The 72089-nt window shown below is 43.5% G+C and overlaps 1 protein-coding gene and 1 pseudogene across 2 annotated transcripts; one reads left to right on the top strand and one right to left on the bottom strand.

Moving 5' to 3' along the window:
- Positions 1-18775: 18775 nt before the first annotated feature.
- FAM169B (family with sequence similarity 169 member B) lies at positions 18776-66333 on the bottom strand. The gene is given in 7 exon segments (XM_021933646.1): positions 18776-18895; positions 20263-20357; positions 31315-31497; positions 58530-58770; positions 63831-63916; positions 64061-64121; positions 66226-66333. Coding segments are annotated over 7 exon segments (894 nt in total).
- On the top strand, positions 51640-52163 carry LOC101011680 (annotated as a pseudogene). Its single transcript, XR_163692.5, has one exon. The product of XR_163692.5 is annotated as a mitochondrial import receptor subunit TOM20 homolog pseudogene (transcript).
- Positions 66334-72089: the final 5756 nt, after the last annotated feature.

Here is a 72089-nt window from a genome sequence, read left to right as displayed (position 1 = left end):
GTCACAGAAAATCCTCCAAAGGAAGGGAAAACCTGTGTTCTCAGGGAAGGTGCCCTACAGAACGCAGGTACCCACCCCTGAGTATGCAACGGCGTCCCCCAGAGGGCTTGAGGTTGTGATTCGCAGGTCTGAGGTGAGAGCTGAGGATCTGCATTTCTAGCAAGTCCTTCGTTGATGGTGATGTTGCTGGTCTGAGGAGCACCTTGAGACCCACTCTTAAGCCTCATAGCTATTTAAGCTGGGCTGCTTCTTCCTGAACATTTGAAAAATTTCCCGTGATCTACACTTATCTTGCTCCACCCACGCTGGCAGAGTTCCAGAGCCTGAGTCTGGGACTTTTCAGGAAAAGCCAGAGAGGCGCTGGGTTGGGGGGGAGGGGGTCATGGGAAAGGGGATACAATGGAGCTGAACATGGGGCTCTCTCCCACCCGCTAGGCTCTGGCAGCGCAGATCCACCAGGAGTTAAAGTCATACCCAGCCCCAGGCCTGCAAAGGCTGTTGGTCCCAAATGCAGCATCCAGACAGTGAGGGCAGAATGCTTACACTCTGGAGGCTTACATTCTGTGGAGGACAGGTCTGGGGTCATCTGTGCAACATAAATGCTCATGGATTTGCACCACCTTTACAGAAAGATTTGTACTGGGGACATTTTATGCTAGAGATTTATCAACACAAATGAAAAGATTCTGTTCTGATACAACCACCATGATTTCATGAGACGGTCCTTTCTTCAGCCTGCAGTCTATGGATCTCTGGCTGACACTTAGGCCAACAAGACCACGTGTGCATTCAGTCAATCGGAGGTGAGCAGTGCTCTTTAGTGCCCTCCTGTTACATTCCAGCCAGTCAGACAGCAAGCATATTCAGCCAATCAGAAGTAAGCATTGCTCTGAGCTCCATCCCCATCACATTCAGCCTAAACAGACCACAAATGCATTCAGCCAATCGGAAGTGATCACTACTGTGAGCCCTCACCCATTGGGATCCACAATATTGTCGTAACTGTTCTATTAATTCATAAATGGCCTCCATTGATGTGGCCGTTAATATGCACTGTAGATCAGCTGAAAAGTGATGTGTCTGCACTAGGAATTCACTGTTTATCACAAGTGTATGCCCATGACAAAAACGTATACAAGCAGGCTGGGCACAGTGGCTCACACCTGTAACCTCAATATTTTGGGAGGCCGAGACTGGAGGATCACCTGAGGTCAGGAGTTCAAGACCAACCTGGCCAACATGGTGAAACCCCATCTCTACTAAAAATTCAAAAATTTAGCCAGGCATGGTGATGAGTGCCTATAATTTCAGCTACTCAGGAGGCTGAGGCAGGAGAATCGTTTGAACCCAGGAGGCAGAGGTTGCAATGAGTTGCGATTGCACCCATGCACTCCAGCCTGGGAAACACAGTGAGATTCCACCTCAAAAAAAAGAAAGAAAGAAAAAAGTATACAAGCAAGAAAAGAAAGTTAACACCCCCAGAGTTGATTTATCCATTAAGTACATAGGCATCTTGCCCAAGGCCCAAGGAAATATTTTAATTTATTTTTTAGAAAAGTAAGTAAATACAATCTGTCTTGGAGTATATTTGTCTTTATACCAACACAGTACCAAAATATGTTTTTTAATATTTTTATGGAGGAAGGGGCCTATGAAGGCAAAAGTCCGTAAGGCCCAAGAAAGTCATGCTTCAAGCAAATAGGAAGAATTGGATCATTCTGAAGGCCTGTACAGCTCTAACTATCTGCGGTTCCATATAACCATTCTCTTTTCCCTCCATTATCACAAAAGATAGTCGATTGGGGAGAAGGAACGTGTCAGTCTGGACTGTTGGTTTCAGGGGCAGAAAACCAACTTAGGCAAATTAACTCAGGCCAAAGAGGAAGACTTTTAACTCTTGTCACTGAAAACTCTAGGAGTAGTTCTGGCTTCAGGCAGAGCTGGGTTCAGAGACTCAATAAACCCCAGGTTCCCAGGTCTCCCCGTCCCTCAGCTCCCATTCCACTTTCTGGCCCTGCCCTGTAGCCACAAGATGGCAGCAGCTTTTTCACACTCACTTCTACAATTTTCAGCCATCTGAGGCTCATTCTGTCTGGACCAGCTCAAGCCAACTTGCCACCCTGAGTGACTCAGGAGAATCCTATGCTCTGACTGGCTTAGGCCTGGGTCACCTGCCTTATTCTAAGCACCAGGTAAGAGGCAGAGAGAGCGATTTAGGGCAAAACTCAGGCTATTCTGGAAGCAGAGAAAAAGAATGCAGGAGGCAGATGACACCTGCTGGATGGACTGCCCTTCTGATCTGCACCGTGGAACAGCTGCTCCACCTTACAGCTGAGATACCTCCACCTACATCAGCTTATCGCACCACCCAGCAACACCGGGACCAGGATATTATCATCCCCTTTTCACAGATGAGGAGACCGAGGCTCAGAGAATTAAACTTCCCACCCAAGATCACCTGCCGTGAACACAAAGCCATATCAAGATTCCAAATGTGTTCTGCCACTTAACCAGTCCTCCGGTTCTGTGTTTTCTCTTTGTTGTACAGGAAGTGAGGAGAGAGGATTATCACAAACCTGAGAGAGGAGGAGGAGAAAACACAGGAAGGATGAAAAATCCCTGATGAAGTTTTACCAAGGTGCCTCCCCGCCACCCCGTCCCACGTGCTGTTCGGTTCATTGCTCTCCATTTAGGAGCCTTCTTCCCAGCCTTTTTAGTTGTTTACCAAACATATTCATTTCCATGTCATCTTCACGATTTTGCCACTTGTATTTTTGTTTACTTATTTTCTTAAGTCAACTCATTATTATACTTGCAAACATGTATGTAAATATCAACTTCATAGGGCAACTGTCAATCAAAAGGAGTGCCACTTGCCTCAAATAAAAATTAACTTCAGGATCAACAGAGAACTAATAAACTTAATAACAGCCATCCACACGTCCCTCAAAATCATCTCACATCCAAAGCAGGGTCCTCAGACTAACTCTGGGGAATCAGAGCTACCTGGTCACACTGGAACACCAGCAATCACTGTGCTCTTTATTCTGACACGTGCATTCTGCCAAGCATGCCTTGCACCTCCCTTGTGCTCTGATATGCAGGGGAAGGAAGGCAGAGGTCCCTAAGATCAGGAGGCATGGGCGACCCACTCCAAATGTGGCCAGCATACTGCTGGATTACAGCCCAATCCACATCCCCCCACCACAATGCCACTAGTTCTTCCATTATCAAAATAGTTCCACTATCAAACTAGGGTATCAGAAATCCTCCCCTAACCAAAAATATTTCCCCTGCCCTCCTTGGTTTTATTCCTTTGGGTAAGATCTCTTCATTTTGGAGATTTTTTTTTTTTTTTTTTTTTTTTGAGACATAATCTTGCTCTGTTGCGCATGCTAGAGTGCAGTGATGCGGTCTTGGCTCACTGCAACCTTCCCCCTCCAGGTTCAAGCAATTCTGGTGCCTCAGTCTCCCGAGTAGCTGGGACTACAGGTGCGTGTCACCACACCTGGCTAAATTTTTTTTGTATTTTAGTAGAGACAGGGTTTCACCATGTTGCCCAGGGTGGTCTCAAACTCCTCAGCTCAGGCAATCCACCTGTCCCGGCCTCCCAAAGTGCTAGGATTACAGGCGTGAGCCACTGTATCCAGCCTAGATTGTTCTTTATAACAGCATGAAACGGGAAGGACCCTAAACATTCAAGAGGAGGAAAGCAGTGGTGTCCACCATGGTACAGCTATGTGACGAGATCTTATGCAGAATTAAAGTATGACGGGCCAGGTGGGGTGACTCACGCCTCTAATCCCAGCACTTACGGATGCTAAGGTGGGAAGATCACTTGAACCCAGGAGTTCAAGACTGCTTTTATTTAAAAAAAAAAAAAAGTATGATGGTTAAAACATTGGGGTAAAATAACTCAGGTAGTTCTCACATTTTTAAAAAGCAGAAATTAAACTGCATGTGAGGTATGATTTCTAGTATAGAATAAAATGCTGCACTTTTAAAGCAAATTCTAGCTGTATATACACCAACAATAGCATTGTTAGTGGTGTACTCCTTGGGCAGTGTGTGGAAATATAGCAAGATATGACTAATTAAATGCAAGAGTCCCTGTTCCCACTCAGGGCCTCCCAGCTGCCTGGGACACCCAGCTCTGCCACTGCATGCCCTACAAACTGTCACCTGGACCTCAGGCTAGGATGCTAACCCAGGTGTGTGCTGAGCCCATGCACCTCAGAGTTTCTTCATGAAGGACACCACAACAGCAGGAATGCCACCAGATGTGCCAGAGTCCAAGTTCTCCTGGGGATTCTTTCTATCTCTTTAGACTTTCAGCTGACACTCACACAGTGCTGGTTGCATCAATGCTGAGGACACTGTGAGCCCTGACCCTGACTTCAGGGAGCTTACAATCAATCTAGCATAAATATCCACAAGTGAACCCCACCTTCCCCTCCTCAGAAGTCCCCTCCTCTATTCGTCTCACTGGCTGCACCTGCATCTCATCCTTGGGAGCCAAGGGCTATAGAAGGACAATTTTCTGCCATACCCACGAGTCTGTACCAGTCCTCAGCATAGCACCTGGCCCATGGAAGCCACCAGTGTGCGTGGGAAGGATGACTGCATGAACCAGTGTTTTGTTTTGTTTTTGTTTGTTTGTTTGTTGAGACAGGGTCTCGCTCTGTTGCCCAGGCTGGAGTACTAAGGTGGAATCACAGCTGACTGCAGCCTCAAACTCTCAAACTGGTGGCCTCAAGCAATCCTCCTACCTTAGCCCCCCGAGTAGCTGGAGTTACAGGTGTGTGTGACCACAGTCAGCTAATGTTTTCATTTTTTGTAGAGATGGTATCTCACTATGTTGCCCAGGCTGGTATTGAACTCCTGAGCTCAAGCAGTCCTCCCACCTCAGCCTCCCAAAGTGCATGAACCAGTTTTAAAACAGTAATTAGAACTTCTGTAAGCTGAGAGCATGCTATCCTTAAATCGGTAGTCCCCAGAGGCACGGGGCACCCTGTGGCCAGGAGGATCTTGGGCACCTCTGTTACCAGTCCAGCTTGGTTTAACTAGGGGGAGGGCCCCTTGGACCAGAAGGGCATCTTCTATCCCTCCCACCCCAATTCAAGTACCAGGTGTGGCTCCCCCAGCTCCCTGCTATCTCAGTTCAACCTCCCTGGGGGCAGGTGGGGGCACCCAGCCCCAGCATGCTCTGTTGGCTGTTCCACTTCCTTGTTCCCTCTCTTCCCTCTTCTCACCCTTAGTTCCATTCTCCTCATTGTTGCAAGCCAGGGTCACCATGAACTTGGCATCCCCAGGACGCTGCAAATTTACCTTCATCTTCCCAGCAAATCCTGCCAGGGAGACACTGTCCCCATTTTATAAGCAAAGCACACTGGCCCCAGAGTATTTTGGCAGCTGCTGCTGCTGAAAGAAGCCAAATAACACATCAAAAAACTACAGATGAAAATGGGGCCAAATTGATGACACAGAACAGAAGGGAGTCCAGATCACAGCTGGATCGGGGGGTGCCTCTAAGCCCATGGCCCCAGTGTTTTCTATAGGATGCCCAAGGGCCAGAGAGGCTAAGAGGGAGGAAGGGGACAGCCCCCACTGCACCCCCCAGCTTTCATGCCTGGGTGGGGAATCCCAAGGAATAGGTGAGTCTCAAGGCCCCCCACTTTCAACTTGTGGTGAAGGGAGGCAGGGTGCATTGTAGTGGGTTTAGTTGAATTTTTTATGTATGTATTTATTTATTTGCAAGTCTATGGGATTAATGAAGTAATTCGGGAAATCTGGGGTCTGCACTCCTGGACTCACAATGAAAGCTAAACATTTTTTTTCGTAATCCCAGCACTTTGGGAGGCCGAGGTGGACGGATCACATGAGGTCGGGAGTTCAAGACCAGCCTGGCCAACATGGTGAAATACCGTCTGTACTAAAAATACAGAAATTAGCTGGGCGTGGTGGTGGACGCCTGTAGTCCCAGCTACTCAGGAGGCTAAAGCAGGAGAATCGCTTGAACTGGGGAGGCAGAGGTTGCAGTGAGCTGAGATCACAACTGCACTCCAGCCTGGGAGACAGAGCTAGACAAGAAGAAAGAAGAAAGAGAGAAAGAGAGAAAGAGAGAAGGAAAGAAGGAAAGAAGGAAGGAAGAAAGGAAGGAGAGAGAGAGAAAGAAAGGAGGGAGGGAGGGAAGAAAGAAAGAGAAAAAGAAAGAAAGAAAGAAAAAAAGAAAGAAAGAAAGAAAGAAAGAAAGAAAGAAAGAAAGAAAGAAAGAGAAGAAAGAGAGAGAGAGAAAGAGAGAGAAAGAAAGAAAGAAAGAAAAAGAAAGAAAGAAAGAAAGAAAGAAAGAAAGAAAGAAAGAAAGAAAGAAAGAAAGAAAGAAAGAAAGAAAGAAAGAGAAAGAAAAAGAAAGAAAGAAAAAGAGGGAGGAGGAGGAGGAAAGAGGAAGAGGAAGGAAGAGGAAGAGAGACACGCGAGCCCCTTTTAAGAATAAATATTTTTAAGAATAAATCTCAGCTGTGTTATCCGTCTTGTCACATCACTGAAATGTGGGGATGAGGAGAACATAGTTCCACATTGACACAGACGAGCTGTTTACATCGAGGCAGACGAGCAGGCAGGAGTGTGCAGCCTGTGCGGCTCTCTGTTTCTTTCACCTGTTAAGCGCAGAGTTTCTAGCTGCAACTAAAGACCCACCCAGGCCGAGTGCCCTTGGATTCTGTGGGACGGCGGCCTCGTGTCCACCGCCTGGGGACACCGACTTGGGGCTGCGGACCTTGGAGCGCGCCCGGCGGGCTTTGGTTTGGGCAAGGCTGCCATCGTGTGGCCGCCATGGGTATTTCCCTCGGAAAGCGGCCGGGCAGCGAGCGGGCAGCGAGCGGGCAGCGAGCAGGCGCCCGCGCGTCTTGGTTTTACAGGGGTCCACGCTCTCCGCAAGTCTGTCCTGAGATCGCCGTTTTCTCCCACCAGCCAGAATGGAGCTCACTGCCGCAACCCGGGTCTGTCTTCTCCAGGGCACCTCCTAGGCCGTGCCCCGAGCCTTGACTGCAGTAGGTGGTGGTTTCTCCTCTAAAGGAAGAACTTGCCTGTCAGGGCAGTCCACAGTCCAAAATGTGACGCATACCGGAGCTCAGGCCTGGTATCAATCTTAGCATAGCATTTCAGGCTGAATAACTCTTTTATGGGAGCTTTCCTGCCTCCACCCACTAGATGCCAGTACCACCTCTCACCCAACTGTGACAACCCAAAATATCTCCAGACATGGCCAAATGTCCAGGGTTAGGAGGCAAAGCTACCAACCTGAGAACCTAGGAGGGGGTGTACTCATTTCCCATTGCAACTGTAAGAAATTATCACAAATTTAGTGGCCTAAAACTACCAGGATTTCTTACCACACAGTTCTGGAAGTCAGAAGTCTAAAACAGGTCTTGCTGGGCTAAGGTCAAGCTGGTTCCTTCTGGAGGCTCCAGGGAAGCATCTGTTTCCTGGTCCTTTCCACATAGGCGGCCTGCATTCTTTGGCTCATGGCCCCTTCCTTCATCTCCAAAACCATCAATGGCTGAGTGTGTCTTTCTCATGCTGCAAGGCTCTGACGGTTCTCCTGCAGTCACATCTCTCTGTGCGTCCCTCATTTAAACGACCCTTGTAATCACACTGGGCCACCCAGAGGATCCAGGATAATCTCTCCCTCTCACAATCTTTTTTTTTTTTTTTTTTTTTTTTTTTTTTGAGACAGAGTCTCACTCTGTCCCCCAAGCTGGAGTGCAGTGGCCGCATCTCAGCTCACTGCAAGCTCCGCCTCCCGGGTTTACGCCATTCTCCTGCCTCAGCCTCCCGAGTAGCTGGGACTTCAGGTGCCCACTACCTCGCCTGGCTAGTTTTTTTGTATTTTTTAGTAGAGACGGGGTTTCATCATGTTAGCCAGGATGATCTCGATCTCCTGACCTCATGATCCGCCTCCCAAAGTGCTGGGATTACAGGCTTGAGCCACCGCACCCCGTCTCCCTCTCACAATCTTTAGCTTAGTCGCATCTGAGAGTCGCTTTTACCAGGTAAGGTAACTGATATGGTTTGGATGTGTCCCCACCTACATCTCATCTTAAATTGTAGCTCCCATAATTCCCTTGTGTGGTGAGAGGGTCCCAGTGGGAGATAATTGAATCATGGGGCACTTTCCCCCATACTGTTCTTGTGATAGTTAATAGGTCTGAAGAGATCTGGTAGTTTTATAAAGGGAAACCCCTTTCACTTGCATCTCGTTTCTCTCTTGTCTGCTGCTGTGTAAGACGTGCCTTTCACCTTCCGCCGTAATTGTGAGGATTCCCCAGCCACTTGGAACTGTGAGTCCATTAAACCTCTTTTTCTTTATAAATTACCCAGTCCCAGGTATGTCTTTATCAACAGCATGAAAACGAACTAATACAGTAACACACTCACAGGTTCCCAGGATTCCCATGTGAGCATCTTTGGGGGCTGCCACAAGAAGATACAAGTGTAAGCCTTGACCAGGCTAGAGAGACAGTGCAGATGAGTGACACAGGCCAGTGAGTGGTGGGGATATGCCCTCCAGGAAAGGGACAGCAGCTTCCAGGCCCTAAAACATCTCACCTGCTGACTAATTTGAACCCTCAAGCTGCCAGTTTACAGACCCTGACTCATCCTCTTCCTTTCACCAACAAGAACCTGAGGGACCCAGAAGGAAAGTGATCATCCCAGCCCCCTCTGGAGGAAGGAGCCAGGCTGAAGCCAGACCCCAAGCTCTTCCCAGTTCTGGGACACAAGTCTATGTTACCCACTCTCAAAGGGAAACATTTCTGCCATGGGGTTTCAAGCTGTGCATGAGGCTAGGGAGGAAGTGGTGGTCCCCACACCATCTACACTCCACACCTCCCACCAGAGGTTGGAGACCGGCTGTGAGAATCAGCCCAGGGCCCTGCCTGAGGGGCTGGATGTGAGAGCAACGTGGGCACCATGGCTCTCTGGGGACTGACGGGATGGGCTCAGGGGTCTCTCCCTCACTTGGAGGGTGAGACCTGTGTTTGGCTCTGCATTGAGTGTGAGGATACGGAGTGCCAGGGAGGGAAGCAGAAAAGAAATGCCCAGTTATTGGCTTGGAAGTCTAAAAAGCCAGGCTCACTTGGGCAGCGGTAGGAAGGGCATCGTAGAAGCTCTCAAATAGATTTAGGGGTTCCAGAGTAGAAGAGAGGTGTGTTCCAATTCCAGCTTGGAGTTCTCAGAGAGTGAGTGGCCCCAACCCCAGGGCTTAGAAGAGGACTGCACGAGGGTGCAGGGTCAGCCCCACAACAAAGCCAGGAGTCCCCAGTGGGGACAGACAAATGATGCTTTCCCATGTGACCAGGGACAGAGGCGACGCAGGTTGAGAGCAAGAACTTGCCAGCCACAAACGCCACTTCCTGGACAGGGGTTTGGGGGAGAAGTGTCAACAGAAGCCAGCAGGACCACACACCAGGTGTCCAGGGAGCCTGAGACCAGAGACCATGACAGGACAATCGTGCATATTAGCTGGCGCCAGGGTGGGCCAAGAGCAGATGGCATCTCACCAAGGCCCCTGCCCTTGAAGCTGACCGCAGGAAGAAAGAGGTACCAAAGAAAATCCTACTTGGAGTGAGGTTAGTTGGAAGGTATCTAAATCCACTCGACTACTTTTTCTGCCATCAGCCAGAATGGGTGCTCCAGATATAGATAAAACTCAGTTCTAGGAAAATCAAGTCCTAATTTTGCACACCTGAGTGTGAACTGTGTGAAGTCAAAATTAAGTATGACAATAGCAGGTGCATGTAATAATGGAGCCTTTTACAGATGGAAGAGTGCTGTCCTGGGTGACATCCGTGGTCCCCTCACAGGGATGTGCTGGGGCTGGTGTTTCATGCCCATGGATAGCCAGGACCTGTGGGGCTCAGAGCTGTGCAGGGATCACTCAACAAGACCTGTCCAAATATGCAGGCCAAGTCTTCAAAATGCTGTGTGTCCCCTCCCAAGCTGGCTTCATCAGAGAGATGGTGGAATGGAGCTCTCTCCCAGCGTCCACTTCCCGATCCGTCACCAAGGGTCCCCACGCACCCAGGACCATCTGAAACACAGGAGTGGGAAGCCAGCAGGGCTAGACACACACAGAATCCAGGCTTTGCAGGGGAGGGAACAAAGGCCTCCAGTCAGCTTGGCCTTCCCACAGCACAGGCACCAAGGCCAAAGCTGCTGGGCCTCCAGAAGCCACCTCTGCAGCCCAGGCTCTGGTCCACAGCAAAAGTGGGTGGGATAAAAGTCAGAGCATGTATTGTGAAATTCGATTTCTTCTGCTCAACTTATGTCTGCAGCATTCAGGAAGGGAGCAGGGGAGGGTTTTGTTAGGAAATTACCAAAAATCTCTGATGAGGAGAGATCAAAAGAGGAAAGCAGAGCCCCCGAGTTCAGTGTCCGACGTCAAACCAGGGCCCATCGCCACACTTGCTGCCACAGCGTCAGTCACCTACAGCCCAGGAAGGTTGGGGGTGGAGAGGGGCCGGCAGGGACTAAAGGAACCTTCCCGGGAGGCCTCCTCTGGCAACTCCTTTCTGCTCCCGGAAGCATGTTGGGGAGGAAATAAAAGCTTCCGGAAAGTATGAGGAAATGGTTCTCAAACTTTTCAAACCATCGGCTATGATTTTATAGAACTTTATTTTCTAATACTAAATTAGTAACTTTTTTTTCATTTTCAAAATATAGCACTGTGGTATTAGATGTCTTTTTCTAACCCACATCCACCTACTCCCACCCCGCACCCCAAAACATCCTCAAGTACCACTCATGTGGCAGGGGTTTGGGGTAGGAGCAGCCACTAGAAACGCAAAGGAGCGGATGGGAAGCTGTGCTGACGGCACAGCTCAACCAGAAAGGCACACGCGTGGCCAGCAGCGGGACACTGCAGTGTGTTCCTTGTAGTCTTTCTCTCTCTTTCTTTCTTTCTCTTTCTTCTTTCTTTCTTTCTCTTTTCTTTTCTTCTTCCTTCCTTCCCTTCCTTCCTTCCTTTTTCTTTTCTTTCTTTCCTTTTTTCTTTCACTTTCCTTCTCTTTCCTTTATTTCTTTCTTTTTCTTTCTCTCTTTCTTTTTCTTTCTCTCTTTCTTTTTCTTCTTTCTCTTTTCTCTTTCTCTCTCCTTCCTTCCTCCCTCCCTCCCTTCTTTCTTTTTCTTTTTTCTCTTTCTCTTTTTCTTTCTCCTTCTTCTTTTTCTTTCTCTCTTCCTCTTTCTCTCTCTCTCTTTCTTTTTTTTATGAGATGGAGTCTCTCTCTGTTGCCCAGGCTAGAGTGCACAGTGGCACAATCTCAACTCACTGCAACCTCCACCTTCTAGGTTCAAGTGATTCGCACACCTCAGCTTCCCAAGTAGCAGAGATTACAGACACATGCCACTACACCCAGCTAATTTTTGTATTTTTAAGCAGAGACAGGGTTTTGCCATATTGGCCAGGCTGGTCTCGAACTCCTGACCTCAAGTGATCTGCCTGCCTCAGCTTCCCAAAGTGCTGGGATTACAGATGTGAGCCACCACACCCAGTCCCTTGTAGTATTTCTTTATGTAGCTTATGTGAATTTAATTTAGACCGATTTTCATGAAGCTACTTTACAAATACAATACATATAGTTGGTTGTAATATCTACATTAGATGGGACGAATTTTATCTGCTTCTGTTGTTCACGTGGTGATACGGTGTGGCTGTGTCCCACCCAAATCCCATCTTGAATTGTGAGAAGGCCCCGGTTGGAGATAATTGAATCACAGGGACGGTTCCCCATACTGTTCTTGTGGTAGTGAATAAGTCTCACGAGATCTGATGGTTTTATAAGGGGTTTCCCCTTTTGCTGGGGTCTCCTTCTCTTTTGTCTGCCCCCATGTAAGATTTACCTTTCACCTGCTGCCATGATTATGAGGCCTCCCCAGCCACGTGGAACTGTGAGTCTATTAAACCTCTTTTTCTTTATAAATTATCCAGTGTCAGGCATGTCTTTATCAGCAGCATGGAAACAGACTAATACACATGGAGACCCAGCAAACATTTCCTAAATCAAAGCACCCCTATTGCAAGTTGAGAGCCATGAGGGAATGATCATAAAAAGAGCCTACCTAGTCCTGTGACTGGCATTACCTAGGAAGATTATACCACAATCTGCCCCCAGGAGATGTCCTCCCAATCCCACAGAATTGGAACAGAACCTGGGTGCCCAAGGACCCAAAGCCGTCTGCTGGGAGCCCATCCTGTACAGCATCCATCAGCCGCCCACGAAGAATGGGTACCTCGAGTCTCAAGCAGTCAAGATCACCCAGGTTCACAAGTCCTGCGGCCTGCCTATCTGCACATTGTCAAGAATCCCTGTTAGAAGGGTTTGCTGCCTAGAAAATCTGAAAGTGACTTTTTTTTTTTTTTTTTTTTTTTTAGACAGAGTCTCGCTCTGTTGCCTAGGCTGGAGTGCAGTGGCATAATCTTAGCTCACTGCAAGCTCTGCCTCCGAGTTCACGCCATTCTCTTGCTTCGGCCTCCCGAGTAGCTGGGACTACAGGCACCCACCACAATGCCCAGCTAATTTTTTGCATTTTTAGTAGAGATGGGGTTTCACCGTGTTAGCCAAGATGGTCTTGATCTCCTGACCTCGTGATCCGCCCGTCTCGGCCTCCAAAAGAGCTGGGATTACAGGGGTGAGCCACCACACCCAGCCCTGAAGGTGACTTTTGTTTAGTGGGAAGGAAAGTTCAGAAAGATGAGGCAACTCCATTAAACAGAGTTAGTTGGCACTAAAGCATCCTTCCGGAAGCACCTCAGTGGCTGTGGTCACATTAGGATTTTCCTGCCAGGAAAGAAATTATTCCTTCCAATTGTGTCTCATCTGATGCTGAAAATAACACAGGACCTTCCTAGAGCCAGAAATCACAGCTGCGTAGATACCGGGCTTAGGGACCTCCCGTGACTGCATTGCTGTGGTCTGAGCTCGGAAGAATACCCAGCTCCAATCCCTCTTGCTTTGCCATGGTAATGTTTTGTGCCCTGTGTGAAATGGTGGAGCCAGGGGAAAAGAGGAAGGTGGCCAAGGAATTTCATGGCTTCTCAAGAGGGAAACTTAGATACCTAACTTTAAAACTTCCAGCTGCTAAGCATGCTTTCCCTAGAAAGAGAACTAAATCAAATGCAAAGATTGCTTCTTGCAGAAAATGGGGATTTTAAAAATTATCTCATAATCCATTGGCCCCCTGAGGTTTCTGGAAGTAGCCAACAAGTTGAGTTTATTTCTTCCTCATCCTGAAGGGCTTGTTCTCAAAGACTTCCTGGAACAAAATACCCAATGCTGGGAGAGTCTCAAAACCCTGCTTCCTGAAATATAACCTGTTTGAAGGCTCCATGCATAGCAGTGAGAGTCCGTCACCGCTGCCAGACCCTGGTCCGGAATGCAAGCTTCCAAGTGACTATGGACTCCCTGCCTGAGCCCATTCGTGAGTGTGGGGCAGAGCGGCCCTCAGGACAGTGTGACTGTTACAGGGCATGTGCGCACATGCGTCTGGCCACTGCCCTTGAAGAACGTGGGATCCAGAAACAGCCTTGTTCTAAGTAATGACTTCTTTGTGGATTTCCCACATTCATTTTGGAGTCAGATCACTTTCTCCCCAATAACTCCTTTTAGATGGGAATGAAAGAGCATTCATTTAAAAAAAAAAAAAAACAACCCACACACACACACACACACACACACACATACACACACACACACATGGCAGGGCGCGGTGGCTCACACCTGTAATCCCAGCACTTTGGGAGGCCGAGGTGGGCAGATCACTTGAGGTCAGGAGTTCGAGACCAGCCTAACCAACATGAAGAAACCCTGTCTCTACTAAAAAAAAAAAAAAAAAAAAAAAGCCAGGCGTGGTGGTGCATGCCTGTAATCCCAGCTACTCAGGAGGCTGAAGCAGGAGAATCGCTTGAGTCCGGGAGGAGGAATTTGTGGTAAGCCGAGATCGCGTCATTGTACTCCATCTTAGGCAACAAGAGCGAAACTCCATGTCAAAACACACACACACACAAAATATTTACTACTGCAACTTTGTTGTTTTGTTAAAGCAAACAAAGAGAAAATAATTGGACATTGTGAAAATTAAAACTGGGCCAGCATTGGTGGCTCACACCTGTAACCCTAGCACTTTGGGAGGGTGAGGAGGGAGGATCACTTGAGCTCAGGAGTTTGAGACCAGCCTAGCTAACATGACGAAACCCCCATCTCTACAAAAATACAAAAATTAACCAGGCTTGGTGGCGCATGCCTGTAGTCCCAGTTACTGGGGAGGCTGAAGTTGGGGCATGACTTGAGCCTGGGAGGCAGAAGTTGTTGCAGTGAGCTGAGATCACCCCACTGCACTCCAGCCTGGGCAATAGAGCAAGACCCTGACTCAAAAACAAAATTTAAAATGTGCTTCAAATGACATCAAGAAAATGAAAAGAGAAACCAAAGAATGGGGAAAACACCTGCAAATCATATATCCAAAAAGGGATTAAAATCCAGAATTTATAAAGAATTCTTACAAATCAACAACATAAAAACAACCCAATTCAAAAATAAGTGAGGATTTGAATAGACATTTCTCCAAAGAAGATAATACAAATAACTGAAAAGCACATAAAAAGCTGTTTGACATCAGTAGTCACTGGGGCAATGCAAGTCAGCACCACAACGAGATACCACTTCCCACCCACTAAGATGGTGGCTGTATCAAAAAGATGGAATAGGCCCCGGGTGCAGTGGTTCACGCCTGTAATCCTAGCACTTTGGGAGGCCGAGGTGGGCAGATCACGAGGTCGGGAGTTTGAGACCAGCCTGGCCAACATAGTGAAACCCCGTCTCTACTAAAAATACAAAAAATTAGCCGGGCATGGTGGTGGGTCCCTGTAATCCCAGCTACTTGGGAGGCTGAGGCAGGAGAATCACTTGAACCCAGGAGGCAGAGGTTGCAGTGAGCTGAGATCACGCCATTGCACTCCAACCTGGAGCAAGACTTTGTCTAAAAGAAAAAAAAGATAGAATAAGTGTTGGCTGGGATGAGGGAAGCAGAAACCCTCATACCTGGCTGGTAAGAATGTAAAATGTTGCAGGGACTTGGAAAAACAATTTGGCAGTTCCTCAAGAGTTATCATATGACCCAGAAATTCCACTCTCGGATGTGTACCCAAGAGAACTGAAAACATATGTACACACACAAACTTGTATTTGTGTATGTGTATGTTCATAGCAGCATCATTGAGAACTACCAAAACCTCAAGTCAATCCAGACTACATCACCTAGTGAATGCCAAAATACAGTGTTCTACATCCATACCAAGGGATATTATTTGGCAATCAAAAGGAATAACAACTGATGACATCCACCACAACACGGATGAACCTTGGAAAAATTATGCTAAGTGAAGGATGCCAGCTGTGAAAGACCCCATATTGTGTGATTCCGCTTAAATGACATATCCGGAAAAGGCAAATTTATATATAGACTAGTGGCCACACCTCTGGTTAATTTCTGTAATTTTGTAGAGACAGAGTTTCACCATGTTGGCCAGGCTGGTCTTGAACTCCTGAGCTCAAGTGATCCACATACATCTTCTCCCAAATTGCTGGGATTACAGGCATGAGCCACCTCGCCAGGCCTGAATTATTAGTTTAAATGAGGGAACTTTAAGGTTTGTAAATAATATCTCAATAGAACTGTTAAAAAATAAGAGACAGGAACACAGAAAACCAAAAAATAAAATTGATTTAATAAAAACAAGACAACACACATAAACATGTGCATTATGGGCAGTCCTGCACACAGTGCTGGGAGGGACCCCTGCACACGGCCTCACAGCTGGCACGGACTGGGCAGGAGGTTGCTCTCAGTTCCACGGCATTGCCTTCTAACTTGTGTGGTCGATTCATATGCCCTTAAACAAAGCCATCAATACATCAGCTGTTCTTCCCTGAGAGGTTTATTTTATTGAACAGTAACTTCATCAAACCCCTGAGACATTTTTAAACATTTATTTTCATGTAAACACAAAATACTAACCATTCATCTCAAATAGCACAATGTTCACAGCACACACATCCCATGTGAAAGGTTACATCTGACACCACACACAGGGCACCCTCTAGGCTGAAGACTTAACTCTACTTTTATGGTCTGTGCCACCAGCACAAAGAGCCCATGTGTAAGGGGCAGGGGGGAGGCAGGCTTCATGATGTCTCCATATGAAGCTCTAAACTATATTTCTAGTCAATTGGACCCTTCCATCTTTGTAATGGGTGCAAGAGAGATGAAAACTCCAGTGGAATACTCCAGAAGATATTCCTTTAAAGAGAAGACAGTTTCCTGAGGCCAGTAACCACACTTCACTTATATCCCCTGTGCCCGGCACACAGCATGTCCCTGAGAAAGCATGCTGAATATCTGTTGCACAACAGGATGGATGGATGGATGGATGGATGGATGGATGGATGGATGATGGATGATGGATGGATGGATAGATGGATGGATGATGAATGGATGGAGGATGGATGGATGGAGGATGGATGGACGGACGGGATTGGACGGGATGGACGGATGGACGGGAAGATGGATGGATGATGACGATGAACGGACGGATGGTTTTATGGATGGAAGATGGATGAATGGATGGATGGATGGATGGATGATGGATGGCGGATGGATGGATGGATGATGGATGGATGATGGATGGATGGATGGATGGATGGATGGATTGGATGGGTGGTGGATGGATGGATGATGGATGGGTGGATGGATGGATGATGGATGGGTGGATGGATGGATGATGGATGGGTGGATGGACGGATGGGATGATGGATGGATGGAGGATGGATGGATGGATGGATGGATGGAGGATGGATGTATGGATAGATGGATGGATGGATGGATGGATGGGTGGAAGATGGATGGATGGAGGATGGATGGATGATGGATGGATGGACGGATGGATGGATGAATGGATGGATAGATAGATGGACGGTCGGACAGATGGACAGCTGGATGCATGGATGAATAAATAACAGCTCCCACTGTGTGTGTCCTTTGACTGCTCAAAGAACAGATGATGTATTCCCAGAGCTTGGGACTGTTGGTGGTCTCCTTACCAGGCCACAGGAGGGGCTTTATTACATCCTAAAAAGGTAAAACCCAGCAGGGTGCGGTGGCTCACGCCTGTAATCCCAGGACTTTGGGAGGCCGAGGCGGGCAGATCACAAGGTCAGGAGATCGAGATCTTCCTGGCTAACACGGTGAAACCCCGTCTCTACTAAAAATACAAAAAAGTAGCCGGGCGTGGTGGCAGGTGCCTGTAGTCCCAGCTACTCGGGAGGCTGAGGCAGGAGAATGGCGTGAACCCAGGAGGTGGAGCTTGCAGTGAGCCAAGATCGCGCCACTGCACTCCAGCCTGGGCGACAGAGCAAGACTCCGTCTCAAAAAAAAAAAAAAGGTAAAACCCTATTTCTGTGTCAACAAGGTAACCAGGCAGCCCAGGGCTGACCCTGCAGCTGAACTCCAACGGCAAAGAGCAGAGGCGGCAAGGCCCACCACGGTAGCAGGCCCCTGGCTTCTCCAAAGTCAGTGATGAGCACAGAGGGGTTTGGGGTGTCCTCAGCAATGGGATCGGATTTGCATTTTCCCAAAAGCAGGGTCAAGAACTTGGGTCATCTGCCTCAAGAGGGCCTGACCAGCTTTCTCTGGGAAAAATCCTACTGAAATCAGCAAGGCTGGGCCCAGGTGTAGAGAAAGCACCGCCCCAGCTCTCAGGGAGCAGGCTTTGGGCTCCCTAAAGTGGCCTGGATTTGCGCTCCACCCTTGAGGAGGGCAGACGGCTCTGAGACAGCTCTGCCTAGCCCATCGGACCTGAGGCCTGAGAGCGGGTCCCTGTCTCTGCATCCCAAGTGCGGCCATACACAAGCCACCAAATACAGGGCTCCATCAGTATTTGAGAATGGGGAGGTCAACGTCACATTCAAGCCAGGTTGTCATTTTTAGTTACTTTTACTACCACAAGCTTTTCCACTCAAGGCCACCATGTGCTAGAAGCACCATCTGCCCAATTCCTACCTGGTGCTTCCCATCTAAGCTGATGGCTGAAGCCTGTGCAGAGCCCTCTCTGAGCACCTCCTGTATACCAGGCCAGAAAAGAGCTCCAGATCTGCAGTAGGCACCATCCAGCCCCTGCCCCTGCCCTCAAGGCACTTCTGATGTGGCTGAAGCCTCCCCGGAAAGGACACGTGTCCCCCTGGAAACCTCTTTGGTGCCCGTGGTCTCACAGCAATAGCAAGGCTGGCATGTGCAAACTTGCAATGGGTTTCTACAGCCCAGATGGAATGGGTGTGGCCCCTTCCTGAGCATCTTTAAACTTCTATATGGAAAGAGGTACATTCAGTAAAACATCCCTGTGGTTCCGGTGAAGTCCCACCAAGTTATCCTGAGAAGCAGAAGCCACATTAGTTTTAACAAGTAAGCTTCTGAAATGTTTAGGAACTATCAACAATTAACTTAGGGAAATATTTCCTCACTGTTGCATGGTGTCGCATGCTAAGCGCAGCATGTTCTCAGGCATTCTAGAGCCTGAGCCCACCTCAGAGGTATGTGGGGCCTGCGGGGTCACTGGCCCCTCAAAGATCCCTGGGGAAGGTGCACTCCCGGCCACACAAGTCTCAGACCCGAAACCTGGGAGCCCAGGCAGGCCTCCGGACCCGGCCCAGATGGGCGTCTGGAGACGTCAGGGACTGGACCTTGTAAGCTTGCCCGGTGTCTACCCCGCCAGCCTGGCATCCTCCTCTTCCACTCCACACTCTGGATCATTCTTTGTGTCTTCCAATTCTTCTCCACGCATCCTCTCCTGAAGTCAGAAAAGAATCCACAGGCATGCCAATTAAACATGGCAAAGGGGTTGTCCCACACAGTCTGGGGCTGGACGTTCAGGACATGCAGGTGTCCTGGTCTGGCTTGTGCCTTCACTTCCTGCTGAGATTCAGAATAGGCCAGGTTCAGACGCCCCAGCCAGCCACGGGGAAATCAGGTTTTGTGCATAAGAGCAGCATAAGAGCAGCCTTGCTATTGCTGTGAGACCACGGGCACCAATATTTACTGAAAGGAACTGAAGGACAGCCCAGCCTGGGGAGACCAGAGAAAGGGCAGGGAAGGAAGCATTGCTTTCAAAGCTGGCACTCCGTGCTCAAATGTGCAGAATTCCCCCAGGTCCACACCCATGGGCGTCACAGTACCCTGGACACTTCTGCTTCCTCTAACAGAGGTTTAAAAGAAAAGTCAAGGATCAACAGAAATGGCCAAGTACTACGCTCTCTGTTCAGTGCCTGTTGGGTCTTAGGTTAGCCCATCTTTCTATGGTGAACCAAAGAAAATGAAAGCCCTCATCTGCCAGATGGCTAGAGCTAATGTCAGACAGGAAGCAGCTTTCTAAAACAATCCAGCACTTACTGGGATATTTTATGCTTTCATTGTTGAATCTTCTATTTCAGAGCAATATAGTTTCCAAAATAAGCAGTATTTGTCCATGATGTACAAGTGTGAGTTTAAAGTAATTTTGGACTCTTTAGGGATTTGAGAGCAAAGACCCTTTGGCACCAGAGAATGGACATTTTCACAATACCCTGTGTGGGCAAGAGTCTGGTTTAGCCACAGGAAAACCAGGAAAACCTATAATCTTATGAAATACTGAATGACAACAAGCCTCTAAGAAATATTCTTAATATTCCCTCAAGATTCTGTTCTACAGTCACTCTGGATTATACAAAAACCTAATACCTAATTCCACTCCATCCCAGCAATCTGAGCTTTCGCAGTGGAGGAGGAAAGAAAGACAAATTTGTCTTGTTTTTTGTTCTGCTTGACAGACACTGGTCCATGGCAAAATTTGAAATTCAGATTTTTCAATATTTCCTTAACGATGCAAGGTTACGGCCAATTCCCATGTGTTCTGTTCCATTTTGGTTTCGTTAGAGCTTGTCTAGTTTAGAGAAGAGAACCATAAAAAATCTAATTACAAAGGCCTCTCCTCGCAACACCCCCCTCCCATGATAGCCCGGAGATTCTGAGCCTAGACCAAGGCCCCGCTGCCACAAGAAGCCCACAGCCGAGTCATCTAGGAAGCTGCCTGGCAGGTTCAGACCACGGCTTCACTGAGCAAGGACAACCTGATTACTAAGAAAGTGAGAGGTTCATGGGGGTGATATAGTATCACCATACCTTGCTGCTGTCTCCAGGGGCAGACTGTCTGGGTCTGTCATTCTGAGAAGTCCTCGCATGACGGCTCACGTTCTCCTCGGAATTTCCTGGGTGTGCTGCCCTCCCCAAGCAAGAGAAAGAGGATAAGCAAATGAGGGTGGCTCCCAAGGGGCTGGACAATCAAAAGAGGAAATGGTACACTGGGGACCTTGTAAACGTGTTGATAGCCATGACCCAACTCTATATCCTTTTTTTTTGTTTGTTTGTTTGTTGAGATGGAGTCTCCCTCTGCGGCCCAGGTTGGAGAGCAGTGGCGCCATCTGGGCTCACTGCAACCTCCACCTCCCAGGTTCAAGCGATTCTCCTGCCTCAGCCTCCCAAGCAACTGGGATTACAGATGCCTGCCACCATGCCTGGCTAATTTTTGTACTTTTAGTAGAGATAGGGTTTCACTATGTTGGTCAGGCTGGTTTTGAACTCCTGACCTCAAGTGATCCTCCTGCCTCAGCCTCCCAAAGTGTTAGGTCAATTCTATCTTCTTGACCTTCACTTTGCCATTTGCTGCAATGCTCTCCAGAAGACAGGTGTCAGGAGATGCAAAGTAATGGTTCCACTCAAGCATTTCTGAGCTGGAATTGTGATCTGTTCTTCCATCGATTCTGCAATTCAAGGGACTCACATTTTCCCAATTCTAGTCCTGGATCCTTTTTTTTTTTCCTTTTTTTTTTTTTTTTTTTTTTGCTCACTGGTGATTTTGCTCACAAGAGAGGTCATAATCACCCACGTTCAGTGAGTCTCCCTCCTCTCCTACCAAATCAGTACCGACTTGGAAAGGGATGACTTTCTTGTCCTCCTTTGCACCTCTCCACCCCACGCCCCCAAATCCATATGTGTGTGTGGTGTTCAGATCCCTAAAAAAATACGCAGTTTTACATTTCAGCTGAAAATACCTATGTAACACATTTTGTTTACTAAAGAACAAATGAATTATTTAGTTGTTATCTATATAAGTAAATTTTTAAATGTATTTACAGAACTGCATAAATTAGCAAAATTTGGTTTGGCAAAATTTAATTGTGGGCACTTAAAAATATCAGCACACTTTAGCTCTCTTGGCCATACAGAGTTTTTATATCACACAGTAGTAGGTGCCCATGTAGTTAGCTGGTAAACGAGTTCAGAAGCCAGGTCAGCCCTATTCACTACTGCATCCCTAACGTCTAGGAAGTGCCTGGCGCACCCGTAGATGCCCCATTAATGGTTATCGAATGAACAAATAAAGCAATACACGAATGAATGAATGAGAAAATGAAGTAGAAAACCTATTATCAATTTTCCACCTTTCCTAATGTTTTTATGTGTTGTGAGCTGTCAAATGTTTACTTGTATTTCATTCCTAATTGAGGTTCATTAAATCTTTAAAAATGAGCGCACTAATTTGGAAGCACACCTGGAGGTATCAGAGCCCTAATCACAGAGGTAAGTTATCATCCAAGGCTGCAGTAGATTACAATGGCCACTAAGGGGAGCCACACAACCTGTCAAAAAGCAGCATTTGCCAGAAAAAAACACACCCAATATGGTGGTTTTGCCCCCAGCACTCCCCAGCACACAGCACCACCACAAAATTGCTGTTGCTATTGTACTCTATAATGTATGAGTCACCAGAACAAACTAAAAAAAAAGGTCAGAACTGCAGTTTGCTGGGCATTAAACTTTCAGAAAAGTAGCCCCTGCTTCCCATCTCATATTTTTCACAACTCTTGATGCAAAAATCCTTCTGGTTTAAAAATTAAATGCAAATAAAAGTATTTGTGGATGACAACTGAATCGATTAAAAATTCAGCTGGAGAAAGAAAGCAAAACTATGACTTATAGATTGAAAAAAAAATTAATTTTTAAAGCAGTGGTCAATTATTTCCTGCCCCCAGTAACAATTTTGTAAAAGAACATTTCACTGTTGACATATTCAATTTCATTCTCTCTGGTAAAGAAACTTAAGGCATGTTTAGGCTGACCGGGAAATCACATCAGAAGCAATTATGATCCTATTGGTCATGTTTCAAAGGCTTTGTCTGTAACTGAATGTAGGAAGAAAGAAATTTCCCACAAACTCCTTCCCTCAAAAGGTCTGCATAACCTGTAAATATTTTCAGGGCCATTATAAGCTGCAGATGTTATCAACAGCCAAGATCGCACAAACTTTTAAAGACCTGGCCCACCAATCAGGCTGCTTCAAAAATAGTCTTTAAGAAAACATTTGCAATGAGCACAAGTTAATTTCCCTTTGAAATGTTGTGAAATGTTCATGCCTTATTTAGAACAAGAAGCAATTGATTCCACTGGGCTTCTTGCTTACAGTTCTATTTCTATGGCACATAAAATTATAGGATACCTCCAAAATAACTGTCAGGAAAAAGAAAGGAGAACAGATAAAACTTGAAAAAACAGAACAAGTCAAGAAAGTAACTCTAAGAATCACTGACTAATTTAAGACTAACATCCAATTAATGGCCTGAGTTTCCCAGGGAAGAGAAGGTTCCGGAATCTGCATTGTTAGGTGACCCGTAAGAAGTTCTAATCCACTAACACTTGCTGATTTCCATGAAGAGAGAAACAGATGAGAAACTGCAGAGCACTGAGCTAATCTGTGATCACATTTGCAGCCCCAACTCACCAACTTGAAAAAAACCTGAGATGTCAGCACTAACTGTCATAATGGTTGCAAGTTGAAGCCGGTTGGCTGAAAACCTTCCTGAGTGAATTAAAATCCTGACTGCGGGCCCTCGAGGGGAAAGAAGATGTGGGTGAAACTGGGAACTAGCCATGATTTATACAGGCAGTGAAAAGACCATAACTTAGAATTATTTTTTTTTAATTAAAGAGGTTTAGTAATCTAATTATATCCTAATTATAATGATAACCCTTATTCCTTCAAGGGACTCAGGCATGCTTCTGGAACATTCTCTGTGCAAGTCCCCTCATTTGCTGTTTTAAAACGAGAGTTGGTGAATCTCAGAGTGAATTAAAGTGACAGGTTTGGCATCTGACTTCCAGCTCAGTTTCCTCTGCCCAGACCACACTGACTCCTAGCTCTTGAAACAGCCCCAGTGGAATTCTCCAGGAGGAGCCATCTCCCCAATTAGGAGAAAACATCCTCGTCCCTGCTCACCCCTCTGGCCTGTGCGATTTCCACATTTCAATATGCAACACATTTTCTTTTTCCATTCCCAGCCAAGGAACTGAAACATCCAAGCACAGAGGCTGTGCGAGGCCCCACAGCCTCATTTGTGAAGCGTGTCCATAAACCCGCACAGCTGGACAGCTCAGTGCCCAGGGACCTGACCGGCTTCCCTTCATTCCTAACTCAGTGCCACAGGGCAAGTCACTTAACCGCCTCATTAGGATCACAGCACAGCCCCGCCCTGCCATGCCTCCTTCCCGGGTGCCTGGTCACCCCATTAATATCTGTAAAGATCCATTAAGCCTTCCAGCATAAAAGCAAAACTGATCACTATTATCATCAATAAACTCCAAGGCACGCTCACCTGTCAACACCTAAGGTGGATCAGTCACCACGTGGAGAGAAAGCCTGGCACCTCGGCTGCCTGTCAACCCCTTAATGAGCCACCTGCAGCCGCAGAAATGGCATTCGACGCTGATGGGAGCACCCACTCCAGGAGTGAAGGAGAGCCAGGGCTTTCATTTTGGACAGTTAATTTAAATTAACTGTCCCCCCTCACCTCCCACCCATGGCAGCACCTGCAGCCTGGAGGTGTCTGCTGCCCCACCCCTGGCCTGGCCTCACCTCTCAGTGCTGAGCTGAGAAGCACTGAACTGAGAAGCACCTGTCATGGGCAGCCGTTACCCACTTGCAAGAAGTGGAAAGTTCACTGTCAAAAAAGCAACTTGAGGTCGGGCGCAGTGGCTCACACCTGTAATCCCAGCACTTTGGGAGGCCAAGGAGTGCAAATCACCTGAGGTCGGGAGTTCAAGCCTGGCCAACATGGTGAAACCCCGTCTCTACTAAAAATACAAAAATTAGCCTAGCATGGTGGCACATGCCTGTAGTTCCAGCTACTCAAGTGGCTGAGGCAGGAGAATCCCTTGAATCCAGGAGTCGGAAGTTGCAGTGAGCCACGATTGCGCCACTCCACTCCAACCTGGGTGACAGAGCCAGACTCTGTCTCAAAAAAAAAAAAGCAACTTGGAAATCCTGACACTGCAAGCCTGCTTTCCCATCTGACCGTTTAAAGGATTTCCCACCCCCTGCCTCCTCCGGAAACCCACCACCAAAGGCTCTGTTTTCGTGCTTCCTCCACTAAACCCCACTGGCAAACTGCCACTGGGGCACCGTCTCAAGCAACCAGAAATTGAAGACGGAGTGCACATCTGTCAACAGGGAAACAAATGACATCATGTCCACGCGACATCATACTATGCTGCTGTGAAAAGCATCAGGCAGCAGTTTTGCAGCACGTTGTCTCTGCGGCGCTGCCATTATGTGTGCAGTCGCCTCAGAGGTGAGGAGGATAGGAGACTCGCGTTTCATAGTAAACCCTTTGGAGTTTTCAACCAAGTGCACACAGTACCTTTTTTTTTTTTTTTTTTTGAGACAGAGTCTCCCTCTGTCGCCCAGGCTGGAGTGCAGTCGCGATCTCGGCTCACTGCAAGCTCCGCCTCCCGGGTTCACACCATTCTCCTGCCTCAGCCTCCCGAGTAGCTGGGACTACAGGCACCCGCCACCACGCCTGGCTAATTTTTTTGTATTTTTAGTAGAGATGGGGTTTCACCGTGTCAGCCAGGATGGTCTCAATCTCCTGACCTTGTGATCCACCCGCCTCTGCCTCCCAAAGTGCTGGGATTACAGGCATGAGCCACCACGCCCAGCTACACATTACCTTTCATTACCTGTTCAGAATAGTGTTTTCAACTCATCTTCAGCTAGGCAGAGGAAACTGATCTTCTTATATGTTTCGATAATCTATCTAATTTTAAAAGGGGAGTCCCTTAGTCCCAGGGAGCTCCTAACTGCTAAATTGGGGGTGATCTTTTTGAGCAAGAAGGACGGGAAGGTGTGCTTCACTCAGGAGGGGAACGTTGGAGGATAAGATGTCCCCAACCAGGTCCTGCCCCTCCTTTGTTCTTGCCACAACAGAAATAACATCCACATGGGTCTCATTAGATCATGTAAATCCATACTAGTATTGAGACCAGAAATAACTAGACATGGTGCAGTGTTTCAGTCCTACTCACAGTCTGGAAGCTTTGCCTGGTAAAGTTGAACCTTGAGCCAGACGTTGGTGTGCTGGCCCCAGGCCCCCAGGGGCTCCACCTCCCACAGGCGCCCTGGCTCCTTCGGACAGACCAGCAGGAACTGCCTACAGACTGGGAGAAGGGAACGCAGTGTGAGTCAGGAAGTCCCCCACCTCACCCTGGTTCACTCTGCGCCAGCTCTCTGGGTCTCAGATACGGCCAACTCCAGTCCTCTAGCAGCCCTCTACCCCCTGATCTCTGCTGGAATCCCTGCGGCACTCAGACCACTTTTTCACCTGCCTACCATGGACACGCCCACCTCCCCGGCTCCTCCTGGTGAGGAGCTCTCATCTCCATGCTTCCCATCTGCATTCATTTACCAGGGCTCCTCTAACAAAACACTGCAGACCGGTTGGCTTAAACCAGGAGTCCCCAACCCCTGGGCCACCGACCAGTGCCGGGATGCGCAGCAGGAGATGAGTGGTGGAGGAGTACACAAAGCTTCATCTGTATTTACAGTTGTTCCCATTGCTCATGTTACCGCCTGAGCTCTGCCTCCTGTCAGATCAGTGGCAGCATTAGATTCTCATAAGAGCATGGACCCTATCGTGAATTTCGCATGCGAGGTTGCACACTCCTTATGAGAATCTAATGCCTGATGATCTGTCACTGTCTCCCATCTAGTGCAAGATGGGACCATCTAGTTGCAAGAAAATAAGCTCAGGGCTCCCACTGATTCTACATTATGGTAAGCTGTATAATTATTTCATTATATATTAAAATGTAATAACAATAGAAATAAAGTGCACAATAAATAAATGTAATGTGCTTGAATCATTCTGAAACCAATCCCTTGTCTCTGCCCCATCCATGGAAAAACTGTCTTCCACGAAACCAGTCCCTGGTGCCAAAAAGGTTGGGGACCACTGGTTTAAACAACAGAAATTTATTTCTCATAGTAATGGAGGCTGGACGTCCAAGATCAAGGTGGCCCAGGGTTGTTTTCTCCTGAGGCTTCTCTCCTTGGCTTACGAATGGTCATTTTCTCCCTGCATCCTCATACAGCTGTTTCTGTTTGGGTCCATCCTGGTGCCTCTCTTCTTACAAGGACACCAATCATACAGGACTAGGGGACCACCCTCAGGACTTCATTCAACCTTAATTAACTTTTTAAAGGCCCTATCTCCAAATATGGTCACACCAAGGGCTTCAACATATGAATTTGAGTGGGGGGCCCAATTCAGTCCTCAGCACCATCCACCCTGGCCACTCTTCATGCACCGTCCTTCCTCCCTCCCAAAGAAACTTCAAGCTTATCCTCTGCTCCCTCCTGGATTCCAGGGTCCACTCAAGTTTCCCACACTTTTATGCTCACATTCATGGGTGAACATTTTCACATGGCAATGTCCTGAATCCAGGTGAATGGGAAACTGCTCCTGGTTCTGCAGGTGCCCATGAGGACTCCATTAGGCCCTCTTCTTAACATTTGGGGGGCCCTGGGAAAGAACACAGATGGAAACCTACACAGTGCAATGCTAAGTGCAGGCAGACCTCGGAGATACTGTGTGTTTGGTTCCAGACCACCACAATAAAGCAAATATCACAGAAAAGCAAGTCACACAAATTTTTTGATTTCCTAGCGCATTCATGTAAAAGTTATGTTTATAGTATACTGTAGTCTAGTAAGCGTGCAATAGCATTTTTGTCTAAAAAATATAATGTACATACCTTAATTAAAATATATTTTAATGCTAAACAATACTAGTGATCATCTGAGCCTTCAGGGAGTCATAATCTTTGTGCTGGTGGAGGGTCTTGCCTCAAGGTTGATGGCTTCTCAGAGTGGGGTTGCTGTGGCAATTTCTTAAAATAACACAGCAATGAAGTTTCTTCCACTAATTGATTCTTCCTTTCACAACAGATTTCTATGCAGCATGTGATGCTGTTTGACAGCATTTTACCCACAGTAGAACTTCTTTCAAAATTGGAGTTCATCCTCTCAAACCCTGCTGCTGCTGCTTTCTCAACTAATTTATGGAATATTCTAAATCCTTTGTTGTCATTTCAGCAATGTCCACTGCATCTTCAACAGGAGGAGATTCCAACTCGAGAACCCACTTTCTTTGCTCATGCATAAGAAGCAACTCCTCAACTGTTCAAGTTTAATCATGAGATTGCAGCAATTCAGTCTCATCTTCAGGCTCCACTTCTAATTCTAGCTCTCTCTTTATTTCCACCACATCTGTAGCGACTTCCTTTGCTGAAGTCTTGGACTCCTCCCTCAAAGTTATCCATGAGAGTTGGAATCAACTTCTTCCAAACTCCTATGAATGTGGATATTTTGACCTTCCATGAATCATGAGTGTTCTTGAGTGTTCTTAATGGCGTCTAGAATGGTGAATCCTTTCCAGAAGGTTTTCAGTGTACTTTGCCCAGAACCATCAGAGAAATCACTATTTATGGAAGTCTTAGGAAGTGTATTTCTTAAATAAGACTCGAAAGCTGAAATTATTTCTTGATCCACAGAATGGATATTATGTTAGCAGGCGTGGAAACAACATTAATCTCTTTGTACATCTTCATCAGAGCTCTTGGATAACCAGGTGCATTGTCAATGAGCAATAATATTTTGAGAGGAATCTTTTGTTCTGAGCAGTAGGTCTCAACTGTGGGCTTAAATTATTCAATTTTTTAATGTGGGCTTAAATTATTCAATTTAAGCCCAACTGTGGGCTTAAATTATTCAATTTTTTAACAGACGCGCTGTCATCCAGACACTGTTGTTCCATTTCTAGAGCACAGACAGAAAATATTTGGCATAATTCTTAAGGGCCTTAGGATTTTCAGACCAGTAAATGAGGATTGACTTCAGCTGAAGGCTACCAGCTACATCAACCCCTAACAAGAGACTCAACCTGTCTTTTGAACCTTTGAGGCCAGGCACCAACTTCTCTTCTCTAGCTATGAAAGTCCTAGATGGCATGTTCTTCCAGTAAAAGGCGGTTGCACCTACATTGAAAATCTGTTGTGTAGTGTAGCCACCTTTATCAATGATCTGAGCTAGATCTTGCAGATAACTCGCTTTGCTTCTGTATCAGCACTTGCTGCTTCACCTTGCACTTTTATGTTATGGAGACGGCTTCTTTCCTCAAACTTCATAAGCCAACCTCTGCTAGCTTCAAACATTTCTTCTGCAGCTTGCTCAAATCTCTCGGCCTTCATAGAATTGAAGAGAGTTAGGGCCTTGCTCTGGGTTAGGCTTTGACTTAAGGCAGTGTTGTGGCTGGTTTGATCTTCTATCTAGACCACTAAAACTTTCTCCCTATCAGCAATAAGGCTGCTTTACTTTCTTATCATTTGTGTGTTCACCAGAGTAGAACTTTTCATTCCCTTTAAGAATTCTTCCTTTGCATTCACAGCTTGGCTACCTGGTGCAAGAGGCCTAGCGTTCAGCATACCTCAGCTTTTGACACGCCTTCCTTGCTAAGCTTAGTCATTTCTAGCTTTTGATTTAAAGTGAAAGCCATGTGACTCTTCCATTCACTTGAACATTCAGAGGCCATTGTGGGGTTATTAATTGGCCTAATTTCAATATTGTTGTGTCTCATGGAATAGGAAGAAAAGGAAGGAACAGCTGATCGGAAGCGGAGTCAGAACAGGCTCGTGTATCGATAAGTTCACTGACTTATGCGGGCATGGTTTGTGGTGCCCCCAAATGATGTTATAACAATTATAACATCAAATATCACTGATCACAGATCACCATGACAGATATAATAATAATGAAGAAGTTTGAAATATTGTGAAAATTACCAAAACATGACACAGAGACATGAAGCGATACCATACTGTTGGAAAAATATCCCTGATAGACTTGCTTGAAGCAGGGCTGCCACAGCCTTCAAAATATAAAACATGCAGCATCTGCAAAGTGCAATCAAGGGAAGAGCAGTGAAATGAGGAATGCCTGTCTTCCAAAGGTACAAACCAAGTTAGCAAAGCGCTATATATGACACGTTCTGCCCTCCTATCTTGACAAATATAACTTCCTAACAACAGGAGAAGCTCGTTTCAAATTTAGAATTCTTGGACTCCTTGGAGTGTTGCACCAGAATGTGGCAATACCAAGCGAGCTGGCCCCCAGCCGGCAGTCCACCCCCTTCTCCTCCCACCCCAGCCCCCAATACCTCACGGGGCCTGTGAGTACAAATGTGGCCGTCCTCCCCACATGCCATCCACAGTCCCCCAGGAGCCGCCCCTGGGCTCTGAGGATGTGCAAACTGGCGGCATGGTCCACCCTCATGAGCACAGACCCAGGGATGAGGTCCACTCAGGCCCACAGTGGCCACTGGCAGGAATCCTGGGGTACTGGCACCCTGAGCCAGTTTAGAAGGAGCAGCATGAGCCAGGTGGGCACCTCCTCTTGGGCCCATGAAGTCCTCGCCCCTTGGAAGAAGATGCAGTTGAAAGAAGGCTCAAAGCATGGGGCCCAGGACTTCTGCCAGAGTCCCTGCTGTCCAGTTGGAAGGCATCACTGAACTCAGTAAAAACCTGACAGGCACACCTGGGTGGCTGAAGCCCAGAGAGAAGTAGCGTGAGTCAGAATCAGCACATTCAGATCTTTCTCTGCAGGCAAAGACAGTGGAAGGATGGGAGGGATCACAGGGCCCTACAGGGTCTCAGCAAGGCTGGCCCAGGATCAGCAGCCAGCCCTTAGCCTTGGAGCCCACTGTTCCTTTGAGTAAAAGGCTCTCTTCCACTCCCTTGCTAAAGCTTCCTAAAACCCTGAGGTGGCCTGCACCTGAAGCAAGAAGGAGGAGGGGGCCTGGAAGGACATGGGTATGGACAGAGGACCAGCTGCCTGGGCCCCCGAATGCTCCTGCACCTGAAAGTGAGCTACACGATGCAGGAAGCCTTGAGCACTCTTGCAGAAATTCAAGGCTCTTCAGAGTTTTAACAACAGGCTAAGAGTTTGAAAATACAAAGAAACAGCCAGACCCACTTGGGGAAAAGTATGTTTTTACCTGCTTTTCTTTATGACTTCACAGCAACGGAAGCTTCCTTGCCTTTCCTAACTGTTCTCTCCTATCCCTTGAGCCAGAAAGACGCCAGAAACTGCATACTAAGCGTTCAAAAACCGCCGCACACCAAGAACAGAGGCAGGGCACAAAGTAGGGTGTGTGTGCTTCATGGGGGAGAAGGGGACTCAGAGACATGCTCTCCAGAGCCTCCCACCCTCGTCACCTTAGAGTGTGATGTTTCACATCAGAGTTGTTTCATCCTCCTCTGGCAAACGTGGATAAAGAATATGGGAGGGAGGCATCTTGTGCGTAGAGAGCTACAGAGGTGCTGGAAAGCTGAGTCCATTCAGAGCTTGCCTTTCTACCCGGTCCCTGCCTTCCCTTCAGCTTCTGGGCTCTCCCGTGGCTTCTAGTTCAAAGGACAAAGTGAGGAACTGCAGGCATCAAGTGAAATAGCAAAGGCACTCCAAAGCCCCGCAGCCCGCAGCATGGCGGTAGCTCTCCGGATTCCCTTCTCTCTGAGCTCGTTGATTTGTTTGTGATTGTTTCTGAATCCAATTATTTTCCAGCTTGGGAGAAGTTCACTTCTTGTGATCAAACATGAAGTCTCAGTTTGTGCTGCAGCAACCACAGATTTCTCAGAAAGAAGGAAAACCCCACGAGCGTGCTGCCAAGCGGAGGCCTGCATCTGCCCACAAGGGCTCCCCAGGGCCTCCCCCTGCAGAATCCTCCAGAATGCACATGTGTTATCCATCACCATTACCCAAATGCTTCTGCAAGACACAAGGGGTTTTACCTTGGTACATGGCAGGAGACATCAGGCAGCTGACCCCCAGGGCCTTGTCCTCTGGGAATGTCTCACAGAAGTCCCACAGCATGGCTGTTCCCAAGCCTTGGCGCCAGTGTTTCCTCCTGATGAACACAGTGTCAAAGATGGGCAGCAGGTAGCATGCACCAGTGCCATCACCACACAGGCTGCCTGTAGAGAAAGAAAGAGACAGATATTGTCCCCTGGGCTCACAGCTGACCCACTAGGACCCTGTAGGGCCCCTGCACAGCCAGAGTCATGGGTACCTCCTGGAAGCATGGTCAGTTTCACAAGCTAAACAAGTGATGCTAAAATAGCAGATCATTCTCCAGTTGACTGATTAGCTTTCTTTACAAACTCACATGATACAAGACCACTGGACTGAAATGAAAGGTGAACCTGGGAGACTAAGCAGAGTGAGGCCACTCAGGCAGCACCCTCCTCAGATTCCTCCCTTCACTGCACACAGTTCAATAAGACCCTTGGAGCCAACCAGGAGTATCTGGCAATGTCAACCATCTCCCTGCAGAAGTGAAACCTGAAGAGACCAATTCAACTCATCTCTAGGGTATGCACTTGTTTCAGTAACTCTAGCAAGGGCTCACCATGTCCAATTATAGCAAAATGCACTTACCCCAAATAGACGCAGCACCAGGCCCTGCTTCTCATGAAATATTGATGGCCCTGCTGCAGCAGAGCAAGAGAGGTGACAATTGGCACCCTCCCCGCTTTTCACCCATAACTTAACTGTATTGCAACCAAGGTCAACACCAGCACAGTTGCCATTTCTGCAATGAGAACGTGGCCTTTCAGCCAGGCATCCCTGTCATCACCCTAACTAGAACACCAATTCTACATTGAGCCTACTAGCTCACCTTCCTCACCTCTAAACTGCACAGGTGCCCATGCCCTAGATGCAATGGAAGAAGAAAACAAATAAGGAGCATTTTCAGCTCCTGTTGGAAGTGGTGGCATTTGTCCCTGCCAAGATTCAGAAGTGGATAATTTCCCAAACAAACAAACAAACAAAAATATGACTCAGATTCTAATCAGCCAGACTGAACTGCAAAGATACACACTCCCATGGTGAACTGTTTGCAAAAATGGCCACGATTACTTCTTTCCTATGGCCATGCCCCTTTGCATTTGATTTTGAAGCTCCTCCCATCAAGAGATGGGATCAATTTCCCCTCACCTTTAATTCCAGCTGGCCTTGTGACTCGCTTTGATCAACAGAATGAGGCAGAGTGACAGCACCACCACTCTAAGCCTAGGCCTCCTGAGGTCCAGTGGCCTGTGTTCTCTCTCGGATCCCTGCAACACACCACAAAAGCAAGCCCAGGGTAACCTGCTACCATGAAAGGCATATGGCCCAGGCACTGCTGTGGTCCCAGTCAATGTCTAGCCAGCTCCAAGCAGCAGAGCCACCTGACAGGCAGGTCACCATGGATACATAGCCAGCCCAGCTAGACTAGAAAACCACCCAGCTGAGCTCAGCCTAAAATGCCAACCAAAATAATTGTTAGCTAAATAAGCAGTTACTATTTCATACCAAAAATGAATTTAAAAATAAATAATCTCTGGCCAATAAGGAAGTTCATTTCTCTTGAGACAGTAACTATAAAATATTTGGGATTTCAACCTTGATGTGCTTGAGATGACAGTACCAACTTGCTTGCAATTATATTATTTCAATATATAGAAGATGAGAGCAATGTTCTTGTAACTGTGAAGTCTTCCAAAACTAAAAAAGTTTAATATTAAATAAAGATGCAATTTAATTTACAGTAGCATTAAAAAGAAGTAAATAATTAAGAGTATGTTTAAGAAAAGAATTGCATTGAACACTGAAAACTACAAGACATTGTTGAGAGAAATTAAAGAAGATCTCAATAAATGAAGAGAAATTCCATGTTCTTGGATTGGATGACTCAATTCTTAAGATAATTCTTCTCAAAATGATCTGTAAACTCAATGCTAGCTCTATCAAAATCCTCTTTGTAATTCTACAACTAAGCATATGAAAGAATGCTCCACATCATATGTTATTAGGAAATCACAAATTTAAACAATGAGATGCCACTACACACCTATTAGAATAGCCAAATTCTTTTTTTTCAAGATGGAGTTTCACTCTTATTGCCCAGGCTGGAATGCAATGGTGTGATCTTAGCTCACTGCAACCTCTACCTCCTGGGTTCAAGCTATTCTCCTGCCTCAGTCTCCCAAGTAGCTGAGATTACAGGCATGTGCCACCACGCCCAGCTAATTTTTGTATTTTTAGTAGAGACGGGGTTTTGCCATGTTGGCCAGGCTGGTCTCGAACTCCTGACCTCAGGTGATCCGCCTGCCTCGGCCTCCCAAAGTGCTGGGATTACAGGCATAAGCCACCATGCCCGGCCTAGAATAGCCAAATCCTTGAACACTGACAACAACAAATGCTGGTGTGGATGTGGAACAACAGGAACTCTCATTCATTGCTTGTCAGAATACAAAAGGGTGCAGCCACTTTGGAAGGCATGTTGGCAGTTTCTTACAGAACTAAACATACTCTTACCTTATGATTCAGCAATCACACTCCTTGGTATTTACTCAACAGAATTGAAAACTGTGTTCACACAAAAACCTGCACACAAATATTTATTGCAGCTTTATTCATAATTACTAAAACTTAGAAGCAACCAGGATGTACTTCAGACGGTGAGTGGATAAACAAACTGTGGCTCATCCAGTCAATTTAACATTATTCCGCACTAAAAAGAAATGAGTTATTACTACACAAAGATATAGAAAAACCATAAGGACATATTACTAAGTGAAAGAAGCTAACTGAACAATGACATTCCATTGGATTCCAACTACAGTAATGTGCTTCATAAAGTCATTTTGGTCAACAATGGACCACATGTGTAGTGGAGGTCCCATAAGAATAAAATACAGCTGAAAAACTCCTGTTGCCTAGTGATAGTCATAGGCATCATAAAGTCGTAATGCAACACATTATTCATGTGTTTGCTGCGATGCTGGGGTAAAAAAACATACCACACTGCCAGTTGCATAAAAGTCTAGCACACACAGGCCAGGCACAGTGGCTCACGCCTGTAATCCCAGTAGTTTGGGAGGCCGGAGCAGGTGGGTCACTTGAGGTCAGGAGTTTGAGACTAACATGGCCAACATAGTGAAATCCCGTCTCTACCAAAAATATAAAAAAGTAGCCAGGTGTGGTGGCGTGCACCTGTAATCTCATCTACTCAGGAGGCTGAGGCAGGAGAATTGCTTGAACCCAGGCGGCAGAGATTGCAGTGAGCCGAGATTGCACCACTGCACCCCAGCCTGGGCAAGAGAGCAAGCCTCTGTCTCAAAAAAAAAAAGTCTAGCACATACAATTATGCACAGTACATAATACCCAATAATGATAATAAATGACTGATACTGGTTTATGTATTTACTATACTATATTTTTTATTGTCATTTTACAGTGTACACCTTCTACTCATTAAAACAATAAAATTAACTGTAAAGCAGCCTCAGGCAGGTCCTATAGGAGGTATTCCAGAAGAAGGCACTGTTATCCTAGGAGATGATAGCTCCACGTGTGCTACTGCCCCTGAAGACCTTCCAGTGGGACAAGATGTGGAAGTGGAAGACAGTGATATTGACAATCCTGACCCTGAGTAGGCCTAGGCTAACGAGTGTGTTTGTCTCTGTGTTTTTAACAAAAAAAGTTTTTAAACTTTAAAAAAAATTTTTGTAATTAAAGCTTAAGAAAATATTTATGTACAGCTGCATGATGTATTTATGTTTTAGCCAAGTGTTATTACAAGAGTCAAAAATTTTAAAAAATTAAAAAGTTTTTGTAAAGTAAAAAGGTTACAGTAAGCTACAGTTCATTTATTATTGAAGAAAACTGTACAGTAAGCTACAGTTCATTTATTATTGTAGACATTTAGTGTAACCTAAGTGTACAATGTTTCTAAAGTGTACAATAGTACACAGTACTGTCCTAGGCCTTCACATTCACTCACCACTCACTTACTCCCTGACTCGCCCAAAGCAACTTCCAGTCCTGCAAGCTCCACTCAAGTTAAGTACTCTACACAAGCATACTGTTTTTAAATCTCTTTACTGTACCTTTTCTATATTTACATATGTTTAGATATATAAATACTTACCATTGTGTTACAATCGCCTCCAGTAATCAGTACAGTAACAAGCTACACAGGTTTGTAGCCTAGAGAGGACAGGTCATACTCGACAACCTAAGAGTGCAGGACGCTCTGCCATGGAGTCTTATGTGAATACATTCTATCATGTTCACACAATGATGCAATTGCCTAACAGTGCATTCCTCAAAACATATCCCTATGGTTAAGTGACAAATGACCGTATATTACATTCTGGAAAAGGCAAAACTAGGGAGGCATGGTGACTGGGCACAGTGGCTCACATCTGTAATTCCAGCACTTTGGAAGGCCAAGGTGGGCAGATTACCTGAGGTCAGGAGTTTGAGACCAGCTTGGTCAACATGATGAAACCCTGTCTCTACTAAAAATATTAAAAAAATGAGCCAGGCAAGGTGGCTTACGCCTGTAATCCCAGCTACTTGGGAGGCTGAGACATGAGAACTGCTTGAATCAGGGAGGTGGAGGTTGCAGTGAGCTGACATCATGCCACTGCATTATAGCCTGGGTGATAAGAGTGAGACCCCATCTCAAAAAAAAAAAAAAAAGATCTGTGGTTACCAGGGCTAGGAGTAAGAAGGATGAATAGGCAGAGTACAGAGGATTTTTAGGCAGTGAAACTACACTCTGTGATATTACAACAGTGGACACATGCCATTAAACATTTGTCACAACCCATAGAAGGTGCAACACGGAGTAAGCCCTAATGTGAACTATGAACTTCAGTTAATGATAATCTATTTCTATAGACTGAACCTTGTGTCTTCAACATTTGCAAACCCACAGTACCTCAGAAGATATTTTCTTTGGAGATCTTTGGAGATAAGGCCTTTAAAAGAGGTCATGAAGCTAAAAAGGAGGCCATTAGGGTATGCACCAGTCCAACCTTCTTACAGGGACTAGTGTCTCTATAAGAAGAAATCTGGACCCACAGAAAGACATCAGCAATACTCAAGTAGAGAAAAGACCAAGTATGGACATAGTGAGAAGGCAGCCATCTGCAAGCCAAGGAGAGAGAGGCCTCTGAAGAAAACAAGCCTTCTGACACCCTGACCTAGAACTTCTAACCTCCATAACTGTGAGAAAATTAATTTCTGTTGTTTAAGCCAGCAGTCCCCAACCTTTTTGGCACCAGGAACCAGTTTCATGGAAGACAATTTTTCCATGGACCAGGAAAGGGAGGGGATGGTTTCAGGATGATTCAAGTGCATTACATTTATTGTGCACTTTATTTATATTATTACAGTGTAATATATAATGAAATAATTATACAACTCACCATAATGTAGAATCAGTGGGAGTCCTGAGCTTGTTTTCTTGCAACTAGATGGTCCCATCTGGGGGTGACGGGAGACAGTGACAGATCATCAGGCATTAGATTCTCATTAGGAGAGCACAACCTAGGTCCCTCACATGTGAAGTTCACAGTAGGGTCCACACTCTTATGAGAATCTGATGCTGCCACTGATCTGACAGGAGGCAGAGCTCAGGTGGTAACGTGAACAATGGGAGTGACTGTAAATACAGAAGAAACTTCGCTCACTCGCCCACCACTCACCTCCTGTTGTGCAGCCCAGCTCCTAACAGGCCATAGACTGGTACCGGTCCATGGCCTGAGGACTGAGGACCCCTAGTTTAAGCCACCCAGTCTGTGGTCTTTTGTTATGGAAGCCCTAGAAAACTAATGCATATGTCAATATTGGCTCGTCAATTGGAACAAATGTACCTCACTAACCCAATATGTTAATAATAGGGGAAACTGTTGGGGAAGGGGATACAGAGGAACTCTGTACTTGCTGTTCAATTTTTCTATAAATCTAAAAACTGTTCTAAAAATAAAGCCTATTCATATTTTTAAGTGTATTAGGTATTTTATAAAGTGAGGTTGGACCCATACATCACACACAAAAAATGATTCAAAATGGATCATAGACATGAATGTAAGAGCTAAAACTATAAAGCTTTTGGAAAAAGTAAAAATCTTCCCAACCTTGGGTTAGGCAAAGAGTTCTTAGATTCAACACCAAAAATACAATCAATTGACAAACCTAACTTCATCAATGTTTTAAATGTTTTGTTTCAAAAGACACCACTGGGAAACATGGCAGACGGGAGGCAGGACTAGATTGCACCTCTGACTGGGACAGACAGAGCAGCGTGTGGAGGTTTGCATTGTTAATTTCTGCTCCAGAACAATTGCAGGAATAAATCAGGAAACCTGAGAGCACCCACAGGCTCCCTGAAGGAAGCAGATTGCTCCTGCAGGACCCAGGAGACACCCTAAATACTGTGCTGGTATCCACGACTGAGAGACCCACAGATGGTTCACATCACAGGACTCTGCAGACAAGCCCCAGTACCAGCTGGAGCCTGGTGGACTTGCTGGGTGACTAGATCCAGAAAAGAAATAACAATCACTACAGCTCAGTTCTCAGGAAGCCACATTCATAGGAATAGGGGGAAAGTAATACATCAAGGGAACACCCTGTGGGACAAAACAAACCTTCAGCCCTAGCCCTTCCCTCTGACAGAGGCTACCCAAATGAGAAGGAACCAGTTATTAAGTTCCTTAGTTATTAAGCTAATCAGGGAGGCACCAGAGAAAGACAAAGACCATTGTAAGGAAATCCAAAAAAACGATACAAGAAGTGAAGGCAGAAAATAGATATTCAAGGAAATAGCATAAAAAATATCAAAACTCCAGGAAACAGTGGACACACTTATAGAATGCAAAATGCTCTGGAAAGTCTCAGCAATAGAATTGAACAAGGAGAAGAAAGAAATTCAGAGCTCAAAGACAAGGTCTTCAAATTAACCCAATCCATCAAGACAAAGAAAAAATAATAAGAAAATATGAACAAAGCCTCCAAGAAATATGGGATTATGTTAAATGACCAAACCTAAGAATAGTCAGTGTTCCTGAGGAAGAGACAAATCTAAAAGTTTGGAAAACATATTTGGGGAAATAATTGAGGAAAACTTCCCCAGTCTTGCTAGAGACCTAGACATCCAAATACAAGAACCACAAAGAACACCTGGGAAATTCATCACAAAAAGATCATCACCCAGGCACATTGTCCTCAGGTTATCTGAAGTTAAGACAAAGGAAAGAATCTTTAAAGCTGTCAGACAAAAGCACCAGGTAACCTATAAAAGAAAACCGATCAGATTAACAGCAGATTTCTCCGTAGAAACCCTACAAGCTAGAAGGGGTTAGGGCCCTATCTTCAGTCTCCTCAAACAAAACAATTAGCCAAGAAATTTGTACCCAGTGAAACTAACCTTAATGTATGAAGGAATGATACAGTCTTTTTCAGTCAATCAAATGCTGAGAGAATTCACCACTACCAAGCCACCACCACAATAACTGCTAAAAGGACCTCTAAATCTTGAAATAAATCCTGGAAACACATCAAAACAGAACCTCTTTAAAGCATAAATCTCACAGGACCTATAAAACAAAAATACAATTTAAAAAAACAAAAACAAAAAACCAAGGTATACAGGCAACAAACAGCATGACGAATGGAATGGTACCTCATATCTCAGTACTAACATTGAATGTAAATGGCCTAAATCGTCCACTTAAAAGATACAGAATTGCAGAATGGATAAGAATTCATCAGCCAACTATCTGCTGTCTTCAAGAGACTTACTTAATAAGGACTCACACAAACTAAAGATAAAGGGGTAGAAACAGACATTACAGGCAAAAACGAGCAAGAGTATTCTTATATCAGACAAAACAAACTAAAGCAGCAGCAGTTATAAAAGGCAAAGAGGGGCATTATAATAATGATAATTTTATTTCCAACAGGAAAATATCACAATCCTAAACATATATGCACCTAACACTAGAGCTCCCAAATTTATAAAACAATTACTACTAAACCTAAGAAATGAGATAGACAGCAACACAATAATAGTGAGGGACTTCAATACTCCACTGACAGCACTAGACAGGCCATCAAGACAGAAAGTCAACAAAGAAACAATGGATTTAAACTATACCCTGGAACAAATGGACTTAACAGATATATACGGAACATTCCATCCAACAACCACAGAATATACATTCCATTCAACAGTGCATGGAACTTTCTCCAAGACAGACCACATGATAGACCATAAAATGAGCTTCAATAAATTAAGAAAACTGAAATGATATCAAGCACCCTCTTAGACCACAGTAGAATAAAACTGGAAATCATTTCCAAAAGGAACCTCCAAAACCATGCATATACATGGAAATTAAATAACCTGCTCCTGAATGATCACTGGGTCAAAAATGAAATTAAAGGGAATTTTAAAATTCTTCAAACTGAACAGCAATAGTGACACAGCCTATTAAAACTTCCAGGACACAGCAAAGGCAGTGCTAAGAGGAAAGTTCATAGCCCTAAACACCTACATCAAAAAGTCTGAAAGAGCATAAACAGACAGTCTAAAGTCACACCACCTCAAGGAGCTAGAGAAACAAGAACAAACCAAACCCAAGCCCAGCAGAAAAAAGGAAATAACCAAGATCAGAGCAGAACCAAATGAAATTGAAACAAACAAACAAAAAATACAAAAGATAAATGAAACAAAAAGCTGGTTCTTTGAAAAGATGAATAAAATTGATAGACCATTGGCAAGATTAACCCAGAAAAGAAGAGAGAAAATCCAAATAAGCTCAATAAGAAATTAAATGGGAGATACTACAACTGACACCACAGAAATACAAAAGAACATTCAAGGCTACTATGAACACCTTTACATGCATAAACTAGAAAACCTAGAAGAGATGGATAAATTCCTGGAGAAATACAACCCTCCTAGCTTAAATCGAGAAGAATGAAATACCCTGAATAGACCGATAACAAACAGCATGATTGAAATGGCAATTTAAAAATGACCAACAAAAAAAGTCCAGGACCAGATGGATTTACAGCAGAATTCTACCAGACATTTACAGAAGGATTGGTACCAATCCTACTGACACTATTCCAAAAGATAGAGAAAGAGGGAACACTCCCTAAATCATTCTATGAAGCCAATATCACCCTAACACCAAAACCAGAAAAGGACATAGCCAAAAAAGAAAACTACAGACCGAATCCCTGATGAACATAGATGCTAAAATCCTTAACAAAATACTAGCTAACCGCATCCAACAACATATCAAAAAGATAATCCACCATGATCAAGTGGGTTTTATACCAGGGATGTAGGATGGTTTAACATACCCAGTCAATAAATGTGATACATCACATAAACAGAATTAAAAACAAAATTCACATGATCATCTCAATAGATGCAGAAAAAGCATTAGACAAAATCCAGCATCACTTTATGATTAGAACTCTCAGCAAAATCGGTACACAAGGGACATACTCCAATATAATTAAAGCCATGTATGACAAATCCACAGCCAACATAATATTGAATGGGGAAAAGTTGAAAGCATTCCCTCTGAGAACTGGAACAAAACAAGGATGCCCACTCTCACCACTCCTCTTCAACACAGCCAAACTCTGGAAGTCCTAACCAAGCAATCAGACAAGAGAAAGAAATAAAGGGCATCCACAACAGTAAAGAGAAAGTCAAACTGTCACTATTTGCTGATGATATACTCGTTTACCTAGAAAACCCTAAAGACTCCTCTAGAAAGCTCCTAGAACTGATGGAAGAATTCAGCAAAGCTTCCAGATACAAAATTAATATACAGAAATCACTAGCTCTTCTATACACCAACAGCAACCAAGCAGAGAATCAAATTAAGAACTCAACCCCTTTTATAATAGCTGCAAAAAAAAAAAAAAAGAAATACTTAGGAATACACCTAATCAAGAAGGTGAAAAACCTCTACAAGAAAAACTACAAGACACTGCTGAAAGAAATCATAGATGACACAAACAAATGGCAACACATCCCACGCTCATGGATGGGTAGAATCAATATTGTGAAAATGACAATACTGCCAAAAGCAATCTACAAATTCAATGTATTTCCCATCAAAATACCACCATCATTCTTTGCAGAATTAGAAAAAAATCATATGGAACCAAAAAGATCCTGCATAGCCAAAGCAAGACTAAGCAAAAAGAAGAAATATGGAGGCATCACATTACCTGATTTCAAACTACACTATGAGGCCATAGTCACCAAAACAGCATGGTACTGGTATAAAAATAGGCACAAAGACCAATGGAATAGAATAGAGAACCCAGAATAAACCCAAATACTTATAGCCAACTGATCTTCGACAAAGCAAACAAAAACATAAAGTGGAGAAAGGACACTCTTTTCAACAAATGGTGCTGGGATAATTGGCTAGCCACATGTAGGAGAATGAAATTGGATCCTTATCTCTCACCTTATATAAAAATCAATTCAAGATGGATCAAGAACTTAAATCTAAGACATAAAACTATAAAAATTCTAGAAGATAACACTGGAAAAACCCCTCTAGATATTGGCTTAGGCAAGGGTTTCATGATCAAGAACCCAAAAGCAAATGCAATACAAACAAAGATAAATTGCTGGGACTTAATTAAACTAAAGAACTTTTGCATGGCAAAAGGAACAGTCAGCAGAGTAAACAGACAACACACAGAGTGAGATAAAATCTTCACAATCTATACATCTGACAAAGGATTAACATCCAGAATCTACAATGAACTCAAACAAATCAACAAGAAAAAAACAAACAATCCCGTCAAAATGTGGGCTAAGGACATGAACAGCCAATTCTCAAAAGAAGATATACAAATGGCCAACAAATATATGAAAAAAATGCTCAACATCACTAATGATCAGGGCAATGCAAATCAAAACCACAATGTAATACCACCTTACTCCTGCAAGAATGGCCATAATCAAAAAGTAGTAGATGTTGGTGTGGCTGTGGTGAACAGGGAACACTTCTACACTGCTGGTGGCAATGTAAACTAGTACAACCACTATGGAAAACAGTGTGGAGATTCCTTAAAGAACTAAAAGTAGAACTACCATTTGATCCAGCAATCCCACTACTGGGTATCTACCCGGAGGAAAAGAAGTCATTATAAAAAAAAAAAAAAAAAAAAAGATACTTGCACATGTGTGTTTATAGCAGCACAATTCTCAATTACAAAATCAGGGAACCAACCCAAATGCCCATCAATCAACAAATGAATATAGAAACTGTGAGACAGAGATATATACACACATACACATACATACACATGATGGACTACTACTCAGCCATTATAAAAGAAATGAACTAATGGCATTCGTAGCGACCCAGATGAGACTGGAGACTATTATTCTAGGTGAAGTAACTCAGGAATGGAAAACCAAACATATGTTCTCATTCATAAGTGGGAGCTAAGCTATGATGATGCAAAGGCATAAGAATGACACAATGGACTTTGGGGACTCAGGGGGAAAGGAAGGGAAGGGAGTGAGAAATAAAATTCTACAAATAGGGTACAGTGTATACTGCCCAGGTGATGGGTGCACCAAAATCTCACAAATCACCACTAAAGAACTTACTCATGTAACCAAACACCACCTGTTCCCCAATAACTTATAGAAATTTAAAAAAAAAGAAAAGACATCACTAAGAAAATGAAAAAACAAGCCACAGACTGCAAGAAAATGTTTACAAATCACATTTCTGATAAAAGACTTAGATTCAAAATACATAAAGAACTCTAAATTCAATAAGAAAACAAACAACCCTATTAAAAATGGACAGAAAATCTGAACAGACATTTCTTCAAAGAAAACACACAAATGACTACTTATCAATTAAAAAATATTTCACACCCTAAGTCCTTAGGGAAATGCAAGTTACAACCACAGTGAAATGTCACTTTTTGGCCTACTAGAATGGCTATAATAAAAACACAATAACAACTGTTGACAAGGATATGGAGAAATTGAAACCCTCATCTACTGCTGATGGAAATGTATTATGGTACAGCCACTTTGTGAAACAGTTTGTCAGTTACTTAAGAAGTCAAACATAAGCTTACCCAATGACCCAGCAATTCTACTCTTAGGAACCTATCCAAAAGAAATGAAAACAATGCCTATGCAAAGACATGTTTGTGAATGTTTATAGCAGGGTAATTCATAATAGCCTAAAAGTGGAAACAACCCATCAACTGATAGATGCATAAACAAAATGTGATATTCATACAATGGAATACTACTCAGCAATAAAAAGGAACAAAATATTAACACATGCTACAATTTGGATGAACCTTGAGAACACACTGTGCTAAATGAAAAAGAAACCAGATGCGGCCGGGTGCAGTGGCTCAGGCCTGTAATCTCAGCACTTTGGGAAGCCAAGGCAGGCGGATCATGAGGTCAGGAGATCGAGACATCCTGGCTAACATGGTGAAACCCCATCTCTACTAAAAATACAAAAAATTAGCCAAGCGTGGTGGTGGGCACCTGTAGTCCCAGCTACTCGGGAGGCTGAGGCAGGAGAATGACACAAACCCGGGAGGCAGAGCTTGCAGTGAGCCGAGATCACGCCACTGCACTCCAGCCTGGGCGACAGAGCAAGACTCCGTCTCAAAAAAAATAAAGAAAGAAACCAGATGCAAAAGATTGCATATTTCATCATTCCATTTATGTGAACTGTCCTGGAAAGGCAAGTTGGTAGAGACAGAACAGATCAGTGATTGTTTGGAGCTGGGATGGAAACAGACTGACAGCAAACAGACAGTATTTTTGGAGGGGTGATGGAAATGTACTAAAACTGGATTTTGATGATGGTTACACAACTCTCTAAATGTGCCAAAAATCACTGACTTATACACTTATAATTGGCAAATGTTATGGAATACAAAAATTATTCGACAAATTGAATTATTCAATTAATAATTATTCAAAATTATTCAAAAATATTCAATAAAATTGATTTCTTAAAAATACAATGGATTAATTTTTTTTAAAAAGATTGTAACATATCAATTATAAAAAAGGGAAAAGAGTAACTTTACAGTGGAGAAATCTAGCAGACACTCTCTTAACTGTGATCAGGGTTATCACTAGTAGTAATGTTCATATCACGCACCCCACCTCTCTGACATGATGTGAGGAGAAAGGTACTTCCCTTTTCCCCCAAATTCAAAGCCCCACAGTCAAATAATGAGTAAACATCAGGCAAGTATATATTAACGGACATTCTATAGATCACCTGACCAGTACTTCTCAAAAGTGTCCAGATGGTGAAAAACAAGGAAAAACCAAGAAGAGGTCTCAGATTGGAAGAGTAGACTAAAGAGACTTGAGGACTAAATGTAACATGGTATGCTGGATCAGGAAGAGAGATTGTTATGGTCTGAATGTGTCCCCCAAAATTCATATATTAAAACTTAATCACCAAAGTGATAGTATTAAGAGATAGGGCCTTTAGAGGGTAATTAGGCCCTGAAGGCTTCAGCCTCATGGATGAGATTGGCACCCCTATGAAAGGACTGGAGGGATTAAGTGGAAAGGGGCCCTTTTCTCCCCTTTCCATCCTTTCACCATGTGAGGACACAGCATTCATCCCCTCAGGAAGATACATTAACAAGACGCCATTTGGAGGCAAATGGCAGGACTCATTTGGGTCCTCACTATACATTGAACCTGCTAGTATCTTGATCTTAGACTTCTCAGCCTCTAGAACTGTGAGAAATAAATTTCTATTGCTCATAATTACCCAATCTGTGGTATTTTGTTATAGCACCACAAACAGACTAAAGTGGGGATTAATATCTAGAAAATATAAAGAACCATTCAGCCTCAACAACATAAAAACAATCTGCAAGTCCATAGCTTACATCATATTCAACAGTGAAAAGCTGCAAGATAGTCCTCTAAGATCAATAACAAGGATATTCACTCTTGCCACTTCTATTCAACATAGTACTAGAAGTACTAGCCACAGCAATGCGGCAAGAGAAAGAAATAAAAGCCATCCAAACTGGAAAGCAAGAAGTTAAATTGTCTCTGCAGCAGATAACATAACCTTTACTTTGTCTTTCTTTCTTTCTTTTTCTTTCTTTCTTTTTTATTTTCTTTCTTTTCCTTCCTTCCTTCCTCTTTCTCTTTCTTTCTTCTTTTCTTTTCCTTCTTTCCCTTCCTTCCTTCCTTCCTTCCTTTCTTTCTTTCTTTCTTTACTTCCTTCCTTCCTTCCTTCTTTCTTTCTTTTCCTTTCTTTCTCTTTTATTTTTGAGACAGGGTCTCACTCTGTCAACCAGGCTGGAGTGCACTGGCATGATCATAACTCACTGCAGCCTAAAACTCCCAGGCTCAAGCAATCCTCCCGCCTCAGCCTCCCAAGGAGCTGGGACAACAGGCACACCACCATACCTGGCTAATTACTTTTTGATTTTTTTTGTAGAGACAGGGTCTCCCTATGTTACCCAGGTTGGTCTCTTAAACTCCCAGGCTCAAGTGAGCCTCTGGCCTTGGCCTCCCAAAGTGCTGAGATTTCAGGGATGAGTCACTGTGCCCAGCTGATACAATCTTATATATAAAAAAAATCGTAAAGACTATGTTAAAAAAACTATTAGAACTAATAAACAAATTCAATAAATTTGCAGGATACAAAATCAACATACAAAAATCAGTAGTGTTTTTACACACTAACAATGAACTATCCAAAAGAGAAATTAAGGAAACAATCTCATTTACAATAGCTACAAAAAAAAAAACAAAAACAAAATACCTTAGGAATAAATTTAACAAAAGAGATAAAATTCTATACAATGAAAACTGTAACACTGATGAAAGAAATTGAAGAAGACACAAATAAATGAAAATTATCCCATGTTCATGGATTGGAAAAATTAATACTGTTGAAATGTCCCTGCTACCCAAAGTTATCTGTAGATTCAACACGTTCTCTCTCAAAATTCCAATGACATTTTTCACAGATATAGAAAAAAAATCCTAAAATTTGTATAGAACCACGAAAGACCCAAATACTCAAAGTGATCTTAATCAGAAAGAATAAAGCCACAGGCATCACACTCTGTGATTTTAAAACATATACAAAACTATAGTAATCAAAATAGCATAGAACTGACATAAAAACAGACTGATACACCAATGGAACACAACAGGGAGCCCAGAAATGAACTCACATATATACAATCAGTTGATTTTTGACAAAGATGCCAAGAACACACATTGGAAAAAGGACAGTCATTTCACTAAATGGTGTTGGGAAAACAGGATATCCACATGCAAAAGAATGAAATTAGGCTCTTATCTCACATCATATACAAAAGCCAACTCAAACTGGATTAAAGATTTAAATGTAAGGCTGAAACCTGTAAAACTACTATAATATCATGGAAAGCTCCATGACATTGGTCTGGACAATGGTTTTTTTTTTAATATGATCCTGAAGCATAGGCAACAAAAGCAAAAATACCCAAAGGGGACTACATCAAACTAAAAAGCTTCTGCATAACAAAAGAAACAATCAACAGAATGAAAAGCCAACCTACAGAACGGGAGAATATTTGCAAAGCATACATCAGATGAAGGGTCAATATCTAAAACATATAAGGAATGCAGACAACCTAATAGCAAGAAAACAAATAACCCATTTTAAAAATGGGTGCATGATCTCATTTACATGTAGAATCTAAAAAAGTCCAATTCATAGAAGCAGAGAGTAGGATGGTGGTTACCAAGGGCTAGAGGTGGGGAGAAACTGGGAAGATGTTGGTCAAAAGATACAAAATTTCACATACACAGGAGAATGACTTAAGAAATCTACTGTACAACATGGTGACTACAGTTAATAACAACATATAGTATACTTGAAAATTGTTATGAGAGTAGATTTTAAGTGTTCTCACTACAAATTACTGATAAATATGTGAGGTAATACATATATTAATTAGTTTGATTTAGCCATTCCACAATCTATACATATTTCAAAACATCCTGTTGTACACCAAAATATATATATATATATGTCAATTTAAAAAACTTTAAATATGAATAATGTTATGTAACCATCATCACCATCCATGTCCAGAACTCTTTCCATATTATAAATGGAAACTCTGTACCCATTAAACAGTAACTCCCTGTTTCCCTCTCCCTCTAGTTCTTGAAACCACCATTTTGCTTCGTATGAATTTGAGATAAATTCACAATTTGAATATGAGTATTTTTTAAATTAATATTTTTTAATTGCCAGGAAATATTGTATATGTCTTTGGTGTACAACATGATGTCTTGAAATATGTATAGATTATGGCCAGGCGTGGTGGCTCACTCCTGTAATCCCAGCACTTTGGGAGGCCAAAGCGGGTGGATCACAAGGTCAGGAGATCAGGACCAACTTGACTAACACAGTGAAACCCCATCTCTACTAAAAATGCAAAAAATTAGCTGGGCGTGGTGGCAGGCGCCTGTAGTCCCAGCTACTCAGGAGGCTGAGGCAGGAGAATGGCGTGAACCCAGGAGGCGGAGCTTGCAGTGAAACGAGATCGCGCCACTGCACTCCAGCCTGGGTGAAACAGTGAGACTCTGTCGCAAAAAAGAAATATGTATAGATTATGTAATTTAAAAAAATTTTTTTAATTATGTACACACAACCAATACAAAAAATAAGCAAAGGATTTGAATAAATACTTCTCCAAAGAAGATATACAAACGGCCAATAAGCATGTAAAAACATGCTCAGTAATCTTTAGGGAAATGCAAATCAAAACTACGAGATACCACTTCACATCCATTAGGATGGTTACCATAAAAAAATAAGTGTTAGAAAAAATGGGGAGAAATTACAACCCTTGTGCACTGTTGGTAAGAATGTAAGGTGGTACAGCCACCATGGGAAACAGTGCGGCGGTTCCTCAAAAAATGAAACCTAGAATTGCCACATGATCCAGCAATTCCAGTTTTGAGTGTATGCCTAAACCAGAGTCTCAAAGAGATATTTGTATACCCATGTTTACAGCAACATTATTCACAACAGCTACAACATGGATGCAATCCAAGTGTCCACTAACAAATGAATCAATAAGCAATATGTGGCATATACATACAGTGGAATATTATTCAGTTTTAAAAAGGAAGGACATTCTGACACATGCTATAACACAGGTGAAACTGGAGGACATTATGCTAAGTGAAATAAGCCAGTCACAGAAGGAAAAATACTGAGTGATTCCACTTATATGAGGCACTTAACATCGTCAGATTCAAATAAAGTAAAATGGTAGTTTCAAGAACTGGAGAAAGAGTGAAATGGCGAGTTATTATTTAATGGGTACAGTTTCTATTTTATAATATGGAAAGTGTTCTGGAGATGGATAGTGGTGATGGTTATACAACATCATCAATATATTTAATACCATTGAACCATACACTTAAAAATAAGTAAGATGCATTTTATTTTATGTGTATTTTACTACAATAAAAAAATTGGGAACAAAAAGCAAAGAAACCACCAAAAAATTATAGAATCAATAGGAGATTTTAGCAAGACTGACAAACCCAAAATCAATACTTAAAAATCTATATATTGGCCAAGGCAGGCAGATTGCCTGAGCTCAGGATTTTGAGACCAGCCTGGGCAACACGGTGAAACCTTGTCTCTACTAAAATACAAAAAATTAGCCAGGCGTGGTGGCGTGTGCCTGTAGTCCCAGCTACTCAGGAGGCTGAGGCAGGAGAATCACTTGAACCCAGGAGGCGGAGGTTGCAGTGAGCCGAGATCACGCCACTGCACACCTGGGCAACAGACCAAAACTCCATCTCGAAAAAAAAACAACTACTATATATTAGAAACAATTGGAAAAAGGCTTTAAAATAAGATATCATTTCATAACCATCAGATCAGCAACCACTAAAACGCTGGACAATACCAAGTGTTGGCAAAGATAAGGAGCAACAAAGCCTTCAACCTTCTGCTGGTGAGAATATAAACGGCTACAGTCATTTAGCAAAACAGTTGAGCTTGATCATTACCTAGGAATGCTGAACTCGTGCCTACTCCACAGGTGGAAAGCCCAGTTCGAGTTATATACCCTAGATCAGTGTTTCTTAAACATTTTTCATTATGGCCAATTCAAGTAGCCTTTTAAGACATTTTTAATTAAATACTAATAAAAAATAAGACTTTGTTAAATAATGTTGATCTTTGAAAAGCCACAAATCACTGTAAATATCTAGGATTTTTTTTGCTCCCCAAGAACAAATCACTGTCTCATTGGGGGCAATACCTCCTTGCTGAGAATGTGTGCCTTAGGTCAGTGGTTCTCACACTTTAGAGTACATGAGAATCACCTGCAGGGCCTGTTAACACAGACTGCTGGGCCCCACTGCAGAGTTTCTGATTCAGTAAGTCTGGGGAAGAGCCCGGAATTCCTGTATCCTACACTACATGAGCAGCACAAAGCTGTGTCCTCTGGGGGGGGCTCTAAAAATTAGAGTTGTCAACAAAGGGCTGCCTGGTGGTCTTGACTAAGAGTATTCCAGCCCATGACACCAGAATACTTTTAGGCAAGACCACCAGGATTCCTCCATGGATTATTATGGGATATCTGCCAAACCTGTAGCTCTTCTTTAAAATTGCCCCACCATAGCCTCAGTTAAAGAGACAGGGCTAGACAGCCGTCTCTGATCCACAGCACCCAGCCCACTTCACCACAGTTGAGCAAAAGGTGGACCCATGATCCATCCATAAGAAACCAATCCACCAGCCAGCTGGACTAGCACTATAGTAGGTCCCGGCCCTTGAAAGCAGTACAGTTAGAAGCCAGGCTGGCATCAGAGCAACCTAAAGTCAACATTCTAAGGGAGCAAGAAACTTCAGTAAGTAAAGGAAGCTGGTCTGCAAAGAGACTAGCAGAGTAGCACCCCACTAGCAGCTGTGCGGTCACCATCCCGGCCTTAGAAGCCAGGCAGCACCCCCACGAACTTCCCCTGCCCTCTTCCAGTGCCCTCCCTTCCTGTAATTCCAGGAGTAGACCTCTGTTCCTTGCAGTGGCAAGTCCCTTCTCTTTGGGTAGCAGACTTGGTACCTGAAACAACACTGCACTCTTGCCCCTCCATTTTTTGCTATGCTTCTACTAAAGTCCGGAAGACGGCAAGGGGGTCCCTGCTTGATGGGACAACAGTACAGGAGGTCCCTGTGGGCCTGGTGTCTGGGGAAGACAGAGAACAGAAGGCCCTGGTGACAGGCAGGGCTGAGTCCCACTCCACAGTGTCACTGTCATCTCACAGGTCCCATGCTTGCCTGGGCTCCAAATCACCTAGTTTAATATTTTTAAGTGTTGCCCTTGTATTTGTTTAAGGACTTTCAGGAATCATTTGTGTTGGGCTTTCAGGAATCTGAAATGCAAAGGTGTTCTTTTTAGATTTTTATACAAAACCAAAATACTTACTAGCTCTGCCTTAAATTGGCCGACTCTCCACTCCCCAGTCCAGTATTTTCTTCCCTTGAATGCTAACAGTTTTGTGGAATGGTGGTTTTAAAGCAAAAGTTAAAGTAAAACCTCACAATTTTGATTACCTAGGGAAAATTTCAACATGAAATAGTGAATGGCTGAAGTGTCAATATTTTGTAAGAAAGACAATTACAGAACCATCAAACAAAGGGAGAAACTCAAACCACCCTATTAGCAAAATGTGTCCAAAGAGGGGTCTACCTGAAAATATCTTGTTTATTCTGTATAAAGGCACTCACTTGTTTGAAAACTGACTGGGCTCTTCAGCAGTAATTGGACACAAACTACTGATACACACATTATTGTGAATGAATCTCAAAGGCACTATGCTGAGTGAAAGAAGTCAGTCTCCAATGGCTAAACACCGCCTGATTTCACATATAGGATATTCTAAAAGAGACAAAACTGTAGTGATGGAGAACAGACCAGTGGTTGCTGGGGTTATGGGAAGGGGGGATGAAGCGTATGGGGGAGGTAATGAAACTATTGTTTATTTTCATTGTGGTTGTGGTTATTCAAACCTATACATGGGTTAAAATTCACAGAGTTGTAAAGCCCCCTAAAAATGAATTTTACGCTACAACTTTTAAAAATAAGATTTAGTTCCTGGCCCGCGGCCGTCGGGTGTGAGCTGCGCCGACCGCTCTGAGGGTTCGTGGCCCACCACTCCTTCGCCATCTCTGCCGCCACCGTCCACGCTCAGCGTCGTAGAGAAGATGATGGGTCGGAACAGCGCCATCGCCGCCGGTGTATGCGGAGCCCTTTTTATTGGGTACTGCATCTACTTCGACCGCAAAAGACGAAGTGACCCCAACTTCAAGAACAGGCTTTGAGAACGAAGAAAGAAACAGAAGCTTGCCAAGGAGAGAGCTGGGCTTTCCAAGTTACCTGACTTTAAAGATGCTTTAAAGTTACCTGACTTTAAAGAAGTTCTTCCTTGAAGAAATACAGCTTGGTGAAGAGTTACTAGCTCAAGGTGAATATGAGAAGGGCGTAGACCATCTCACAAATGCAATTGTTGTATGTGGACAGCCACAGCAGTTACCGCAGGTCTTACAGCAAACTCTTCCACCACCAGTGTTCCAGATGCTTCTGACTAAGCTCCCAACAATTAGTCAGAGAATTGTAAGTGCTCAGAGCTTGGCTGAAGATGATGTGGAATGAGAAACAAATGTCAACATAATAAAATCTCAGTTAAAAATATTTTTTAAATTTTTGGTAGTCGAGTAGCTCTGGGGGAATAAGGGCAAATATGAACTACACTGAAATCTACCAAAGTTAATGTTTACTTTGTGTAGATCCATTTGTCTATTTTATTTATTTTTCCCAGTGAAAAGTGTATTTTGGTAGATACACTTTTTATTCATTTTATACACTTTTTATTCATTTTATAAATACACTATGAGTTACTAAAAAATAAAAAATAAGATTTAAAGTTACTTGCAGACAGAAAAGGTATAGCTAAAATGCTTAGAAACAATGTATACTCTGCCAGGCGTGGTGGCTCATGCCTGTAATCCCAGTACTTTGGGAGGCTGAGGAGGGCGGATCACAAGGTCAGGAGTTCCAGACCAACCTGGCCAACATGGTGAAACCCCGTCTCTACTAAAAATACAAAAATTAGCTTGGCGTGGTGGCACGTGTCTGTAATCCCAGCTACTCAGGAGGCTGAGGCAGGAGAATCACTTGAACCTGGGAGGCAGAGGTTGCAGTGAGCAGAGATTGTGCCACTGCACTCCATCCTGGGTGACAAAGCAAGACTCCATCTCAAAAAAAAAAAAAGAAAGAAAGAAAAAAGAAAAGAAACAAAATATACCCTTCAGTAGGCGTATTAGTCTGTTCCCACATTGCTATAAAGAAATACCTGAAACTGGGTAATTTATAAGAAGAAAGGTTTGAGTAGCTCAGGGTTCTACAGGCTGTACAGGAAGCATGGCTGGGGAGACCTTAGGAAACTTTCAATCATGGCCGAAGGCAAAGAGGAAGCAGGCACATCTTACACAGCCAGAGCAGGAGGAAGAGAGACTGAAAGGGGAGGTACTACACACTTTTAAACAGCTAGAACTTTTGAGAATTCATTCACATCATGAGAACAGCAAGGGGGAAGTCCACCCCATGACCCAATTACTTCCCACTGGGCCCCCACTCCACCACTGGGGGTTACAATTGGACATGAAATTTGGGCGGGGCCACAAATCCAAACCATATCAGTAGGTAAAACCTGGCCCCTGTGATCCTATTTATGCAATGAATTTGTACATTTTGTTTTCCTCACAGAATGAAATTATAAACTTCAGCCAAGTCCAGGCTAAATTAACAGACATTCTGAATCATATGGATCTAAGCTTACGAAGAGAAACTGTTGTACTGAAAAGTGAGGAAGCATGCCATTTGCTGTGCGCATCTCTCAAACACCAATACAGCACCACCACATAACACTGTGGCAGGCACCAAGACAGAGCCAAGGCTGAAGAAGCATCAATAACTGTTCTGAACTTTTGAACTACAAACCCTTCCTATAGTCAATTAAACCACGTGTACTCACTGGCAAATTTTCTTAACTTACATATGTAAAATAACAAAATATCACAAAATATACCTAATCACTATCAAAATTACTTTTTGTTTAATTTACCTGCATGCATAGCAACCGTTTTTTAATTCATCTAAATAGATCCCTCTCTCAACTTACAGGAAGAGATGGGAAGGCAAGGAACAAAATTCTATGTTCTATACATGAACAGAATATTAGATAATGCTGGTGAGATGAAGTGGTCATGCAAATCCCTACATATAATAACTATTAAAAAAATAAATTTAATAAAATATTTAAAGAAACTGCAAGATATCCAAAAGCAGAGAGAAGCCAGAGGAAAATTGGCTGGGCGCAGTGGCTCACGCCTGTAATCCCAGCACTTTGGGAGACCGAGGCGGGTGGATCACGAGGTCAGGAGATCGAGACCATCCTGGTTAACACAGTGAAACTCTGTCTCTACTAAAAAAATACAAAAAATTAGCCAGGCGTGGCGGCGGTCGCCTGTAGTCCCAGCTACTCGGGAGGCTGAGGCAGGAGAATGGCGTGAGCCCGGGAGTCGGAGTTTGCAGTGAGCCAGGATTGTGCCACTGCACTCCAGCCTGTGCAACAGAGTGAGACTCCATCTCAGAAAAAAACAAAAAAGAAGCTAGAGGAAAATTTACTTTCAGAAAACTGCAACCAAAATCGGTAGAACCTGTGAGTTTACAGCTTACCAGCCACAGGATTAATTCCACTTGCAAGGCTACAAAAAAAAACATTGGTGGGAAAAATCGCAGCCTTACCAGCTAAATGTGTCAAATATCAGAATTCAGGATGGGAAAAGAAGCAGAAATGTAATGAGGAAGCCCTAGCAGCATGAGAACCACAGAATTAGTGAGACCCAAATTCAGAGCATAAACTTCCCAAATCTGGCTTATAGCTAGTCTACATATGAGTGGAGCAGACCCCAAGGGATCCGGCAAAAAAGAAGTCAGAGCCCAGAGAGATACCCACTCTTGAAAGATGGAACTACACAAGATTAGACCTCTGTGTCCTCACCCAAATCTCATCTCAAATTGTGGTCCCCACATGTTAAGGGAGAGACCTGTAATACCCACATGTCAAAGGAGGGAGGTGATTGCAGTTTAAATCCAGGCAAGTTCAATGCCTGCTAAAACAAAAATCTCAAAATCCTCAGGAAAAAAAAAAAAATCAGTTGCTGCAATGACTAGTTTTCAACCAAAAATTACTAAATATGCAAAGAAACAGGAAAGTGTGACCCTTACTCAGGAAAAAAAATAATGGTGGTCAATAGAACTGACTTTACAAAGGTGATTCAGATTCATCTGCCATCTATATAATTCGCTGCTAAGTCGATTGAAAAATTAAGGGAAGCTGTATTCGTCTGTTTTGTGCTGCTATAAAAGAATACCTGAGGCTGGGTAATTTGTAAAGAAGGGAGGTTTATTTGGTTCCTGGTTGTGCAGGCTGTACTAGAAGCATGGCACCAGCATCTGCTTCTGGTGGGGCCTCAGGAAGCTTCCATTCATGGTGGAAGGCAAAGGAGAGCAGCCGTGTCACATGGAGAGAGAGAGAGCAAGAGAGGGATGGGAGGTGCCATGCTTTTTTAAACAATCTGCTCTAGTTTGAACTAATACAGCTAGACTCACTCAGTATCACAGGGAAGGTGCCAAGTCATTCATGAGAGATCTGTCCCCATGACCCAGACACCTCTCAGTAGGCCCCATCTCCATCTCCAACAATGGGGGTCACATTTTAACCTGAGATTTGGAGGGGACAAATATCCAACCTGTATCAGAAGTATTTTGGCCTGAAGGAAAACGACACTGGATAGCAACTGTTTAAAAGAGCATGTCTCCTCCCCACTCTTGCTCCCTTGCAGATATGAATGACACCACCAATCACCGTAACCTGACAGTTCTAAACATTACACCCAACAACTGCAGAATATACTCTTTTAAGTCCCCACAGAATGTTCCCAAAGATAGACCACACACTAGGTCATAAAACAACTCTCGTTTTCAGATTATTAAAATATAGCAGATTATATTCTCTTACTGCAGCAGAATTAAATTAGAAATCAACAAAAAATGAAACATCAGAGATAGCCCCCAAATATCTGGAAATTAAAAACTCACTTTTAAAGAACCCTTAGAAATCACAAAGTATTTTAGAAAATATTTTCAACTGAAAAAATAGTGAAAATTGATCAATTAGACTTCATCAACATTTAAAACTTTTGCTCTTTGAAAACCACTGTCATCAAAATGAAAATGTTTTCAAAACATATATCTGATAAAAAGCTTTTATCTAAAATATTTAAAGAGTTTTTGAAGCTCAATAATTTAAAAAACAATTAAAAATGGGCAAAAATATTTGAACAGACTCTTCATCAAACAAGTTATATGACCATCAAATAAGCACATGTTCAATATCATCCATCATTAGTGAAATAGTGAAATGTGAATTAAAACCAAAATCAGCCACCACTTCACACCTTATGGACTGGCTAAAATGAAAAAGACTGACAATACCAAGTACTAGCAAGGATGTGGTGCAACTATAACTCTCAGACATTGCTGCTGGTAATATATATATTGATTGCATCCCTCATTCTGTCTCCCTAAAAATGTTAATCCATAAAAAGGTAGTAAAAAATGTTTAAAGTTGGCAATGAACACCTGAAAAACACATTTGCTTTATTTATTTTATTTTCTACAGGTTTGACACTTTTTTTTTTTTTTTTTTTTTTTTTTTTGAGACAGGGTCTCACTCTTTTACCCAGGATGGAGTGCAGTGGCATGATCTTGGCTCAAGTGCTTTCCACCTCAGCCTCCTGAGTAGCTGGGACCACAGGCGTGCACCACCATGCCCAGTTGGTTTTTGTACTTTTAGTAGAGATGAGGTTTCACCATGTTGCCCAGGCTGATCTCGAACTCCTGAGCTCGAGCAGTCTGCCCACCTTGGCCTCCCAAAGTGCTGGGATTACAGATGCGAGCCACAACACACGTTTGACACTTTTTAAATCCACTAAATTGCAGAGTAACTAATAGCCATTGCCACTTCAAAAACCAGTTCATTGATGGAAATAATGTGACCTCACAAGCAGCTTCAGGGAACTTTTCACTGAATTTGTGGGATCCATCAGAAGTGAAAAGGCAGAATTCAAGCACCCAGTCTGACCTGCCTCAGCTCAGCATCCTTAGGTCCTCCCTCTCCTCCAAGGCTCTGAATCTGCCTGGGGAAGAGCATGGCAGTTGCAGACAACCCCTGCGTCCCTCCCCAGAATCAGGACCCTTGGTATCACTGCCTCCAGGAATAGCAGCAGGACCAGGCAAGACCAAGGTCAAGCTCTTTCTGCCACCTACCTGTGGTTTCACACATCAAGCTGGAATCTGTTAACAGTTTTTGTTATTATTAGTAGGATGTCTACACCACAAATGATTTCGTTACAGATTCAAAAACAGCCATTTGGTAGAAAATGACCACTGATGAGTCTCCCAGGAAAGAGGATTTACAAAAAGCTTCCTTTTCATTTTAATTTTTCTCTAGATCCCTTAGTCTATCTTAAATGGCGAAAGAACATGACCATTCAAAAAAGTGAAAGGGCATCAAAATCTGAGGGCAAAGGCTGTCGTGAGGAAAGGAGATGAAAGCCACAGGGGCTAAAGCTACGACTGACTTTGCAAATAATTAACCAAGAAATGAAGAAGTGGTCTGGATGAGAAACTGCTGTATCTCACTGAGGAAAAAACAAAAAAGTGAGAAACACAAATTTATCGCATCCTGGACAGGTCAAGGACACACACAATGTGAACATGGCTCAGAACCAAATTCAGCATCTTTAGCACCGGAGAAAAACATCTAACTCATAGTACATCCATGGCAGTTTACTGAGTAGATTGATTTTTGTTAAAATTGAGAACTTTTTGACAACCAAATGATGGGGCTGGAATTAGTTAGGTGAGAGATGTTGACAGCCTTTAAAAATTAAATAAAGAGGCCAGGCATGGTGGTTCATGCCTGTAATCCCAGCACTTTGGGAGGCTGAGGCAGGAGAATCACTTGAGCCCAAGAATTTGAGGCAGCAGTGAGTTATGATCAGGACCCTGCACTCCATCCTGGATGACAAAGAGATCCCATTTAAAAAAAAAAAAAAAGAGAGAGAGAGAGAAGAAAAGAAAGAATGAAAAAAAGAAAGCAACTTTAAAGAAGAAAACTGGTGGCCAGGCACAGTGGCACACACCTGCAATCCCAGCACTTTGGGAGGCTGCAGCGGGCAGATGGCTTAAACTCAGGAGCTCGAGACCAGCCTGGGCAACGTGGCAAAACCCCATCTCTACAAAAAATACAAAAATTAGCCAGATGTGGCTGGAGTCCCAACTACCCAGGAGGCTGAGGCGGCAGGATCACCTGAGGTAGATCACCAACTACCAGGGGAGTTGAGGCTGCAGTGAGCCATGATTGTGCCACTGTACTCCAGCCTGAGCGACATCAAGCAAGACCCTGCCTCAAAAAATTAAAAAAAAAAAAAAAAAAAGACGAGACAAATCCCTTCAGCAAAATGGTACTAGTCCCACACTTATCACTGCTGACTGCCTTCGAGTCAGAGATTTTCACCCTAACTTTGTTATCATGGCCGGACTCCCTCTCTTCTGAGGTAATGTCTATAAATCTTGGCATCCAAGGTGCTTTTGCTCCACATGTCAGCTATTAGCACTGGTATTTTTCCTGACAACTAACTAGTAACACTGAAGGAAAGAAATGAATTTTATACCATTAACTACAATTAGGTGTTTTTTAGAGGGGACATGGCACTGCCTGGAAATTAAAGGGACATGCTTTTGACCATGTTTGCCACTGAGATGAGAAATGTGGTGGAAATGGAATCCATACATGGGGTTCATTTACACCCAACTTAATCCACAAGAAAAGATTCTCTCCACATAGCTGGTGCTGAGGGAACCCTCCAGACCAGGCAGACCCCTAGAGAGCCCCCCTCAGTCCAGCCTGAAGTGGTGGCCGTGCATCCCTCACCTTTCATCTTGGTCGTGTAAAACCCAACAGCCGCTCCACGTCTCCACAGGATTTTAGCTTGTTCCTTCACAGAGTGAGGTAGAAAAAACATGTCATCATCATCCAAATTTCTCTCCAGTCTTCCAAAAACAATGACGTTTAGAATGAAAAGCACAATCCTTTCCCCAAATGACTGAACCTTTGGAAAAAAAAAAAAAGAAAGAAAAGAGCAACAATAATCACGTGAGACAAGAGAGGAAAATCATATGCAATAAATTCTGTGCTTGGACGTGACCCACACATTGGGGCCAGGTGTGAGCTCCTCCATCGAAGATTCATTTTGTGCTCAAAGATCCAAAACGTGAATCATGGCATCTCACAGAGGCTTCCACACCACTGACCTTTCGCACCATGCGGCCTCCAGGAGCAAAGAACAACGCCAGGGGCGGCCCCTGGGTCATCAAGACCACGGACCAGGAATGTGAGACGACAAAACACAATCCATCACATGGTAACAAAACAGGAATTTAACACTGGGGGACTGGGCAACCCATTTCAACTGACTCGCTGGATGTGTCCTGAAATAAACCCAATCTGCCATTTTCATGACAGCAGGCCCCAGAATTCTGGCCGTCAGAAGGAGGGTAAATAATGTGGGAGATCAATTGCTACACCAAAAGCAAGTGAGTTTCAACAGCTTGTGACCAATTTGGAGCACACACTGGCATCCTAATCCCAGAGAATTACAGGGACTCGGGGCACACCCCTTCTAAGGCTGTAAAATTGAACCATCTCTTGCCTGTAGCAAAGTTATCACAAGTGAGGAAATTGTATTGTGGTCAAAGTCAGGCCCACACAGTTAGAAGCTTTCCCCTTCGCAAGTCAAAATGACTTCACACTCCTGCCTATTAAAATGCTGTGCATTTGTGTAGCCCACGGATGGCAAATACGTGGTAGAAACCAAGGTCTCCCACCCCTGGATTCAGAGCAGACCTATCTGTCCAGCTAAGCGTGGACACGGTCTCAGAAGCCTCCTTAACGCAGCCCTCCAGACAGTCACGAGCAACTGCTAAAATGTGGCACGAGGTGAAACCAATCAGCTATTTACGAAGTGACAATGCTGTTGTATTGGAATTTACTCTGCAACACTGCTAGGTGACAGCCTCTGTGTGTGTGTATTTGTCACTTCATCCTATGCATTACCTCTAGATCAACAAGGCCACTAGCTGGTCCATGACATCCACCCACATGCTCCCATTTGATTCTCACCACCTGGCTGGAGAGGTCCTGGTTCATAGGTGGGGAAATTGAGGCTCAAAGAGGGTGACTACATTTATTGATTTCCCTGCCTCATTTCAAAGAGGACTTGAGACAGCTGGACAAGGGATCTGTCAGAGGCAGGCACAAAACAACAGACTGGGGCTTTCCAGTCCAGCCAGCGGTTTTCTTCTTCATCTTCATCCATTAGAAATGAGATTTGGGGAAAGGGGATAATACAAATGTTAATACTTCATTTTATATTTAATACTTGACCCTTGGATTATCATCCTCATCGTTTGTGGTTTGTGGGTTGTTACCCTGGATTTGCTGGGAGATCTTCAGCAATTCACAACCTCTTTGAGTCTTGGTTTCCCCCTCCAGTCAAGGGATAAGATCCTTCATGTGGTCTCTAAAATACATGCATGTTTTCAAATGCTCTGGTAATAAAAATAAGGCAGCTTGCAGCAAATGGCAAGAAGTGTTCAGTGCCAATAAACTTATGAATTGGCCAGAATGTAAAATATTTCACCTTCATCTGGAGTTAAATCTTAAATGAGAAAAAGATTAGTGAAAACCACACTAGCTTGGCTTTGAGAAGCCATCACATTTTGTATCTCAGACAGCGGCAGCCAAATCAAGTTCAGACATTAAGAATAACTAGCTAGTCACAAAACCAGATTGGTGTCGTGGGGGAGGTTATATTTTTCAACTTATAAAACCAAAAAGTTCAGAAGAAAGCCAGAAGACAAAAGCAGATTGCATCTGGCAGAAGGGAAATATCCAATCAAAAACTGGCAGGAGAAAAAGGAGGAGAAAGAAAATGTACTTAATTTGTCCAATTTCATTACGGGGGAGGAAAACGTGTGACATGTGATTTTGACTCAGAAATGTTTCTGAAAACACAAAACTAAGTTCCAGTTCACATCCCTCATTAGGACCACTAATTAAGTTAACAGGAAAAACATTAAGAAATCTTGTGGGGTTTTTTTTGGTAATTTGTGAAGAAGAGCTGGCTAGGAAACAAAATGTAATTAAAAGAAAAAGAAAAAAAGTCAAGACCTAAAGTTCTACAAACAGAGAGAGGAAATATTCCCTTGTACAGCTGGGGTAGGATAGATCTTTACAACATGGTTCATTAAGTGGAAATAACACCCAAGTTTCTTTTTGTTCATAATATAGGCCACATTTTCAGAAAATGTGGGGGTTTTCTCATTTAAACTTAGAAGAAGAGATGACAAATGAAGGAAGTAACAACTCTTGTTCTGAAAAAATTATTTGAGGAGCCATTCACATTCTTCATAGCATTCAGAACAGTCAATCATTAAGTGGCACCTGGCCCACCTGTGGCACCAGAGCTGGGACAGCAACGCAAACCAAGATGCCAAGCACCACACTGGGTACATCATGCTCACTTGCTGAATCTCAGGCCATCTCTAATGTGCTGGAAGAAAAACCTTTTCAAAATAATATCTACCGAGTCAATTAAAACGACACCTAAAAAAGACAACTCATAGAATGGGAAAAAAATAACTGCAAATCATATATGTGATAAGGATTATGCATACGAAAAACTCTGCATATGAAACTCTGCATATGAAAAACTCTCACAACCCAATAGTAAAAAGTCAAATAGCCCAATTAAAAAGTGGGCCAAGGATCTTCATAAACATTTTCCCAAAGAGGATCTATAGATGGCCAATCAGCACATGAAAAGATGCTCACCATCCTTAGCCATCATGGAAATGCAAATTAAAACCACAGTGAGATTCTACTTCACACCTAATAGGATGGAGAACATTAAAAAGACAATAACAAGTGCTGGTGAGGATATGGAGTGACTGAAACCCTCAGACACTGCTGTTGAGAGTACAGAATGGTGCGGCTGCTGGGGAAGGTAGTTGGACAATTCCTCAATATATGAAACATAGAGTTACCACATGACCAACAATTCCACTCCTAGATATATACTCAAGAGAATTGAAAATATGTATCCTCAAAAAAACTTACATACAAATGCTTATAGAAGTATTATTAATCATAGTCAAAAAGTGGATACGATTCAAATGTCCATCAACTGAAAAATGGATAAATGAAATGTGGTATATCCATACAATGGACTATTATTCACCCCAAAAAAAGAATGAAGTACTGATGCATGCTACAGTGGATGAACTCTAAAAAGATTTTGTCAAGTTAAAGAGGCTATTTACACAAGACCACCTGTCATATGATTCCATTTATAGGAAATATCTAGAATAGGCAAATCCATAAAGACAGAAAGCAGATTAGTGGTTTCCAGGGACTGGGGAAAGACAGGAATGAGGAGTGATGCTAATGGGTAGAAAGCGTCTTTTTAAAATGATGAAAATGTTCTGGAATTAGTGGTGATTGATATACAATGTTGTGAATATATTAAAACTCCCTGCATTGTGCACTTTAAAAGAATGAAGCTCATGATGTGTGAATTTATCTTAATGAAGCTCTTGTTTAGAAAAAAATAAAGAACTAATTTTTTTAATTGCTCATCAGAAAAAATAAAATAAAATAAAATAAAACCTGTATTAACAACTTGGGAACATTACCTGAGACCTCTTATAGGGATTATCTAATTTCAGAACCTTCGAGGTATTTGTTGTGTAGATGAAGACATCGAGGCTGAGTCACACTGCCAGTAAGTGAGGTAGCTGGGTACAAACTTCCATCTCCATGACATCAGGCTGGAGATCTTTGAAGTGTTGTGCCTGAGACTATTTCCCCTCTCTGTCTGTAGAACTTTAGGTCTTGACTTTTTTCTTTATCTTTCAATTGTATTTTGTTTCTTAGCCATTCTCCATACTGAACCTGAAAGAAAACTGATATTTCATTCATTATTTACAGGGCTCTATGAAGGCAACTGAATGGCAGGCCAGACAACTGTAAACAAGATCACACATTTCAAGACTGCAGGGAAGCATCATCCTTCTTCCCACCTATGGAGTTAAGATAAATATACCAGTCAAATGAAAATGAGTGAATGTGAGGCACACAGTCCAACTCTCAGCTGGGTACTGGCTTCCTCCTTAGCCTTGGCCCCAGCCAAAGTTCAGCCAAGAGGACACCACCTGGACCTCTGAGAAGCTCCTCTGGCTCCTGCCTTCACACCTGCCATCGCAGGTCTCTGCTTTACAACTGCTCAACAGAGGCACAGCTCTTCAAAGATCACCAGGTCTGATGTCAAGGAGACAGATGTTTGTACCCAGCTAAATCACTTACTGGCTGTGTGACTCAGTTTCAATGTGTTCATCTGCAAAACAAATACCTTGAAGGTTCTGACATTAGATAAGCTCTATAGAGGCTCAGGTAACATACAGGATAATATCTGCTATAATTCTAACTTACGCTAAGTGCCAATAAACATTACCTGAATGTACTAAGCAGAAGTTTCCCATACAACAGAGAGATGGTGTATATTAAAGTTTTAAAACTTAGACATGAGGGGCCACTCAGGAAAGTAAAATAGACTTATCAGTAGCCAGATATCTGTTATACATAGCACTGAGTGCTGTTTTCCTTGCTAGCAGGGTGTTATGGATTGAATTATCACCCCCAAAAAGCTGTTGACATCCTAACTCCCAGTTGTGTGAATGTGACCTTATTTGGAAATAGAGTCTGCTGATCAATCAACATGAGGGGATTCAGTTGGTCTCTAATCCAATATGACTCGTGTCCTTATAAAAAAGGAGGATTTTGACAGAGACAGACACACACATAGAGAACAATGTGGAAATACAAGGAGAAGGTCATCTACAAGCCAAGAAACGCCTGAGGTTACTAGAAGCTAGGAGGGAAGCCAGGAACAGATTCTCATTTACAGCCCTCAAAAGAAAACAACTCTGTCGATTGCTTGATTTCAGACTTTCCAGCCTCCAGAACTGTGAGACAATACATTTCTGTTTTGTGGTACTCTGTGGTACTAGGAAATGAAGACATGGCTAGACTGCTTTAAATTATCAAATTATCAAGTAAGCACTGTGACTTTTAAAATCTCTTTTACAATGTTCATTTAAAATTGCATCAACTCACCTTCATCAACCCTTCTCTTGCGGGATCAGAGGTTCTTAGTGCATCTTCTGTGGACCACAAGGATTCCTTTATGTAAACAGCCACAACTGGAGAGAAAGCCAAGAGAGGATGATGTGCACACAGCAAACTGGCTAACAGAGGGGCAGCTTCACAGCACAGAGCCACTGACAAGGTGCAAAGGGAAGATGATTTGTGGGGAAAGCAGGTGATATTTTTAGAGCTGAATTTACTGAACAGGAAAGATTGACCACTCTCACATGAAGCGGGCTTCACAGATGTTTCAGAGGTGGCCTGTTGTTGACACAAAACAGGATATATCCCAGTGTTTGGGGACACAGCAGGATACACACCAATATTGACAAATCCAATGAGTAAGAATTACCTTTTTTTGAGTCAGATTATCGCTCTGTCACCCAGGCTAAAGTGCAATGGCGCAATCTTGGCTCACTGTGAGCTCCACCTCCCAGGTTCAAGTGGTTCTCCTGCTTCAGCCTCCCAAGTAGCTGGGACTACAGGTGTGAGCCACCATGCCTTACTAATCATTGTGTTTTGTAGAAACAGGGTTTCGCCATGTTGGCCAGGCTGGTCTCAAACTCCTGACCTCAAGTAATCCACCTGCCTTGGCCTCCCAAAGTGCTGGGATTACAGGCATGAGATTTGTGGGTACATAGTAAATGTATATATTTATAGGATATCTGAGATGTTTTGATACAGGCATGCAATGCATATTAATGGAGTATCCAGCAGAGCACTTACATCTGTAATCCCAGCACTCTGGAAGGCAGAGGTGGGCGGATCACTTGAACCCAGGAGTTCAAAACCAGCTTGGGCAACATGGTGAAACCCCATCTCTGTGAAAAATACAAAATAATTAGCTGGGTGTGGTGGCACATGCCTGTCATCCCAAATACTTGAGAGGCTGAGGCTGGAGGATCACTTGAGTCCTAGAGGTCAAGGCTGCAGTGAGTCATGGGTGCACCACTGCACTCCAGCCTGGACAACAGAGTGAGACTCTGTCTTAAAAAAAAAAAAGGGGCCGGGCGCGGTGGCTCAAGCCTGTAATCCCAGCACTTTGGGAGGCCGAGACGGGTGGATCACGAGGTCAGGAGATCGAGACCATCCTGGCTAACACGGTGAAACCCCGTCTCTACTAAGAAATACAAAAAACTAGCCGGGCGAGGTGGCGGGCGCCTGTAGTCCTAGCTACTCGGGAGGCTGAGGCCGCAGAATGGCGTGAACCCGGGAGGCGGAGCTTGCAGTGAGCTGAGATCCGGCCACTGCACTCTAGCCTGGGCTACAGTGCCAGACTCCGTCTCAAAAAAAAAAAAGGAAAGACAAAAAATGATGTATCTGTCCCCTCAAGCATTACATCCTTTGTGTCACAAACAATCTGATTCTACTCTTTTAGTTATTTTAAAATGTACAAGAATCACATTTTAAGCACCAAAGTTACTTTGGTTGTTTTCTAGCATCTTTTTTATACCCCTTTGATCATCATTTTTATATCTGCCTCTCAAGGCCAGTATTTGAGCCTGAGGGTTCCAGAATCCACAGAATTATAAAAGAGGCCTCTTCCCAGTCAAATCTTTTTAGATGGAGATTTGGAGGAAAATGTGAACACGGAGTAGAAAAAAAAGCAATTGAACATTTCACATAAGCCTCAAGATTTTAAAACATATGTTGTGGACCACTCGGGGTTAGCTGCCACAGCCTTTCTCCCTGTTCCTCTCTGCTACTGAAGGAACTTTAGTAGAAAACTCTGTGAAGACCAAGCTACAGTGGTGTGATGGTTAATAATGAGTGTCAACTTGATTGGATTGAGGGATACAGAGTATTAATCCCAGGTGTGTCTATGTGGGTGTTGCCAGAAGAGTTTAACATTTGAGTCAGTGTGCTGGGGAAGGCAGATCCACCCTTAATCTGGTGGGCACAATCTAATCAGCTTCCAGCAAATATAAAGCAGGCAGAAAAACGTGAAAAGGAGAGATGGACCTAGCCTCCCCACCTACGTCTTTCTCCCATGCTGGATGCTTCCTGCCCTCGAACATCGGACTCCAAGTTCTTCAGCTTTGGGACTCAGACTGCTTCTCCTTGCTCCTCAGCTTGCAGACAGCCTATTGTGGGACCTTGTGATTATGTAACTTAATACTTAATAAACTCCCCTTTATACATATATATATAATACTTAATAAATTCCCCTTCACGTATGTATATAGAATACTTAATAAACTCATATATATATATACACACACACCCCTATATCTCCTGTATGTATCCTGTTAATTCTGTCCCTCTAAGAGAACCCTGACTAATACAAGTGGCATTAGCCAGGTATTAAACATTAACTCTGCATAGCCAGCCCCTCCTCCCTAGAGACCAACAGCATCGAACTCACCTTGTCAGTTTCATATGGGTGAATTATATCATCTCTGACAATGGTTCCAAAATTGACAGAGTCAGCTGGGAGCAAAGAGCCAATTAAATGCTTGACATCTGCCTTCATTTATTCGACTCAATTCACTTCCAAAATGGCACCTACTAGAACTTCCAGGAGCTTTATAAGCTACAAGGATTATTTTCCTGCTTAACAAGGTGAATCAATAAAAGCTGTGGAAGTTACTAATATGCTGTATTGCTGTAATACAGATGTTCAATTTGCTAATACAATTTCAAACAAGAAATGTGTTATGATTCAGTGTTTATGTGGTGCCTTGCAAGTTTCACGGTGCACTGCAGACCATTAATTAGTCACACAAGTTGTCACAAATAAGACTGAACTGTTGTTGTTTTTTTTCAAAACTCATCTTAAACTGCTAAGTATACATAACAATGAAACTGAAGTCCAATCACATGTAACGGTTAAAAACAAACTGCCCTCAAAACCAACTCTTGAAAAATAGAATCAGCCTTCTGGAGAGCAGGAGCTTTTGATCAATGAAGTATAATACCTTGTCCAGAGAACACAGGAGGGAGACATGGTGGCACAGCCCTTGGAGAGAGGCAGTCCCCAGCTCAGCAAGGACAAATGACAGCTTCTGGGGGGCTGACAGGTGCCACAGAGCCAGCCTCAGGGCATCACTGCTGAGACGCTGGAGCCAGCAACCTCCAAGGGTTAGAAAATGGAAGTCACAATATCCTTGTTTTTAAAAAGGAAAAGTATGGTCCTGAGCAATCATTTCCACCACCTAAGGACTGAGAAGAGCCTGGACACCTGCAGAGGGAGATGCACCATGCCGAGAGCCATCCGGAGGGCATTGTGAAGAACCAGCCTCACCAAGCCAATTCAATTTCCCTGTCTCCGAGTAGCAGGTGACATGGACCACAAGGAAGGTGTCAGTAATGGATTTTATTCTATGACACTCCAAGGTCTCCCAAAGAAGAGAGACCTTGGGAGGTCCCTAAGGCTAATTCCTAGAGGCCTGGATTCACCTGAGGCTAAGCATGATTCACTGAATTCAACTCTCCATGGCTGAGTTCCCCACTGTGTGACTGATGCTGTCCTGGGACCCGGGAGCTGATGATTAAGCCTCCATCCTTACCTTTTGGAGTTGAGAGCCCACTGAGAACGAGAGAGCTAAATAAGCTACTCCCGTACAGGGCAGGGAATCATCGGTGCTGGAATCAAGTTTCACAAGGACCCAGAGAAGGAGGTCAACTCTGCAGAGGGGAATTGGGAAAGCATCCCCAGAAACTCCACCAGCTCTGCATCACTGGGTGAGGTTTCAACAGGCAGAGACGGTGGGGAAGGCTGATGCAGGCAACCCGGGAGTAGAGACACAGAGTCCTGTATGTCCTGGGTTAAGCTCAGGGCATCCCAAGCGGCAGGGGTAGCTGGGCAAGGTCTAAATATGGAAGAGACTGGGCTGCAAACACCATCTCAGCAAAACATTGGCTTCGTTCACTCGGAAGTCACCAGCTGATATCAGTGCCAATGGGGAGTAAGATGACTCAAGGCATTTTAGAAACGGCTCTACATACTGTCCATGGTAAAGGAAAAGGAAAAGGAATTGGAACCTCAGAGCCAGACAGGGCTCAAATTCTGGCGTCCCCAGTTACTAGTTGCATGACCTAAACCCATCCCCTCCCCAGCTTTGATTCACCCAGTCAAATGGAGATCACATCCTCTTCTATTGTTATAAAGCAAGGTAGGTGAGAGAGTTCACCTCGCCAAACTGCTTTTCCTTAGGTGTTTGAAGCATTCCAGTAATTTCTAGAAAGTTCCTCCATCTGCTTCCAACATTGCTCTGGGATTACAATGAAGTATGAAAAGGCTGTGTAATATTTTCATTGTCAACAAGACAATCGAAAGTGTTCTGTAACACTCCATTTCTCCCTGGGAGATCTCCATCCAAACCATCTTTCTGCTCCGGTTTACACAGAAATGTCTGTCTTTCACAGCTTGAGATCTGCCCATCCATTGAGTATTTACTTTTCACATCACATTTCCTCATGACCATCCCCTTTTCTATCAGGAGTTAAGCTGACCACAGCATTCCTCGCTCTGCCCTCCCAACGTAGTGGGCACGCATCAGCGCCGGATTCAGACACATAACAGGACCTCTGACAAGATTTTTAAAACTTTATGTCTTGCTTAAGACTTCTTAAAGAAGCCGAACTTTTTAATCTGATTTTTTAAAATCTATAAGTAAGCAAAGCAATCCTTTTGAAAAAGTTAGCATGACCAGAGAGACCTGGTTGTCACCTGTCACCTTGGATGGATGGGCTGTGGCAACTAAGAGTGAGTGGTGCCTTCAGAAGGATTTTTGAGGCCGCAGACAAATTCAGCAAGGAGGAGTCTACTTAAGCAATTAAACTATACCCTGGCTTAAGAAACTTACAATTTAAAGGAAGACACAGAATCGAGTCAAATCAGACCCAGGCTGTGTGGTGTGATGTAGTAGCAACGTCCAGCAGGGGACAGTGGAGCGCAAAGTTGAGCTTGAGGTCCCCCTCCAACTGCCTCAGCACAGAGATCAGCAAGAGGTACCAAAGCGGTGCACAGACCCTCCGGAGGTCACAAGTCTGTGGCACGTGTTGCTTATCCAACCCACATATAGAGCAGCTATAATGTGCAAAAGACATATTACATCCAATCAAGGAATCAAACTAGACCCTGGCTTAAGAAACTTACAGTTTAGAGGAAGACACAGAATAGAGTCAGATCAGACCCAGGCTATGTGCTGTGGGAGGGCCAGAAGGGAGAAGAAGGTCATTTGGAATGGAGGATGAGAGAGTATCCAAGGGCAACTGACCTAACCAGGTGGGAAGAATGAGTCAGGCCAAAGTAAGGGGAGAAGGCCATGCCAGGTGAGGGAGGTGACAGAGATGTAGAGATGTGACAGGCAAGGACAGGAACTGCAGCATGCCAGAGCCACCAGCATTCAGAGTGGTGAGGAGGCAGGAGGAGGCCCATCAGGAAGGCTGTGAGAGCCAAACTCTGGACAGCTACTATGCTTCAGAAAAGGATAGGAACATGATCCAGTTACCACTTTAAAATAATGGCATTGGCCGGGCGCGGTGGCTCACGCCTGTAATCCCAGCACTTTGGGAGGCCGAGGCAGGCGGATCACGAGGTCAGGAGATTGAGACCACCCTGGCTAACACGTCTCTACTAAAAATACAAAACATTAGCCGGGCGTGCTGGCGGGCGCCTGTAGCCCCAGCTACTCGGAAGGCTGAGGCAGGAGAATGGCGTGAACCCGGGAGGCGGAACTTGCAGTGAGCCAAGATCGCGCCACTGTGCTCCAGCCTGGACGACAGAGCGAGACTCCGTCTCAAAAAAAAATAAAAATAAAATGGAATAATAGCATTGACCACGACAGCACAACCAAGCACTCATCAAGCCCTTGGCGCAATGCCAAGGGCACATGTAGTATCTCATTTTTTTGCCTATATTCTTTTTAATTGACACATTATAATTGCACATATTTATGGGGTACATTTGATATTTTGATACATGTACACAACATGTAACGATCAAATCATTACATGCCACCTCGAAGATTTATTCCTTCTTTGTGCTGCAGACATTCAAAATCCACTCTTCTAGCTATTTGAAAACATAGAATAAATTGTTGCTAACTGGAGTCACCCCGCAGTGCCATGGAACCCTAGAATGTATTTTTCCTATCGACCTGTGCTTTGCGTCCATTAGTTAGGCCCTCCCTCTCATCCCCCAACAGACTTCCCTGCATCTAGTAACCACTATTCTGCTCTCTACTTGTATGAGCTCAACTACTTTAGCTTCTACAGATGAGTGAGAACATGTGGTACTTATCTTTCTGTTTTGGCTTTTTTTCGTATTTCGACATAATGTCCTCCAAGCTCATCCATGTTGCTGCAAATTACAGAATTTTGTTCTTTTTTATGTCTAAATAGTATTCCTTTGCATATACATTGTCTTTATCCATTCATCTGCTGATAGACACTTAAGTTGATTCCATATCTTGGCCATTGTGAATAATGCTACAGTAAACACCAGAGTGCAGATATTTCTTCAACATACTGATTTTATTTCCTTTGGATATATACCCAGAAGTGGGATTGCTGGACCATATAGTAGTTCTATTTTTAGATTTTTGAGGAGCCCCCGTACTATTCTCCATAATGGCTGTCCTATTTACATTCTCACCAACAGAGTACACACATTCCCCTTTCTCCACAACCTCACAGCATCTGTTATTTTTTGTATTTTTCATAATAGCCGTTCTAACTGGGGTGAGGTGATAGCTCACTGTGGCTTTGATTTGCATTTTACTGATGATTTGTTGTGTTGAGCATTTTTTCATATATCTATTGGCCATTTGTGTGTCTTCTTTTGAGAGATTTGTATTCAGTTCATTTGCCCTGTTTTTAATCAGATTATTTGTTTCTTTGCTGTTGAATTGAGTCCCTTGTATATTCTGGATGTTAATCTCTTGTTGGATGAATAGTTTTCAAATATTTTATTTGATTCTGCAAGTTGTCTCTTCATTCTATTGTTTATTTTTCTGTGCAGAAGATTTTTAGTTCAGTATAATCTCACTTGTCCTATTTTGATTTTGTTTCCTGTGCTTTTGAGATCTTCTCCATAAAATATCTGCTCAGATCAATGTCCTGAAGCATTTCCTCTACGCTGTCTTCTACTATTAATAGTTTCATAGTTTCAGGTCTTACAGTTAAGTCTTTCGTCTATTTTGAGTTGAATTTTGTATATGGTGACAAATAGGGGGACTAGTTTCATTCTTCTGCATATAAATATCCAGTTGTCTGAGCACCATTTACTAAAGAGACTGTCCTTTCCCCCAATAAATGTTCTTGGTACATTTTTCAAAAATCAACTGTCTGTAAGTACATCGGTTTATTTCTGGGTTCTCTATTCTGTTCCATTGGTCTACATGTCTGCTTTTATGCCAGTACCGTGTTGTTTAGGTTACTACACCTTTGTAGAATATATTGAAGTCCAGTAGTTTGATGCCTCCAGCTTTGTTCTTTTTGCTCAGTATTGCTTTGGCTATTTGAAGTCATTAGTAGTTCCAAATTAATTTTAGATTTTTTTCCTATTTCTGTGAAGAATGCCATTGGTATTTTGATAAGGAGTACACTGAATCTATAGATTGCTTTTGGTAGTATGGTCATTTTCACAATATTAATTTATCCAACCCATGCACACGGGATGTCTATTTTCTGTGTATCCTCTTCAATTTTTTCATCAGTGTTTTATATTTTCCCTTGTAGAGCTCTTTGACCTCCTTGGTTAAATTTATTCCTAGTTTGTGTGTGTGTCTGTATGTGTGTGTGTGTCTATTGTAAATGGATTTCCTTTCTTGATTTCTTTTACCACTAGTTTGTCATGGATGTATACTACTGATTTTTTTATGTTGATTTTTGTAGCCTACAACTGTACTGAATTGGTTTATCAGTTCTAAGAGCCTTTTTGGTGAAGCCTTCATGGTTTTCTATATATAAGATCATGCCATCTGCAAACAGGGACAATTTGACTTCCCCCTTTCCAATTTAGATGACCTTTATTTCTTTCTTTCGACTAGTTGCTATAGCTAGGTCTTCTAGTACTGTGTTGAATAAAAGTGTTAAAAGAGGGCATCCTTATCTTACTCCAGATCTTAGATGTAAAACTTTCAAATTTTCCACGTTCGGTATGATGTTGGCTAGGGGTTTGTCATATATGGCCTTTATTGTGTTGAGGTAGGTTCCTATTATACCTAACTTGAGAGCTTTATCATACCTAACTTGAGAGCTTTATCATGAGGCAGTGTTGAA

Source organism: Papio anubis, chromosome 7, assembly GCF_008728515.1.
Source record: "Papio anubis isolate 15944 chromosome 7, Panubis1.0, whole genome shotgun sequence".
In the NCBI taxonomy this organism is placed as follows: domain Eukaryota; kingdom Metazoa; phylum Chordata; class Mammalia; order Primates; family Cercopithecidae; genus Papio; species Papio anubis.
Note: the sequence above shows the minus strand (reverse complement) of the source record. Positions and strands in the feature narration are given on the sequence as shown.